This window comes from Urocitellus parryii, chromosome 7 (assembly GCF_045843805.1).
Source record: "Urocitellus parryii isolate mUroPar1 chromosome 7, mUroPar1.hap1, whole genome shotgun sequence".
Lineage (NCBI taxonomy): Eukaryota > Metazoa > Chordata > Mammalia > Rodentia > Sciuridae > Urocitellus > Urocitellus parryii.
The window spans coordinates 137,217,021-137,278,644 of NC_135537.1; the positions used below are offsets into that span (position 1 = coordinate 137,217,021).

The 61,624-nt window shown below is 37.6% G+C and overlaps 2 protein-coding genes, 1 non-coding gene and 1 pseudogene across 3 annotated transcripts; 2 read left to right on the forward strand and 2 right to left on the reverse strand.

Moving 5' to 3' along the window:
* Positions 1–926, reverse strand: part of LOC144255957 (olfactory receptor 1D2-like) — a 934-nt pseudogene extending 8 nt beyond the window's left edge.
* A 15,069-nt stretch (positions 927–15,995) lies between these two features.
* On the reverse strand, positions 15,996–16,955 carry LOC144255954 (olfactory receptor 1P1-like). The gene has a single exon (XM_077801100.1). The coding sequence runs from the start codon at positions 16,947–16,949 to the stop codon at positions 15,996–15,998; it is 954 nt and encodes a 317-aa protein (XP_077657226.1). The 5' UTR covers positions 16,950–16,955.
* A 13,342-nt stretch (positions 16,956–30,297) lies between these two features.
* LOC144256312 (U6 spliceosomal RNA) lies at positions 30,298–30,403 on the forward strand. Its single transcript, XR_013344084.1, has one exon. It is a non-coding gene; the product is annotated as a U6 spliceosomal RNA (small nuclear RNA).
* A 12,650-nt stretch (positions 30,404–43,053) lies between these two features.
* LOC144255971 (olfactory receptor 1A1-like) lies at positions 43,054–43,983 on the forward strand. The gene has a single exon (XM_077801144.1). The coding sequence runs from the start codon at positions 43,054–43,056 to the stop codon at positions 43,981–43,983; it is 930 nt and encodes a 309-aa protein (XP_077657270.1).
* Positions 43,984–61,624: the final 17,641 nt, after the last annotated feature.

Below are 61,624 nucleotides of genomic sequence, written 5' to 3' on the forward strand. Positions count from 1 at the left end.
ACCTCTGAAAGGCTTTCCCTAGGAGGAATCTTCCCAGAGCCCCATGCATGTCCTTGTTCCTCAGGCTGTAGATAAAAGGGTTCATCATGGGGGTCACCACAGCATACATCACTGTGGCTACTGAATCCTTCATGGAGTAGGTCTGCAGGGGCTGCAGATACACCATGCCAAGTGTCCCATAGAAGAGGGAGACCACAGCCAAATGGGAGGCACAGGTGGAGAAGGTTTTGTACTTCCCAGTGGCTGAGGGTATTCTGAGGATGGCTCTGACAATGCGGACATACGACATGATCATGAACCCTAGCGGGGTGAGGAAGATGAAGCAGCCTGTGGAGATCAGCACCATGTGGTTGATCTGGGTGTTGGAACACGCGAGTCTCAGCAGGACGTACATCTCACAGAAGATGTAATGGATCTTGCGGGATCCACAGAAGGTCACTCTGGTCATGAGAAGAGTGTGAATGAGGCCATAGAGGATAGATAGGGCCCAACACAAGATGAGCAGCAGGATACAGAGCTGAGGGCTCATGGCTGTGACATAGTGGAGGGGGTGGCAGATGGCCACATAGCGGTCATATGCCATCACGGCCAGGATGAGGTTGTCCAGGGCCACCAGGGAGACCAGGAAGTAGAGCTGTGTCAGACACCCTGGGTAGGAGATGGCTTTGTTCTGGGACTGAAGATTCACCAGCATCTTGGGGATTGTGTTGGTGACAAAGAAGAGGTCAGTGAGGGAGAGGTTGGCCAGGAAGAAGTACATGGGAGTGTGCAGGCGGGAGTCAGAGCCAATGGCCAGGATGATGAGCACATTTCCCACCACAGCCACCAGGTACATGGACAGAAACATCCAGAACAGGGATCTGCTGTTGCTCAGGAATCTCTGAGAGCCCCATGAGTAGGAACTCACTCTGATTGCCTCCAACCATTCTCCCAACTCTCTGCAACAGGAACATCAAGAAATGCTTACCAAATGCTCTCAGATGGATACGGACACAAACATAAACAAAATCCACTGATTCCTCAGCAGTAAAAATTTTGCTATAATTTTAGGTTATCAACAAAGTAATAATAGGCACAAAAACGTAACTTAGAAAATCTTTATGGGACAATCATTCTAGCAACTTCTAATCTATCATATTCGATGTTATAGAAATGATATCTATTTCTTATTTTAATTCTTGTCCTACTATATAATAATTTAATGTGTTTAAAAATTAGTATGTTAAGATATTAAATAGGTATTAAAGTTATATTTGAAAACAGGTGCATGCAGTATAAGAAATGGATATTGTACAAATGGACAAAGGGGAAAGATGAAAAAGTATAGGAAAAGAAGAGGAAATATTATCATTATTTGCTGATGTGATGATCTCTCTGAGAAAGTTAAGACTATCAACTGAAATTTTATTAGAAATTTAAAAAGGACATCAGAAAAGTAGCCAATCACAAAACAAATAGACTCAAACTAATGTTGTTCCAGGAAGCCCTGTACCACAGTGACCGTGCCAGCAGAATTATGGAATTCCAGTCCCAGCACTGTCACTGACCAGCTGTGGCCCCTGAGGCAGGTTGCTTGAGCCCTTTAAGATTCACTCAGTTTCTTCAACCCAGCCAAGGTGTCTATCAACAAGTGAATCAGAAAACATGGCATATTCACACAATTGAGTTTTGTTCAGCCATGAAGCAGAACAAACTTGTCATTTGTAGGAAAGCAGATGGAACTGGGGAGCATTATGTTAAGAAAAATAAGCCAGACTCAGAAAGACAGGGGTCATATGTTTTCTCTCATATGTGGAAGCTAAAGAGAAAAGGTGGTAGGGGAATGGGAGTCCCATGAGAATAGAAGAAGACCAACAAGACAGTATGCGGGGTCAGGGGAAGGGAGGATAGGAGAGCAAGGGGAGGCTAATACCTGTAAATTGAGACCCATGTACACTGATCAAATTATGGTACATGCACATGTGAGTATGCCACCATGAAATCCCTTATTCAGTATAATTAATATGCAACAATAAAAAAGAAAAAGAAAAAAAGACTTAATTCCTTCAAGTGCAAGATGTAGCAAAAAAGTATTGTAGCAAGGTTGAAATTAAATAACAAAAGAGTTGGCATGTTGCGAGCACTCAATAAATATGCCTATTAAATGTGTGTATATTTTATATGTATATTTGATATATATGATTTATATACATATATATGTAAGCAATAGTCAGGTTATAATACTATCCTCCACATTATCACAGCTAAAATATTATGATTAAGCAGTACCTCCAAATTCTCCAGAAAGACCTAAAATAAAATTTTAAATATTGAATAGTTTCTAGAGAGATTCTAGAAACTTGTACTGAATGGTTTATAGAGGTCTAAGATTCTAGAGAAAAGGACGAAATGTATTCACATTTAAAAATTCATATTCGTTTGAATTAATCTAAAACTTCATCTATTTGAAGTCAAATCATAACAGGATTTTTGGAAAACAAAATTCAGTTTCATCTAGAAATACACATGAAAATAATCTAGGAAAATGTTGAAAAAGGGTAACAAGGAGGCACACCTGTGGTGGTTCTAGATTGAGTGGATCAATAGAGCTAGACAAACTTCAGAAACAGAGTCAAGGACATGAGAAATGTGGAAGACTGCAAAATACTACTTTAAATCTGCAGGTAAAGTTTACATTATTCAATAAATGGCATTGGAACCACTGAACGTTTATGTAGGGCAAAACATTTGGTCAATATTTCATGTCTTACCAAAAAAATTTAAAATGTATTAAAGATTAAAACAGTTTATCATGATCTTTTTTTCTTTTGGAAACTAATATAGGTAAAATGTAAATTCTAAAAGTTAAAAAAAAGAAAATATATAAAGTACTTTAATTCCACCATGTGGCAATAGATAGGAACTTTTTATATTTTAATGCCTTTTTATTGAGAAGAGCAAAAAGGAAAGAAACCAGCAAAAAGGAAAGAAACAGTAGCACACTTCTGTAATAGCAGTGACTCAGGAGTCTGAGGCAGGAGGATTGCAAGTTCAAAGCCAGCCTCAGCAACTTAGACGCTCAGCATCTCAGCAAGATGAAAAGGGCTGGGAATGTAGCTTGGGTCGAATCCCCAGAACGAACACAAGAAAGAAGCCAGTCTTAGGAAGTCTTAAGCAAAGCCATGTGCAGAGGCCCTAAGGTAAGAAAGGGCTCCTTGTGTTAAGGAACCCAATGTGGGCTAGTGTGACTGGAATGACAAGGAGTGCAGTGAGAGATGAGGCTGTGAGGTCAAGTGAGGCCAGGTCACAGCCTTAAAATTTTTATTCTAAGTTCAATAAAGAGTCTTAAAAGACTTCAAGGAGAAGGAGCTATGTATATTTAGCAATAGTCCTTCTATTTGTATTTTACCAGTAGAAGTTTAATACTCAAGAACAGCTGCTGTAATTTTAAACATATGCTTTTTTCACGTGCCTATCACAGTTAATAGCTTCCCAATATTAAACCTTACTTGCCTTCCTGGTATAAACTACTAAAATCAAGTTGTTAATATTTTAGGTAGGCTTTTACACTTATATTTGTAAGTAAGATTGGTCCACAACCTCTTAGTATGCATGGTTGCTTTTTATTATGATGTCTGCAATAGCTTTCACAGTAAAATTCTATGACTTTTTGTCAATTTCTATTATTTGAAATATGTTGAAATTTCTTCAGTATCTTAAGATGTATATTTTGGAGATATTCCACAGATTTTTTTTTTACAAATAAAAATTGCTTTTTTGCCATACTGTGATCCTTTGATTATAAACAAAAGATATTGTCATTTTGGAAAATTCAAGCAACACAGAAAAAAGTAAAGAAAGTAAAAATCACTCCAAATTCTGTTAACTTGGTAAATAGTTTTTCAGATTTTTTTAATTAAGTCATTTTCATCCACTTAGCAGTGTGCCACAGAATATTCTCTAAGGCAGTATTGCCATTCACTTTTGATGGCTGCTTACTATTCTACTATATATATATATATATATATATATATATATATATATATATATATATTTGTAGTTGGACACAATGCCTTTATCTTATTTATTGTTTTATGTGGTGCTGTGGATTGAACCCAGGGCTTCAAACGTGCTAGGCAAACGCTCTATCACTGAGCCACTTTATCATATATTTTTAATCAGTATTCTGATGATATAGTTAGATCATTTCTTATTTTTCCTATTACAGAGGCTACATCAGTGAGTACCTCTGTGCATATGTTTTATATTTCTATACATAATCAAAGGGTGGCTCACTTTTCATTTTCATATGTATTATCAGAGTCCTTCAGGAAAATCGTTTTAACTTGTACTTCTCAAATGAATGAAATGGGAAATGTGAGGCTCTTTCTTCCTTGCCAATTTGATCAGCAAAATGTCTTCATTTGCATAGCTTTCTTTATTGGTAAGTCAACATAAATACAATGGAGTTTTTAAATGAACTCATTTGAGATGACAGATATATTGATTTGCTTCACCAAAGTAGTCATGTTACTATCCAAAGGGATTCTATGGCACCATGTTGTAAACAACTATACATTAAAATTTATTATTAAAAAAAGATAGATGCAAAATTTTGCCATAAAATAATACTGCAAGGAAATATAAAAATAAACTATTAGGAGCTAAATCCCAATTATTGGGCAGGCACCTTTCGAAGAAGCCTATAGAGTAGTCATATGCAACACTTGACAATTATGGGAGATACTTGAGATCCATCAATTTCCTGCTTTTATGCAAAAAGTAATGAGAGTATTGGGCACCAAAGCAAATGTCAGACTGCTTATTCTTAGCCCTCCAGTTTTTAGAAAGTTTAATCTTATTTCTTGAAGATCAAGAAATATACTAAAAATCCACTTACACACACACAGAGTTATCCTTGAAAATTATTTTCTCTAGCATCAATTATTGAGCATTTTTCCACACAAAGAAAGAAAGGAGAAAAATGTACACTCAGCATTATCCTTCTGCAACTTTGGAAACAAATAGAAAAAGATATGTTTTTGATCAAGCATATTCTAGTTCCAGAGCTTTATCATAATACAACCAGATAAAATGTAAGACATGTATGTATTTAATGATTATTAGAGCCTTGTGAATAATAGTGAATATGTAGAAATAGCATAAACATTTAACATAACTGATCGGGTTAAAAAGATTATGAACGTCCAATTCATAGAGTCAGAAACTAATGGCTGTCAGCAGCTAGGGGTAGGGGAGGGGAGTTTTGCTGTGGGAGGAGAGTTTCTTTGGAGAATGATGAAAATTCTCAAAAATGAGATTCTGGATGATAGTTGCAAAATTATATGATATAGTAAGATCTTTGAAATGTAGCCTTTACCTGAGTGAATTCTATGTTATTACTTAAATCTGTATAGGACTGTTTTAGCATTACATAATCAAATAAGTCAATGGAACACTCTGGAACTATCATAAATGATGATGTTAATTTTCTCACTTGTGTGTATGGAAAGGTGTTCACAATAACTGTTATGTTAAAACTCCAGGTTACTATTACACACACACACACACACACACACACACGCACACACACACACACACACGCACACACACACACACTAGAAAACATGCAGCTTGCCCTTGTGTGTTGCTGATGATACCTGCCCTGCGTGTCACTGAGAAGATGGAAGCAAGACACACAAGGTGCTCATCATCCATGCTGCACCTGATGTGCTTTGCAAATAACCAATCTGTCACATATCTCTGCCTTCAAAGCTAAGCTCTCCTTTTCCTCCAAGAGACCCCAAGTTAGTGGCAGATGGCCAAGGACCCAGGATGCCTCACCCACAGTGCATTCTCTGCCTCTGGGGTCGGGCACTGCCTAGGCTGGCAATGCCTTGCATTTTTCTAGAGTGCATAAAATGCCTTGTCTGCATCCTGAGCATCAGCTGTTCCTGCACTTTCTCCACTCTGCTCTTGCATTGTCTCTGGGGTAAGACCCATCACAGCTCCTGCTCAGGCATCCCTCTCGCCCCAGGTTCACCACTCCAGTTTCTGCACAATCTCTTGGTCTTTGTGTTCTTTTAGGATTGCCCAGTCCACATTGTGCTTAAGCGTTGTTTTCTATAACACTGAGAGCAGAAACAGCATCATTCTCATGACTATTTCCTCAGGCCCGCATACAGGGACAGGGCAGTGTCAGGACCCATGAATCAGGGCTGCACTGGGCTGGATACAACACTAAGCATTGCATGCATTTGAGATGAACAAATGGGGAAGAGTCAAGAGCCCAAGAGCCTAAATTGATTAGTGACCAAACAGATAAAAATGCAGCCAAAGTGTCAGGAAAGTGTGCCACCTGCTCTGCAAATTCCATCTGGAATGTCATTTATCTGAAGTAATAAAATAAACAAATGCAGATGTGGGGACTGTGAGTTACCACTGATACTGAAGTAATTTGGAGCTCCAGGTTGGGAGATGGGATGGGGACAGGCCCAGCATTTAACAAATAAATGGATTTATTACTTCAGTTTACTGAGTTGAATTCCTAGATACCCAGTGTCAGGGGAAGGAGATTCTGAGTCAGAACTTTCTGTCCCAACTCTAGCTTAACATATGTAACTGCTTTTAGAGCAAACCACTACCCTTTCCCAATCACATGGCTGGATAAGGTGTTACGTGTTCACATATATTAAGATCTTACCTTGATAGAAACACTATCTTCTCCGTCTTTTGCCTGCCCAGTCCACCACACAGCTGGTCTGATGCCTGGAGTTCTGGGCCTGCAGAACCACCCCCAACAGGAGGACGGCAGGAAGCAGGAGGGTGGGGGAAAGGCAGGGGATGCCCAGAGTATCCACAGCTCTGCCTCCTAGACTGCAAAGCAAGACAAGCACCCCTTGTGCTTTAATGGGCATCAGAATTGCCTGCAATGTTGAATTTTTTACCTTTATTTTGTTTATTTATTTTTTTATGTGGTATTGAGGAATGAACCCAGTGCCTGACACATGTTAGGAGAGTGCTCTGCCACTGAGCCCCAGCCCCAGCCCCACCTGCAATGTTGATTTTAAAAAGCATGTTCACGGTAGGTGCAGTGGTACCTGCCTGCATCCCAGCTACGCAGGAGGCTGAAGTGGGAGGATCACAAGTTAACAGCCAGCCAGCCTGGGCAACATAGCAAGACCCCATCTCAAAAAAGAAAAAAAATGTCAGTAGGTCCCCTTCTGAATTATGATCAATTCATCTCAAAACCAAGTTCTTTTAACCAAGCACCTCGTACTTCTGATCCTACACTGTGGGAAACATGCTCTGAGTTTTTGAGAGTCAGTTGGTCTGAACACTGGGGTGGTCAGATGGCATGGGATACACAAATCCCTCTCCTGTGGGATAAGAAGAGAGGGGAGACAATGTGGGAGTGATACAAAAAAGGGCTCCAAGCTTGGTGTCCAAAGTGTGTCTGGACTTTGTACCTTCTTCATGGTTCCCTAGCTGTGTAATCTTGAGGGGTTCCACAACCTCTCTGAGCTGCCTTCTTGCACCCATAATGCTTTCTTATGGGTTTGAGAACCACAAGCAACAGGGTGTGTGACTGCACTATGGAAACTGTAGAGTGTTAGGATGATCAGAGAGATCGTTATATTGCCTTTGAATACAAGGGTTCAGATTATAAGGAGATGTTTTGAAGTATGCAAGGATGTTTGTGAAAGATTGGAGACAAGGAAAGATAAAAAGTGGAAGAGAGAGAGGGGACACCTGAGACCTGCAGCCTTACCTGTGGCACCGCGCTGCTCTCAGACTCCCCTGGCTCTGCTGCCTCCACCTTCCTCCTCCATCCAGTGAAGGTCGCAGTCAGGACATAGGGAACCTGAAGCAGGGCTGGGGGACTCAGGGCTTCCTGGGTTAAAGGTGAAAAGCCGGGACACTGGCACCTGGACCTTTGGTCCCCATACAGAAGGAGACAGAAGACAGACTGTAGGTGCCCCCACAGGGTCGGGGACCTGAGAGCTGAGGCTTGAGCCCCAGTTCAGGAAGGAAAGGGCTGAGTCAGGACTGTGCCAGGCCTATTTATCAGTTTTGGGGAGGCCTCGGGGAAGCAATCCCAAGACAGCTTCTTCAGATGAACGTAATTGACCCAATGTTAATTTCTATGAGCCAGAGCCTTGGGAAATGAACCTTGTTTACAAGAGAGAATCGCCAGATTCTCTCTCCTCCTCTCCATCTGTCACCTGCCTTTTCCCTTTTTCTGGTGGTAGGATGAGCTTGAGTCTCCCAAACCACAGAGCCCTCAGCCCACCCTCTCTCTGCCCTAACCACTGTCTCAGAGCTGAGAGGATTCTAGGTTCAAACCATCCACCCCATACCCCCTCCATAGAGGAGCTGGCCTCAGCATTCCTGTCCAGGCAACGCCTGCCACCTCTCCTTTCTAACTCCTCTTTGATGGGATCTCAAGCAAAGAGCCTCCTATCTCATGCGTGGTAGCTGTCAAGCAATGTCTCAGTTGGGAATCCTTCATGCTGCAGGGGAGGACAAATGTTCTAGGTCCACTAGTAGATGGGCCATGATTATTGTTAAACATCTGGGCTTCTCCCACTTTTCAGTGCTAGCAGTAACAAACCTTCTGCTGGCCACATTATGAGATGGGCAGATTGTCATTGGTGCCACACCCAGACATCCCACAGAGTTGTTTGCATACAGTAGTCACCCCTCATCCATGGGGGATATGTTGCAAGACCTCCAGTGAGTGCCTGAAACTGCAGGTAGATCCAAACCCTGTGTATGCTATGCTTTTTCCTCTGCATGCATACTTATGAAAAGTCTAATTTATAAGTCAAGCACAGCAAGAGAGTAACAATACCTAGCAATAGAACAATTATAACAATACTGTATAAAAGTTATACAAATTTAAAAATATATTATTATTTAAAACATATGAATTGCTTATTTCTAGAATTTTCAACTTAATATTTTTGGATCCTAGTTGACTATTGCTGACAAATTACAGAAGGCAAAACCATGGATAAGTGGATACCTCAGCACTTGGCCTCCCTCCTGCTCCTGAGGTTCTTGGATTTGGTCTTCACCACAAGCACTCCCCCTTCTGGGGGTAGCCCTAACTCCAAACCCCTCTCAACAAAACAACCTCAGTCCTACTCATGCCTGAGAGTCTGTCTTCCCACCCTCTTCCCTCCTCCTGATTTATTTGTGTATTGTTTGTTGACGAGAGGCATTGGCCTAAACACTGGAGATAACGCCATGAAGAAGGTGGACACAGCGCCTCCCCTGAGAGCTTGCAGACCAGGATGAGAGGGGCCTTCTAAAAGCAAACAGATGAGGAAATAAAATACCTGCAAACTGATGAGGGCCCCAAGGAAACAGTAACCTGAGAGAGAGAGCAGTGGGGGAGAGGAGCTGGCAAGTTCTTATGTTAGTGAGTCAGAAAGACTGAGAGGGGCTAGGGGGCGGCTCAATGGTAGAACACACTGCTTAGCATGCCAGAAGCCCGGGCACCAAACTAACAAGCAAAAAGGTCTCTGAGAAGGAGACATTTAATCCAGGAGAAGATCCTTCTAGGGAGGGGAAATAACATTTGTGAAGTTGCTCAAGTGGGAAATGAACCCTGTGTGTGGAGGACTGGTGGGAAGGCAGCCCTGGGTTTTGTAAGCAAAGCTGTGAGTGATGAAAAAGGTAAGTGGGCAAGGAGGGACAGATTAAGCCAGGGGAGTCGCTCTGTTTTTATTCTGATTACCATGAGAAGTCACTGAAGTATTGTAACCCAGGAAGTGGACGGTGTATTCAGAGATCAGGCAAATCCTAAAAATTTTGGCAGGAAACTTCATCAGAAGCAGTGAATGTTGATTTTCCTCTGCTCTGTAGTAAAGCTTTTCTGGTGGGTATTCTTCAGCTCTTGTTTTTTTAATTTATTCTAATTAGTTATACATGACAGCAGAATGCACTTCGGTTGATGTTGTACAAACGGAGCACAGCTTTTCATTTCTCTGGTTGTACATGATGTAGAGTCACACCAATGTGCTGTCATACATGTACCTAGGGTAATGATGTTCATCTCATTCCACAATCTTTCCTACCCCCATTCCACCTGCCCTTCCTGCCCTCCCCTTGGCCCAATCAAAGTTCCTCCATTCTCCCCACCCCACCCTCCATTATAGATCAGCATCCACTTATCAGAGAGAACATTCAGCCTTTGGTTTGGGGGGATTGGCTTACTTTGCTTAGCAGGATATTCTCCAACTCCATCCATTTATCGGCAAATGACATAATTTTATTCTCTTTAAATGTTTTCAGCTACTCTTTGCATTTAGTGTTCTTTGCCTTCTTTTATCTTTTGTTACTAATCAACATTTTTATTATTATTTTTCCTTCAATAAGAGAAAATTAAATGATAGAATATCACTATTAGGCTATCCCCAGTGAATGAATGGACCCAGGCAATGGGCATTAGTACTGTAAAAAAAATAGAATGAGGTATATCTTAAGACAGTGATGTGAAAATTTTTTCCATGATGAAGTTTCAAATAAAAAAATACAAGTTTATGTTATCCTATTTGTAAAATTGATATATGTGCACTTGAATATTATTAGAAAACCTGCAAGTGTATGTATTGAACCACCAATTTTATAATTTAAAAAACTAAGATATTGAAATCCTGCTATGTATATAGTTTGACACTATCATTTATACTCCTTGGGATAGATAACCTAACAAATCATCCAAAATGGAATTAGCTTATAAGTGAAGATGTCCATCACAGAATTATTTGTAATTTTTCTTAAGGGAAAAGGCCAAATGCTCACCAACAGGGCAATGCTTCAGCCTCCTGGTGATACCTATAACAGGTGAGGTGTAATGTAGCATGTTTGGGCATAGGAAATTCCTTATGAAGACATTGACAAGGAACAAAACTTTCTTCATGGACAGAAAAATATTTAAACCAAATATACCAATATGTTGATCTCTATTATTGGGATCAGACATGATTTTTATTTATGTCTGTTTCCCACTGAACTAAGATCTGAGATTTCTCCTGGGCAAGACCCTTTCATTCCTTCCATGTCCCCAGGGCTCAGCCTAGGATTTGGGACCCCACAGACATTAGTGTATCTATTGAGAGGTTCATTGGTTAAGATTCTAAGAAGGGTTCACTCCCTTATGCTGCTCAGCTCAGAGGTTAATCACAAAGAGACTACACACAGAATCCAAGGAATTGTGCTCAATAAATATATTTGGGTTCTGGAGAGTTTTGTATGGTGTCTGAGAAGAGGCCCTAAAGCCCCTCAGAGCAGCATGTCATTGGATAGAGCTGACATGCGCTCCTCCCCAAACATACTTTCCAGACACCAGGACTCTCTCTAAAAGCTAGACAGAGAAACAAAAGAGCCAACATAAATTACAAAATAAAAAATATATTTGACAAATACATTTGAGGAATATGCCCAATGCTTCTGTGGACACTTGAAAAAGAAAGTCAGGGAAATAGTATAGTTCTTGACCTCAACAAGCATTGAAGCAATTGCTTTTTTTTTTTTTTTTTAAAGAGAGAGTGAGAGAGGAGAGAGAGAGAGAGAATTTTTAATATTTATTTTTTAGTTCTCGGTGGACACAACATCTTTGTTGGTATGTGGTGCTGAGGATCGAACCCGGGTCGCACGCATGCCAGGCGAGCGCGATACCGCTTGAGCCACATCCCCAGCCCTGAAGCAATTTCTTTTAATCCAGAAACTTTTACTGACACCCAACAGGGTTTATCCCTGCCCTGTGTGCTGGAAGCACAAAGCTTTAATCAGATATGGTGGAAACTTAGTTTCCAGGTCTAGTGGGACTGGGATATAAACTTGAGCAAAGGGGAAATAATAAGATGTCTCAGGACCAGACTCCATCGAATCATCCAGGGAAAGAAGAAATGAGGCTGAGACATTGTATTAGGAACATCCCATCACCGTCAGTCATCCGCCTACCTCCGTGCTCCTATCTGTTTCCTCCCTAATGAGGCTCCAGGGAAGTTCTGCTTCCTCCAGGTTCCTTGACTCAGATGCTGAATAATCCCTAGGGAAGGTCTATGCAACCCAGTAAAACCCACTTAGTGAGTAAAACTTTGGATTATTTTCAAGGTCTCTTGGAGAACCTGCTCCTGGAGTCCCTCAACAGCAAAGCACTATTACTCTATGTTTTTTCTCAATGACACACATGGGTCTCCATGAGAAGAGTAAATTTGAGGGTGGGGAGATGGTGGGTAGCTGCTTTTTGTTTTCTCAGGTGCAGAGTAGAATAAATCCTTTATTCATGGCACATCATGCATTCTTATAAGACATCTCTGGTTTTATTGACTTTTATTTGCTCAGATCTTCATTCCCTTTCCATCCCTCCACATATGGCAGCCGCTTTAATATATGCATGGATCCTTGAAGAAAATATATCACCATGCATTTGTGTGTTTTATGTAGATAAATAGTATTATGCTATAGATTTTTTTTACTTTTTTAATGAATACTAATTTTAATTATCCATTTCCTTACTGTGTGATTCTTCTCCTTGTTTCTTATCTCTTTCTAATCCACTTTTTACACACAGAGTCATTTTCTTAAAGTTTAAATTGAACTTCTCACTTCACTGCTTAAATCATGACTTCACAATTAACATCGCACTTAGGCAAAACATGAAAACAGCCTCTGAGACTTTACCTGGTCTTGCTCCTACACATATCTACTATCTCAACCATTATCATTCTCTTTTCGTTGTTCCCAATACTTCAGCCATATTGGCTTTATTTCAGTCCTCTGGATTCACAAATTCTTTCTTGTCTTGGGGGTTTTGATTTTACTTATCCCCTTGCCAGGAAGCTCCTTCCTCAACACTAAATGGCTTTCTGTTTCTCAGCCTTTGAGCTTCAGCTCAAATATGTATATAAATACAATCATTTTGGAACAACTTCAGCAATATTAGTCATCTTGGGTCAGGTTCCCTAGAAGCAGAGCAACTCATGGAAATGGAGAAAGTGGGCATCAATAAGCACTTCAGGAGAAGATGGAGATAAGCAGGATGCAGGCTCAGTACAGGGCCTCTAGAACATGAATTGTTCCTGTAGTGTCAGTTCTACCCAGAGTTAAGAAGCCAGCCTTGGACACCTGTGTCAGTCAGTCAGTACTAGATGCCTGCCTTCTACCTCCATAGCAGTGGAAGCTGGGAAAGTTGTATAACCTCTCTGACCAAAAGGAGAAATTATGAGCCATTAGTAGCCAACAATCACAACAGCTGGGGTGGGGGAAGTGGAGATGGGTGAACCAGCCAGTGGAAGGCACCAACAGCATCCATTAGTAAGAGAGGTGAGGTGCATATGGTCTTCCTCCAGACAATCTATTTTTAGCTATGCACACTGGAAAACCTACATTCATGTGCCTGAAGAAAAATGTATAAGAATTTCAGCTTGTTGAAAATGGTGAAAAACTAGAAATTACAAATTAAGACTTTCTTCTTCTCTAATGAATTTATTTAGTGCCATGAATTTTCCTCTCATCACCATTTTAGTTATGTCCCACAAATTTTGGTTATGTTGTCTTTTCCTTTTAATTCAGTTCAATGCGGTTTTATTACACTTGTAACTTCTTTATGGATTAATTAGGAGTGTGATATTTGGCTTTCAAGTGCCTGGAAATTTTCCTCTTATCTTTGTGTTATTGGTTTCTAGTTGGATTTCATTGTGTTCAGAGAGGTGTTCTATATGATTTCAATTATGTTAAATTTGTTGAGGCTTGTTTTATACCCAGGATATGGTCTATATTGGTGTATGTTCTGTGGCACTTGAGAGTAATGCTTGTTCTGCTATTTTCAAAAGGAGTAGTCAATAAATTCAAATATATCCTGTTGCTCATTGTTGACTAGTAGTTCAATCAATTGTTGAAAGGGGGATCTCGAATTCTCAAACTACAATTGTGAATTTGTCTGTGTATCTTTTCAGTACTGTCAGTTTTTTCCCCACATATTTTGCTTCTCAGTTGAATATGGACACATTTCAGATTGCTATGTCTCTTTAATGGATTGACTTTTTTATTATTATGAAATATCCCTCTCTGTCTCTGGTAATTTTCTTTGTTCTAAAAAACTACCTTATATGAAATCGATATATCCACTTCTCTTTCTTTTCATTGACATTTGCATGTCTTTTTCAATCTTATTACTTTACACCTGCCTAAGATGTTACATTTTAATATTTGAAGAGAGCTTCTTGTGGACAGCATACACATGATGTTCATTTCAAACCTCCTCTGTCAATCTTTGTCATTTAATTTGTGTATTTACAACATTTATATTTAACATAGTTAAATTCCATTGTTAGAATGTCCAGACTTAACATTTGCCAATTTATTTTCTGTTTGTATTTGTCTTCTCTGTTTTTCTTTTCTGATTTCTTTTTCTTATCTTCTTGTGAGTTACTCAAATGTTTGATTTATCTTTAGTGGTTTTGAGTATACCATTTTGTATAGCTTAAGTGGTTTCTTCGGGCATTTATATTATATAAAAACTTATCACATTCTAATGTTTTCATCATTTTAGCAGTTCAAACAAAATATATAAACATTGCCTCCCTTTAAGGAATTCATTAAAATAGAAAATGTGATTACCCTCTGACCATTTTTTCTTTCTCAGGAAGTAGACCTACAGGAAAAGATAGACATTACGTGTTACTTTTCTAGCCAGGATAGTTGATATTGATTTTCACGAAGATTTGTGGTTGCTACTATACAATTAGGACAGAAAGTAATATGTCTTAAACTTGGGACATTCACTTGGATATCTCTTAGTACTTTCATGAATAGTAATAAATATGAGAAACTTTAGTATTATAATACAAAAAGAACAGGATAACTAAGAACTCACACCTATATGGATGAAGACCAAAGACATTATACCAGATTTGCCAAAGTGACAGCCTAGGTAAGGGAAATTTAGAGTGGGTTATGAAGAGTGGAGACAACCTTCAATTGTATCCTTGAAACAACTATAGTATTGGAGACTGTATCTTCTTTCACTATATTTCTACTCAAATCTTTCCAACTCATAACTGGTCAACACCTTGAAGGGAATTTTTAATTATGGATGTATTCCCACCCTATTTGGAAAGGACTGAGGCTAAATTCATTTTAACAACAACAATAACAAATAGAGGCCCCATATCATGGGGTGAAATCTGGATAAAATGGAAAACTACAAATGGATGTGAATGACAGAAGACATGGATTGTATTGACAGAAGACATTAGATTGCAACCTTGTACTTCTCCCCAGACTGTCTCCTTCTTTCTGAAAGCATTGCTTGACCCCTGAACCATGGCACTACCACTGATTGCCTCACCCCTATTGGTTGGAACAGAGGTTGCCCTCTGAGTTGCTGAGATTACAGGCATATGCCACTGCACCCAGCTTCAACAGGCCCCTTAATACAGTCAAGAGACTCAGTAAGCAAGACAGGTAAGACTGCCACCCGCAAAACACAACATACAGTTTTATAGTATACTTTTTTTTTAAGTAGAAGGAGTACACTGTAAAAATAAATGAGAAAATTATTATATAGTAAATATATTAAAGGTATCCTAGTCTTTCATTGTCACTATTAAGTATGCTATGCTCTTATACAGTTGACAGTGCACTAGGAACGCACTGTGCTCTGGTGTTAGGACACAAGGACTCTAGGTAATGAGGATTTTTCAGCTCCATTATAATCTTATGGGGCCAATGTCATGCACACAGTCTGTTATTGACTGAAATATCATTCTGTGGTACATAACTATAAAATAAATGAGTAAATAAGCAACTCATAGAAGATGAACTTTAAAGTACAAATCCAAATCTTGATTTCCCACAATATCAAACTCACAGAGGGAAATAAGGGAGGGGAACATTGAGAAGGTCCATGAGGGACTCAGTAATGAGACTCCTGAGGTAGAAACTTCTGGAGGGCACTCCACGGAGGGTATAGAGGAACACCTTCAGTTTCCCTGCAGAAGTCACTGGCCCCGCAAGAAGGAGACTTTGCCCCTGAGAAGTCTGACCAGAGCCCCCTTCATGTCCTTGTTCCGCAGGCTATAAATGAAGGGGTTCAGCAGGGGAGTCACTACTGTGTACATGACTGCAGCTGCTGTGTCCTCCACCACAGAATTAGAAGAAGAGGATGAGGGGCACAAATAAGCCCTGATCACTGTCCCAAAGAACAAGGTGACCACAGAGAGGTGTGAGCCACAGGTAGAGAAAGCCTTGAGCCTTCCCCGGGCAGAGGGAACTCTAAGGATAGCTGACACAATCCGGATATAAGAGACCAGGATGAGCAAAAAGGGGATCAAAATAACTGCACCCCCCAAGAAGAGAAGTACAAGTTCATTGACATGGGTATCAGAGCAAGAGACCTTCATTAGGGGTCCCAGGTCACAGAAGAAGTCAGGAATAGTCTTCTTAGAGCAGAAGGAGAGCCGGAATATGAGGAAAGTGTGGGTCATAGCCACAAAGTTTGTGAGGGTCCAGCAGGCAGTCACCATGAACATGCAGCGCTGGAAGCTCATGATCACTGCATAGTGGAGAGGGTGGCAAATAGCCACAAAGAGGTCATAGGCCATTGTGGCCAGGAGAAAGATGTCCATGTCCCCAAAAGTCAAGAAGAAGTAGAGCTGGGTCAGGCATCCTGCATAGGAGATGGACCTCCTTTGGGTGTGGATGTTCACCAGGGCTTTAGGCACAGTGGTGGAGGTGAACAGGATGTCTGCACATGAGAGGCTGGCGAGGAAGAAGTACATGGGGGTGTGGAGACGTGTGTCAGCACCAATGGCCAAGACAATGAGCAGGTTTCCCGCCACGGTGATCACGTACATCCACAGGAACAGCAGGAAGAGGATGTGCTGCTGCTCGGGCCGCTCAGAGAGTCCCCAGAGGGTGAACTCAAAGCTGTTGGTCTGATTCCCTCCTGCCATGATCCCAGAGGTCAGAGAGAAAGGTCTTGAATAAGCTCCATTAAAGCTCTGTAAAAATATTTCACTTCAGATCCTTGGTGAGCATGCCATCCTCCGAACTCTAGTGAAGAAGGAAAAATAATAATGTATTTGCCAATGTATTGACCACCTACTATGCACACAGTAAATTTTTATTAAATCCTACTACATACTTATGCTAGAAAGTATGGGGGACACAATTTAAGATACCTGACGTTGATTTCACTACATTTTTATCTGATCCAATTTTATTTGATTGTACTTTCTCTTTAGTGGTACTCTCAGAAGAGTCAAAAAACAAAGAGTACCCACTCATTGATTCATTCTACAGATATAGAGTACCACCTTTGGACCTGGTAGTGTTGGGTAAATAACACAGTGGCAATCCTAAACCTGGAAGGATTTTCAATCTGATGGGATGGACATAACTGCCTGTGTTAATGTCTTATCTCCATCATGTCGAATTAGGCACCAACTTTCTAAATAAGATTGCTATAACAAAAGAATCAAAACCAAGAATCAATAAATGGGATGGATTAAAACTAAAAAGCTTCTCAGCAAAAGAAACAATCAGTGAGGTGAATAGAGAGCCTACAGAATGGAAGCAAATCTTTACCACAAGCACATCAGATAGAGCACTAATCTCTAGGATATATAAAGCACTCAAAAACCTTAACACCAAAAAAACCCAAATAACCCAATTAATAAATGGGCCAAGGAACTGAATAGATACTTCTCAGAAGAGGATATACAATCAATCAAGAAATATATGAAAAAATGTTCATCATTGCCAGCAATTAGAGAAATGCAAATCAAAACTACTCTAAGATTTCATCTCACTCCAGCCAGAATGGCAACTATCAAGAATACAAACAACAATAAATGTTGGCGAGGATATGGGGGGGAAAGGCACACTCATACACTCCTGGTGGGACTGCAAATTGGTGCAGCCAATCTGGAAAGCAGTTTGGAGATTCCTTGGAAAACTTGGTTTGGAACCATTATTTGACCCAGCTATATGACTCCTCAGTTTATACCCAAAGGACTTAAAAATAGCATTCTACAGGCACACAGCCATATTAATGTTTATAGCAGCACAATTTACTATAGTTAAACTATGGAACCAACTCAGATGCCCTTCAGTAGATGAATGGATAGGGAAATTTGGTATATATACACAATGGAACATTACTCAGCATTCAAAGAGAACAAAATCATGGCATCTGCAGGTAAATGGATGAAGTTGGAGAACATAATGTTACGTGAAGCAAGCCAATCCCAAAAAACCAAAGGCCCAATGTTTTCTTTGATATGAGGATGCAGATGCATAATGGTGATGGGGGGGAGCATGGGAGGAATGGAGGAACTTTAGATAGGGAAAGAGGAGGGAGCGGAAAAGAGGGAGCAAGAGGGTAGAAATGATGGTGAAATGAGTTAGATATCATTACCCTAAGTACATGTATGAAGGCACAAATGGTGTGAAAATACTTTGTGTAAACAACCAATGATGTGAAAAAAATGTACTCTATATGTGTGATCTGAAATGAATCGCATTCTGCCATCACATATAACAAATTAGAATCAATAAATAAGAAAAAAATGTTTTTGATTCAAAGTTCCCTATCCATTCAAACCACTCTTAAACCTCATGTTGGACCTGTTCTGTTCCAGCGTATCCAAAGTCAATATTCTGAAGACAAAATTTCTTATTACCCATCCTTCCAGAAACCGGTATTTAATAATCAAACTATTTAATAAAGACCCATTAGGCACTCCAAGGTGTCAGTGAAACAGCGAAGAAGAAATCATAATCTCTAGCTCCAGAATCTCAAAATTGGTTTTACATGCATGCACGCTCACACACACACACACACACACACTTTGCTATATAAACAGAACAAGGCAGAAGGCTTCTGGGACAGAAATGTAGTTGAGAGTTTTACCAGAAGGATGTGGACAGCATAGTGAAACAAATTCTTTTTTTCTTTCTTTCTTTCTTTTTATTGGGGGTACTGGAGATTGAGCTCAGGGGCACTCAACTACTGGGCCACATCCCCAGTCCTATTCGGTATTTTATTTAGAGACAGGGTCTTAACACCTTAACACATTGCTGAGGCTGGCTTTGAATTTGTGATCTTCCTGCCTCAACCTCCCAAGTCACTGGGATTACAAGCATGTGCCACCCCATGAACAAACTCTTGTACAAAGGCCAAGAGGAAGGAAACCCTGAACAGGCCCAGCACAGGAAGCTGGAGAGATAATTGACTGAGATAAAGCGGGAAAGGGAACTAACTGAACTAACTCTGGAAAAGTTCTGAATTGAAAGCAAAGAATCTGAAATCTTAGAAGTTATAAGGAGTCCATAAAATTATTTGGGCAGGTAGAAATGTCAGGGCCAATACAAGAAAATCCCCTTCCCCCTTCCCCTCCCATGTGTGGAACTAACTGAGAGATCTGGAGTAGAAGGATCAGATGGTGTTCAAAAAAAACTTTTGTTACTAAAAAAAACTAGGTTGGAGAATGTGTCTTAGCTATGTTTATTAGGCGAACCTTTTAGGACTCACCTGGAAGGAAATGTATTTTCTCTTTCATAAAGTAATTTGGAATGGATTGGAATGGAAAGATGCACAAAAGCATAGTGGCTAATGTAAACAAAAGAACATAATCCCCATATCAAGCACGGCAGAACTCAGGACAAAAAGGATTAAATGATATGCAGGCTGCCTAGTAAAAATGAAATTTTTACCAGTAATTACATTCACAATTACTAAAAATACAATACCTATGCTATCTGAGCACCAAGTCAAACAGCAAAATTTTCCTGAAGTAGAAACTACAGAAAATACAGGAAAACATAGAAACATATTAATAAAAAGAGACTTAAGTAAACTTGTATCGTTCCAAGTCAGATTAATGATTAAAAGGTCAGGCTAAAGAATACTAAACAAAATAATAAAGTATGAATGTGTGAATGGGTGTACATATCTCTGCTTCAATCACAGCAATGAACACACTTTACTTTCAAGTGCCTATTGAACATATAGAAAAAGGTCACATAGAAAAAAATCAAATAAATTCCAAAAAGTAGCAATAATTCAACTAATGATCTCTGATGAAATAAAAATTAATTACCATAATTAATAAAAAAAAGAATAAAGTGACCTTTCGATCTGGAAAAGTATTTAAATACCTTTATTATATAACTCTTGGATTCAAAAGAATCAGATATTTTAAAAATCTAACTTTCATAAATGCATAACAGATTGTTGCCAACTACAGTCACCCTATGTGCTATAGAATACTGGAACTTATTCCTCCTATTTAACTGTATTTTGCCTCCTCTATCCAACCTACCTCCATTCACCACCACCCCTACTCTGCCTAGCCCCTGGTCAGCACAATTCTACATGTGTTGAATTGTCACATGGTACCCAGTAAATCTGTACAATTATGTGCTAATTAAAAATAAAATAAATTTTTAAAATATTTTTTTAGTTGTTGATGGACCTTTATTTTATTCCTTTATTTATACGCATTGCTGAGAATCGAACAAAATGTCTCACACATGTGAGTCAAGCGCTCTACCACTGACCCACAACCCCAGCCCCCCAAAATAAAATAACTTTTAAAGATAGGAATGGCAGAAATTTTAGAAAACAATAACAACAATAATAATGCCAAATATCAGAAGCTATATTATATTATTAACCCACTGCCTTAAGTGCTTACATAGGTAAATATAAAGAATAAAATACATGAATTAAGTATCTAATTCAAAACAGGACAACAAAAATAAATTGAAGGAAAACAGTGAGGGGAAAAATAAGCCAAAATTGAATTTGAAATCAGAAAATAAAGTAAGAAAACCCACTCTAAGGTCTTTTCAACAAATGATCTTGGAAGACAGCTATGCTCACCACTGGACCACCAGTGCCACCCACCAACAAATGGTTTTGGGATAACTGGATATCCACTTTCAAAAGAATAGATTTGAACCCCTGCCTCAGATCATATACAAAATTAATTAAAAATGGATCAAAGGCCTCAGCATAAGAACTAAAACTGTGAAAGTAATAGGAGAAAATACAGGCATAGATCTTCATGACCTTAAATAAGGCTATGGTTTCTTAGCTAAAACACTAAAAGCACACATCACAAAATAAAAAGTGGATGAAGTGCACATCATTGATTTTAAAACATTTGTGCTTCAATGGACACTATGAATAAAGGGGGAAAATAGCTCATAGAATGTGGGAGAAAATTTTCACCAATCATTTATTTGATGAGGGATTTAAGTCTAGACTATACAAAAAGCAATTACAATTAAATAATAATAAGGCAACTAACAATGATATGTTTAAGGAATTGGTTCAAACACAAGTTTTTCCAAGCTTTCTGATCCCATATAATGGGGCACATTTTTCTTTAAGTGAGTCTATATAATCATCTTCTATGGGTACCTGAACTAATGTTTTCATATGAAGAAAATAGTGGCTGTGGGTTTTGTAGACAATTATAAAATAAAATTGTTTCACACCAAACAAAAAAGAGACAAAGAAGGGGGGAAAGCCAGACATATCCATAGTGAGGTACGACTCCACACCCTCCAGGATGGCTAGCCAGATAACAAGTGTTAACAAGGATGTGCAGAAATTGGATCCCTCATACACTGCTGATGGGACTGCAAAATAGCTTGATCTTTTTGGAAAATAGTTTGGCTCAAAGGTTAAGTGTAGGGTTACCCTGTGACCCAGCAATTTGACCCCCTCCAAGATACATGAAAATGTACATTCACACAAAAACTTGCCACAAATGTTACTAACCCCATTATTCATAATAGACCAAAATTGAAGACAATCCAAATGCCCAACAACTGGTGAATGGCTGAAAAAACTGGCCTATCCATACAATGGAATAATATTTGGCAACAGAGAGGAATGATGCATGTTACATGTGTGGACCTTGAAAACATTACACCATGTGAAAGAAGCCAGTCACCAAGGGCCATACTGTATGACATGAGTGTCCAGAATAGGTGAATCTACAAACAGAAAGTAGACTGATTGCCAGGGCCTGGGAAAGGTGGGCAAGTGAGGGAGATGGCTGAAGAGTGAGGGATTTCTTTGGGATGATGAAAAGTCTCTGCATTCAGTTATGGTGATTGTTCTGCAACTCCATAAATACACTAAAAGCCATTACTTGGTATGGGGGGATTGTGTCGCATGGGTATGGTATGGGGGTTAAAACTCAATAAAACTGTTAGGTTTTATTACATCATTAATTCTTTAAGTTTCATTTATTCTTAAGTGACAAATAATACTTGTACATATTTATGGGGTATGATGTGACGTTTCCATATGTGTATACATCACAGAATGAAAGTTACAGTTAGGTAGGAGGAATAAATTCTAGGGATCTATAGCTACTAATGTCCTACACATTTCACAATAGCTAAAAAAGGGGATTTGGTAAGGGGGAGGGAGAAGGGACATGAAAAGAGAGAAACTGTGCATTGAAATTGACCAAATTATGCTATGTGCATAAATAGACCATGGGGAATTTCACCTTAAGTATGTCTATAAAGCACCAATTAAAAAAAAACAATAAATAAATAGCAGAAAGACCCATAGAATAGAGGAAGGGGAACATTTATTTGCATGGAATTAAGCAAAGAAGTCTTATGATTTAAAAAAAAAAAACATTAATAGCTCCCCCCCTCTCCTCCCCCCCACCCGCCCTCCTCTTCCTCTTCCCCCTTTTCCTCCTCCTCTTCTTCTTGTTTTGCGATGCAGACAGAGGTTTATTTAGGAAAGTAGAGGCACATTCAAGGTAGAATATGGGCCATCTTCAGAGGGAGAAACAGTGCCCCCCCCACATCATTTCTTATTTTGTGTACTTGAGTTCTCTCTCCCTTTGATTAACAATTGGTTTCTCTCTTTTATTGATTTATTTTAAGAAAAAAATTTCAGATAAAAATTTAACAGTTAAATTAACATATCCATCACTGCAAATATTTATCATTTCTCCATGGTGAGAACATTTAAAATCTTCAAAATGCTTTTATTAGTGCATTTTAGTTATACATAATAGCCAGGTTCATTTTGACATAATCCTACATGCATGGAATATAATTTGCTCTACCTAGATCCCCAGTCCTTGCTCTTTCCCTCCTCTTCTCCCTCCCTGGTTCTTTGAATGTGTCTCTACTTTCCTAAATAAACCTCTGTCTGCATCTCAAAAGAAGAAGAGGAGGTGGAAAAGGGGGAAGAGGAAGAAGAGGACAGGGTGGGGGAGGAATGGAGAAATATCAGGGAGATGTTAATGTTTTTTAAAATCATAAGACTTCTTTGCTTAACTCCATGCAAATAAATGTATAATACTAGATGAAATAAAACTATGAAAAAGCCAATACATCAAAAATAACCCTGGAATGGATAGAAAATCTAAGCCAATTACATTCCACAATGGAAAATAAATGATTGTATTTATCATTTTTCTCTTATTAAAAGTGTGATAGAAAATACTCAGAAATTTCAGGAGCTTAAAAAAGAGAAGGATTTGTTTGCTCATTTACATTACATATGAACTGAAGTTGTGTGTACCTTGATTAACTGTTTCATGTGCCCTCTTCATTCAGGTATCCATGCTGAAGAATCAGCCCTTCTTTGGGATGCCTTTCTTCGGTAAAAGAAGAAAAAAGCAAGACAACTTAATAGAAACACAATAACTTTTAAAGAGTTTGCCTGGAAAGGGCACACATCACATTCAGTCAAAGATTTGGGGTGTATAATCCTCTTTCAGGTAAAAAAGAAGACAATTGCTGACAAAATATAGTCTGGCCAGGTGTGATGGTGCATGCCATGTGATGAAAGAGAAGAACTCATATCAAATAAGACCAAAAGGGAGAGGGGTGGCAAAATACCTAGGTGGAAAAACTTCAAAACAGGTATTCAAGACATATGAGAGAAAACTCTCAAACTCTAATTAAAGTATCAGTTCAAGAAACATATATAAGATTATAAAATAGGGGCTAGGGTTGTGGCTCAGTGGTAGAGCACTCGCCTAGCAGGCATGAAGCTCTGGGTTCAATCCTCAGCACCACATAAAAATTAAAAATAAAGATATTGTGTCCACCTAAAGCTAAAAAATAAATATTTTTTTTAAAAAAGATTATAAAATGATGCTAAACACCATTCAATGAACAGCTGATAGAAACAGTTATTTGTAGGATATCAAACTAACATCACACTGAGTATCACCTGGTCACAGAAAGAAACAGAGTTTTATCCAGTTATTCCTCAAGTCCAGTAGGAGTTCTTAGCATTGGTCAGTCATGGCACACAACATCATATGATGTATTTTAGCCAAAATTATGTAACTTAAATGTAATCAGACTGCTAGAAATAAACTTCTGGTTATAAGAATACAGGATCCCAAGGAACAAGCTATTTCCACCAGGAGGAAATGATCAGAAGGATCCAACAGCCCATGTCACCATGGGCACAGGAGTCAACACGGCTTTGTGTTGAATGGCCTGGGCTGGGACCTGAAAATTTGAGAAAATAAGTTCCAGGTGATGCTAATGCTGCAGTGAGTGAACTCGATTAGGAGAAAGAGGAGATAGGGTCTATCTCTTCATGCAGTCACTGCTATGAAAAATGAACTGTCATAGACTAAAAAAACTACAGTGGGAATTTTAACAATGAGCCACAATGCATAGTCCTGGATAGGACTCCTATTTTGACAAACCAACTTGAAAGGATAATTTGGGGGATAACTGGAAAAAGTTGAAAATGGACTAGTGATAGACAATAATAAAGAGTTATTAATTAGATTGTTATAAAAATGTTATTTGGGGTATAAAGGACTTCGGGTTTTTCTCTCATTTTTTCTTTGTTTATTAAGATGCAGGATAAATATTTAGGGGACTAAAGCCACAATAATTATAATTTACTTTAAAATATCTTGGCATAAATATGTGAATTTTGAAAACTTGTACCAGGTACAGATGATATCTGTATGGATACTCCAGAAAAGACTATCTGCTTTGTAAAATACAAATGTAAGACTCCTCCCAACAATTCAGATGAAGAAGACAAAGAAATTGAAATAATGAGAAAATAAATCATAGTTAAAGGGAATAGAGATCCAAGATTCACTCTAGAATTTCAAAACCCCAAAGGAAGTAAAATATTAGAACCAGAAACAATTTTTACTAAATGGAAGGGTCACACATTTGTAAACCTAAATGGTTCTAGGAACTCTGCACATAATTTTTGAAGGATAAAAAGATTTATACATTTACACATCCTGAGATTTTTTTAAATTTCAAAGATAAACAGTCATCAAATACTAAACCGCATGTATTGAGAGTTTACTGTCCAGATGATTCCCAAAGTGCTCTACCTTCTTATCTTGTTTACCCTTCATTTTGTATCAAGAAGAAATAGGGTTTGAATCTTGATTCTACCACTAAAAAGCTGTGTGAATTATGCAAGATCTCTGAACATCAATTTCCTCACCTGTAAGTGGAGACAATAAATGACTTCTTCTTGCTACAAAATGAGCTTAAACAAGATAAGACAGGTAGAGAATGTTGGGAAGCATCAGGTCACAACATAAACATCTCCAAGGAGGCTCATGGGCTTTCTGCACTTGCTGGCTATCCTGACATACATCTTTCCTGCCCCTATTTTTAACACCACTATAATTTACCACAATATCACCACTGTAATTGGTAAGTCCAGCTTCACCATCAGATGCAAGCTTCTTAAGTCATGTCCCTGTGTGTTTCATTCACCACAGTGATTCCCCAGTGCTTAAGGTAATGCCTGGCACAAAAGAGATCTTCAAGATACATAGGATGCCACAAGTAATCGAATACATGAACACTGGACACGCATCACTCAGCTCCTCCATTCTGTGTTCAGAGGGAGGCACGTGGAAGTGAAAGGAAAGATGCTTTCCCTGAGTTTGTGTGGAGGTTTCTAGAGAGGTGCTGTCTACTACCTCTGAATTCCAAGAAGTTTAAAACGCTGCCCTGTTGGGCTGGAGATATAGCTCAGTTAGTAGAGTGCTTGCCCCACATGCACAAGGCCCTGGGTTCAATTCCCAGCCCCACAAAAAAGATTTTTTAAAAACTGTCCTGTCTGCAATCAGGTCCAATGAACCAACAATAGGCTTGCCTTAAAGCACTTACAGCAGAATAAGAGATTATAATAGACATTCTCTGCTCCCTCCCATACCTAATGGATAGGATCAGTCCCATAAGAAGGAGCTTCTCAGCCAAAGTACAGGTCCCCTTTCCTGGAGCACCCACCTTTCTAAGTGTTTCTTCTGGGATGAGAGTAGGAAATCCAAAGACTTCACCAGTTGGTCCTCCAGCACCTGGGGTTGGCTTGTTTGAAAATACTTCCCAGGCCACACCAGCCTGGGGGGATCCTCCTCCATCTGCTCTCACCCATCATTTTTTTCTGTACCCCCCTCACCCAAAAATCTGCTCACTCCAAGACTGCCTGGAGCATCTCTTGTCTTTTGGCTGGAAAGACTTTCAAGCTTACATCAATTTTTCCTGCCAAACTGTGCAATTGTCAAGACTTCATTGTACTTTCATTATCAAATGATGAAATCTTGTCTTCTCTATTTGACTTGGGCTTGCTAGAGATGAAGAGCAAGCTTTATTTACACAATCCTCACAAGACCTAGGACACACTAGCTTTGCTGTGGTGAACAGGGGCCCTCTCATGTCCCACCCTAGTTGTGAGCCTCACCCCACGGCCTGTGCCCATCTCAGCCACAATTACAATGACCTGGTGCCTCCTCTTCAGTCCTCTAAGTCAGGGACTTAACATGAAAAAGCTGTCAGCACTCTGAGACTGTCTCTGTCTGGAACAAAGAGTATGATAACAAGCTTGCTTGCCCCCTCTGGTGCAGTGGGACTTTCCTGCACCCCAACTGCAGCTGGACTGCAGATGGGGGGGTATTCCTTTCATCAACATCAGGACCTCTGAAACAGCCAGAGTCTCAGTCCTGGACTATGAGAGGACTTATCCATCTATTTACAACCCAGGTAGAATCAGTGTGAGCTCTCTAGTGTCCTCTGGGAGGCTGGAGCTTCATAATTGTCCCATGCCCCACACATTCCCTCAGGAGCAATTTCTTAGAAGGGGGAAAGATAAGGTCCAGTGGCATTGGGCTTCCTCCAATAAAAATACAAATAAATAACAGGTAGAAGTATGTTTCTTGTACTGAACTAAAGGGCCCGTTCCATCCATTAAAAAAGAAAAAAATATCCTTTGGTCCACAACATTTGAAATTATTTTCTTTAAATGAAGTCAGAAATGTGCTCTGTTAGTATTTCATCGTGTGGAATTCTTGTGGAAAGGGAATAACTACTCAGATAGCAAAAAAATATATGAAGTCATTTACATTATCATTTCAGCATGGATTTTTTTTTTTATCACAGTGTTTATAAGAAGGTCATCCTAATCATGGTTGGGCATGGGGAGGGGACCAAGAGTGAGACACAAGGCTCAATGGAAATATGCCAAGAGACAGAGAAGCCAAATTCAGGGGGTTTTGTTGGTCAAGTTTGGGACAATGGAGTAACAAAATAAATTATGGAATTAATTATAACCAAAATAATGAAGTAAAAGTAAGTATATCATACTGACAAATAGATTAATGAATGAATGGGCAAATGAATGAATAAATAAATAAATAAGCAAAGCAACAAGAAAGAAAAGTTCTTCCTAGGGATAGAATTTCAACTTATAAATTTTGAAGCCAGGATGGCATTAGGATAAAAAAAAAAGCAATACTGAGCAAACATCACAGTAATAGTTGCTGCAGGATATTTATTTATGACAAAGGAAAATTAGTGTCTGCTCAGGACACACTTCTGTGTATATATAACCTATTTTAAGTAATTTTAAGAGTCAACATGCCTGTATTAGAACAAATCATGGGGCTTCTGAATCGATGCACTGAGAAGAACAAAATATCATTTCTGTGGTATTCCTGGCAAAATGTGCACACCCTGAACCTCAGTATAAGAAAACAGCAGACAAAATCCTTACAAGGCAATTCTGGAGTGATGTCAACAAAATGATAGTCAGCACTGAATGCCAGTGCCCAGATGTCCCACTCCTCATTGCACTGTCTCACTTCCTCCCCACCAGTGCCCTTACCTAAGCATGGCACCTGGAGGATTGAGCACTGGAATGGGGCTGCAACTTTAAACCCTCACCCCTATAACCCGGAATCTTCCTTCAAAGAAACAGGCACTATTAACAAAAGGGAAATTGTAAATAAAAATATTGGGTTTTGTAGCTACAGAGGGAAGACAGATTTCTGAGCTGGAAATCAGCTTTTAAGTGTGGTTCATTTGATCCACTGTTTTCAAATGTCAAATTAAACAATTAAACAAAATACTCTATTTTACTCCCTGTCTAGGATAAAGACCTAAGTGACAGTTTTCAGCTGTAAGCATCCTGTTCAGTTGTCAGATAATCATCTTGGAAAAAAATTTTTTTCAAGGTACTTGGATTTCAAAGATTACATTTATGTCCTATGGAATGTAACTGTCTTTATTTGTTAGATTTGTTTTTAAATGACACATGATTGTTGTATATATTTGTGGGGGACTGTGTGATGTTTTGATGCTACCATACATTTTGTAATGATCAAAACAGCATCTGTGGGATAATCTTTCATCTCAGGTGAAAATGAAAGAAAAATCAAGATAAACACAGCATTTCCAACAACAGTCTTTCTCTAAAGCAGGCAGCTAATGCACAGCTCACGCTGCTGCCAGGAATGTGAACTTTAGTCTTCTGTACCCTTCCATCTGAAATGACAGGTTACATGATGGGGCACATCAAGAGGGCTTTGGACCCTTCTTTTATGGGCATTTTCATTCTGTTAATACGTTCTTCTCTTTATCTTCTTTTGGCCACTATCCACTCTTCTTCACCTTTCACTAGAAGTTTCAAATTCTCCCAGTCTTCAAATACATGGTCTTTGTTAAATTATTGAGAGGTAAAATATAGATTGCTTAAAGCTATGTCAAGAAAATGCTATTAAGAATATTTTCAGTATTTTCATTTAATTTTGCAAACATAAGAAATAACCTGGCTGGGTATAGAATGTTGAGTTGTAAGATTTTCTTCTGGCATGGGTATTTTCAGGAAAAATCTCAAGCCACTTTTAACTCCTATTTGTTTTTAAATAATGTGTTATTCTTTGGCATTGACATTTTTCTGGGAAAAAGTCATTCTCATCAATAAAATACAAAAATATCAGTTGTGCATGGTGGCACCTGTAACAATACCAGCAACCTAGAAGTCTGAGGCAGGAGGACAAAAATTTGAGCCCATCCTGACAACTTAGCAAAACCCTCTGTCAACATAAAAAATAAATAAGATAGGAGGCTGTGGCTCTGTGGTAGGGCACCCCAGGCTTCAATCCCCAACACTTTGTAATAGGGACAATGGCAAGAACATGTGTCTTAAGTCACCCTATTTGAGATTAGCTCTACTTTACAATTTACACCTTGTAAAGTTATTTTTTTGTTTTTACTTTTGCCAAGTGTTGGAAATTGTAAAAAAAAAAATCACCTTTGAATGAATGATATGCTAATGGTTGGACTCAACTATTGCAGGAAAAAGATGTAAATACTGGTCCCGAGATCACCTCATCAGTAATCTTCCTTTAGTTTTTCAGAGTCTGGGACAGTTGATGGTCTTCAGATAATATCAAAGTATGAGCCAAGGACTTCTAATTCTGTTCTATAGTTATAAATGGAATACTGTTTAACATGCAAGGATTAATGTGTCTATCTAAAGAATTCTAGAGATGGCCTATGAGATGAAAGTTAATTGTTATCCCAGGGATATTCTGAAAGAAAATAAAAGAAACACAGCCCCTGGATGACAAAGACCCCATTCAGTAGGTAGCCTTCCTTTACCATCCCACACACCTCCTTTCCTCCCTGTGAAATCCCTTTCAAGTACCTGAGTTCCCTAAGAGGATGTTTGAGGATGAAAGCCCCTCCATCTTCACAGGGATGGCCCTTGAATGAACCCAACTTCCTGCACTTCAACTCACATACCCCAAGTACTGGCTTTTTAGAAGCAAGCAAAAAGACTTAGAGCCTGTAAGAATTTTACACCTACCATGCAGAGTCTGATACAAGATGTGGTAAAATACATATATACATATAGTAAAATAGGAAGTGAATACTCCATAAGGGTAATGTTATGATGTTGGTTTAGAGGTGGTAAAATGCCAGTTAACTCTGTTCCAAATACCATATTAAAAATTTCTTCCAGTGCTCACTTTGGCAGCAAATACACTAAAATTGGAACAATACAGAGAAGATTAGCATGGCCACTGTACAAGATGTCTTGCAAATTCATGAAGCATTCCATATTTTGTATTTTTAAAATTTTCACTTTATATATATTTTTCTCTCATTTATCTGTTTCCCTTGATTCTCTTTCTGTCTTTTCCTCTGCTAACAGCAAATCTCTATTGTTCTCTTTTTCAATCCTCCTCTAGTTTTTTAGTTCTATCTTCTCTCCTCCTCCCACATAATCATCACATCCTATATCATGCGTCTTCTCTCCCAGTCCATCATTTGAAATTATAAACTCTTTTGCAAACTTATTGTTTTATTGTGCAATAACTAATTACATTGTTCCTGTTTATTATGACAATTAATATTGTAAACATCATAGCAGAAACTATTTGGTTTAATGCTATTTATTGTATGCATTGATTGTTATTATTTGTTTCACCCTAAACTGTTAGTTACTGGAAACCTCAGCGACACTATAAGTCCACAGGATAGAAACTTTATTGCTTCAGATCCATACTGTTAGATGAGTAGATATACAAACAACATGAAAAACCAAGAGAACAAATCATACCCCCCAAAAAAAACCCAATAGAATCCATCAAAACCACAGAGAAAGAAGTGTTAGATAAGGAGTTAAGAATGTACATATTTAAACTGATCCATGAGGTAAAGGACAATGTAAGGAGTGAAATAAGAGAAAAAATACAGGAAGCAAAAGATCATTTCAGGGAGGAAGAGCAGGAAGAAAAGATTGACATTAAACAGAGGCACGAGATGGGAGGGAAAGAGAGAGAAAAGGGGAATTGCATGGAAATGGAAAGAGACCCTCATTGTTATAAAAAACTACATAAAAGAGGTTGTGAGGGGAATTGGAAGAAAAATAAGGAGAGAAATGAATTACAGTAGGTGGGATAGAAAGAGAAGATGGGGGGAGGGGGATAGTAGAGGATAGGAAAGGTAGCAGAATACAACAGTCACTAGTATGGCATTATGTAAAAATGTGAATGTGTAACAGATGTGATTCTGCAATCTGTATTTGGGGTAAAAATGGGAGTTCATAACTCACTTGAAACTAATGTTTGAAATATGATATGTCAAGAGCTTTGTAAGGTTTTGAACAACCAATAAAAAAAAAAGACTCAGTTCAACTCTGTTGAGATTCCTGACTCCTGGAAACTGAAATAATAAATGTGTCTTTTTTGAGTCACTAAGTTCCTGGTTTCTGGTAATGTGCCAAGCAAAACAGAAAACAAATATGAATGGATTTTAGTAAGTAAACAAATGTTTTGATATGATTTGATAAAGCGTGTTCTAGCTAATATTGAATAATCCACACAAACTCTAAATAAGTGTTTACTAATGGTTTTTATTCAGTGTCAAAAACTTGAAAAATGTGGTACTCCCAAGGAAATTTTACAGTTACATTTAAAAGAATCAGTATAATGTATCTGGACTGTATCAGTTACTCAATTGTGTTTTTCCATTCAGTGACACATCATAGGATTAATATTGTAACGAAAGAGAATATGAAAACTTAAATTCTTTTTTTTTTTTGGTACTGGAAATAAAAACAAGTGGGGTTTAACCACTGAGCCACAAAAAAAGATCATTTCAATAAATAGATATTCTGAAAAACAAGCAAGGATAAATTTTCAAAATGAAGAAATCAATAAACCAAATAAAAAAATCAATGGAAAGCATTACCATCATACTAGAACAACTGAAAGACAGAGTTTCAGGTAATGAAGATGAAATTTACAATCCTGAAAATAAAGGTGACATAAAAGATTTTAAGAGATAATAAACAGAAATATGGGACAACATGAAAAGATCATATTTAAGATTTATTGGAATAGAAAAGTACTCAGAGATAGAAATCAAAGCACAATCTTTTCTTTTTTTTATTGATTGTTCCAAACATTACAGAGCTCTTGATAAATCATCTTTCATACTCTATTGCGTTTTGAACTCCCATTTCTACCCCAAATACAGATAGCAGAATCACATCTGTTACATACTCACATTTTTACATAATGGCATATTAGTGACTGTCTTGATCTGCTACCTTTCCTAACCCCTACTATCCCCCCTCCCCTCCCACCTTCCCTCTTTGCCTCCTCTGCTGTTGTTCAATTCTCTCCCTTTTTCCCCCCTCCCCCTTGCCCATCATAACCTCTTATACTTTTGTGTATCATTGAAGGTCTCCTACCATTTGCATATCCTTTCCCTTCTCTCTCCCTTTCTCTCCCCCGATTCGTCTTTGTTTACAGTTAGTCTTTTCCTCATGCTCTTCCTTCCTGTTTTGTTCTTAGTTGCTCTCTTTATATCAAAGGAGATATTTGGCATTTGTTTTTTAGGGCTTGGCTAGCTTCACTTAACATAATCTGCTCTAATGCCATCTATTTCCCTGCAAATTCTATGATTTTATCATTTCTTAGTGCTGCATAATACTCCATTGTATATAGATGCCACATTTTTTTTATCCATTCATCTATTGAAGGGCATCTAGGTTGGTTCCACAGTCTAGCTATTGTGAATTGTGCCACTATAATCATTGATGTGGCCGTATCCCTATAGTGCGCTCTTTTAAGGTCCTCAGGGAATAGTCCGAGAAGGGCTATAGCTGGGTCAAATGGTGGATCCATTCCCAGCTTTCCCAGGAATCTCCATACTGCTTTCCAAATTGACCTCACCATTTTGCAGTCCCACCAGCAGTGTACAAGTGTACCCTTTTCCCCACATCCTCGCCAACACTTATTGTTGTTTGACTTCCTAATGGCTGCCAATCTTACTGGAGTGAGATGGTATCTTAGGGTGGTTTTGATTTGCATTTCTCTGATTGCTAATGATGGTGAGCATTTTTTCATGTACTTGTTGATTGATTGTATGTCCTCCTCTGAGAAATGTCTGTTCAGGTCCTTGGCCCATTTGTTGATTGGATTATTTGTTATCTTATTATTTAATTTTTGAGTTCTTTGTACATTCTGGATATTAGGGCTCTATCTGATGTGTGGGGGGTAAAAATTTGTTCCCAGGATGTAGGCTCTCTATTTACCTCTTTTATTGTTTCTCTTGCTGAGAAAAAACTTTTTAGTTTAAGTAAGTCCCATTCGTTTATTCTTGTTGTTAACTCTTGGGCTATGGGAGTCCTATTAAGGAATTTGGAGCCCGACCCCACAATATGTAGATCGTAGCCAACTTTTTCTTCTATCAGACGCAGTGTCTCTGGTTTGATATCTAGCTCCTTGATCCATTTTGAGTTAACTTTTGTGGCTGGTGAGAGAAAGGGATTCAATTTAATTTTGTTGCATATGGATTTCCAATTTTCCCAGCACCATTTGTTGAAGATGCTATCCTTCCTCCATTGCATGTTTTTAGCCCCTTTATCAAATATAAGATAGTTGTAACTTTGTGGATTAGTCTCTGTGTCCTCTATTCTGTACCGTTGGTCCACCCGCCTGTTTTGGTACCAGTACCATGCTGTTTTTGTTACTATTGCTTTGTAGTACAGTTTGAACTCTGGTATCGCTATACCTCCAGATTCACACTTCCTGCTTAGACTTGCTTTTGCTATTCTGGGTCTTTTGTTTTTCCATATGAATTTCATGATTGCTTTATCTATTTCTTCAAGAAATGCCGTTGGGATTTTGATTGGCATCGCATTAAACCTGTAGAGAACTTTGGGTAATATCGCCATTTTGATGATGTTAGTTCTGCCTATCCATGAACAGGGTACATTTTTCCATCTTCTGAGATCTTCTTCTATCTCTCTCTTTAGGGTTCTGTAGTTTTCATTGTATAAATCTTTCACCTCTTTTGTTAGGTTGATTCCCAAGTATCTTATTTTCTTTGGGGATATTGTGAATGGAGTGGTTTTCCTTATTTCCATTTCAGAGGTTTTGTTGCTGATATACAGGAATGCCTTTGATTTATGCGTGTTGATTTTATAACCTGCCACTTTGCTGAATTCATTTATTAACTCTAGCAGCTTCTTTGTAGACCCTTTTGGGTCTGTTAAGTATATTATCATGTCATCCGCAAATAGCGATAATTTAACTTCTTCTTTTCCTATTTTTATGCCTTTAATTTCTTTTGTCTGTCTAATTGCTCTGGCTAGTACTTCGAGAACTAAATTGAATAGAAGTGGTGATAGAGGGCACCCCTGTCTTGTTCCAGATTTTAGAGGGAATGCCTTCAATTTTTCTCCATTTAGGATGATGCTAGCCTGAGGTTTAGCATATATAGCTTTTACAATGTTGAGGTACGTTCCTGTTATCCCTAGTTTTTCTAGTGTTTTGAACATAAAGGGATGCTGTACTTTGTCAAATGCTTTTTCTGCATCTATTGAGATGATCATATGGTTCTTGTCTTTAAGTCTATTGATGTGGTGAATAGCATTTATTGATTTCCATATATTGAACCATCCTGCATCCCAGGGATGAATCCTACTTGGTCATGGTGCACAAGTTTTCTGATATGTTTTTGTATTCGATTCGCCAGAATTTTATTGAGAATTTTTGCATCCAATTTCATTAGAGATATTGGTCTGTAGTTTTCTTTCCTTGAAGTATCTTTGTCTGGTTTTGGGATCAGAGTGATGTTGGCCTCATAGAATGAATTTGGAAGAGCTCCTTCTTTTTCTATTTCTTGAAATAGCTTGAAAAGTATTGGCATTAGTTCTTCTTTGAAGGTTTTGTAGAACTCCACTGTATACCCATCCGGTCCAGGGCTTTTCTTGGTTGGTAGTCTTTTGATGGCTTCTTCAATTTCTTCCTTTGTTATTGGTCTGTTTAAATTTTGAAAGCACAATCTTTTCAATAAAATAATATCAGAAAATTTCCCAAACCTAAATAATGAAATAGAAAATTAAATTTAGGAGGCTTACAGGACACCAAATATGCAAAATTATAACAGACCCATACCAAAGCACATTATTATGAAAATACCTAAATGCAAAATAAGGATAAAGTGTTAAAGGCTGCCAGAGAAAAATGACAGGTCATGCTTAGGGGAAAACTAATCCAGATCTCAGTTGATTTCTCAACCCACAACCCCAAAGCAATCAGGTCTTGGAATAATATATAAAAGCTCTGAAAGACAATAAATGCCTGTCAGGAATCCTATACCCAGAAAAATTAAGCTTCAGAAATTATTTTTTTAGATAAGAATACACGATAGTTTTCTTTTTTAAAAAATAAAACATTTTGATCATTTACGAATTATTTAGAAGTATTTTAAATATAATTTTTATGTAGGAATTTTCAAAGTTTTTTCAACCTAAAACCTTAACCTAAAAGAAAGACTTATGTAACATTTTAAGTAAAAGGAATAAAAGTCAACCTGGTCTGCTTGAGGCAAGATTTGAGGCCTGGGACCCGTCTACTTACTTGCTTGTTCATGTCATCTGAAGTGTAATACAAAATAACTTTACCCTGCACTACTGGAAAACCACAGTTCTGAATTAATAGAAACTATTTGTGAATTTTAATCATCCACCATTTTTGTCTTACACACTCCTTGATATATTATGTACTTAGTTAGAGGTTGCCTATAAATCTCACCAAAAATGCACACATGGGCTGGGGATGTGGCTCAAGCGGTAGCGCTCGCCTGGCATGCGTGCGGCCCGGGTTAGATCCTCAGCACCGCATACAAAGATGTTGTGTCCGCCGAAAACTAAAAAATAAATATTAAAAAACTTCCCTCTCTTTCTCTCTCTCTTAAAAAAAACACACACATATATTGCTAAATCAGATAGCTAATCCCCTGAATCCCCTGCTCACCTATCTAGAATTCATATATTGTCAATGTCCTCTAATAATTCCTGGTCATTGAGACCAACCAAGAGAATATCAAATTATCATTCTTTGTCCCATTTTGTTTTTTAGCAATAAGCTCATCAATAGGGAAACTAACTGTCCAAGCATGTAAGTCTAGTTAGCTTATATAAACAAGTTGAATTTTCACATCATCAAAGCTATCTTCAAATATTAGCTCATAATTTCCCATTATGTTTCATATTTTCTTTTAAAAAATTAATTAATTTATTTATTTTTGCATTACAATTCTTAATATACCATTATACCATAATTTATCATCTCTGATTATATATAAGGTATGTTGACACCAAATTCACATCTTCATACATGTATTTTGTATAATGAAGCTTCAGAAATTATAATGAAATAAAAACTGAATGATAAACAAAAGTTAAAAGAATTCTCAAATAGAAAGTCTGTTCTATAAAACATACTCAATAAAAATTTTCATGAAAAGAAAGGAAAAATAAAAGGGAAAAAAACAGCAAAGGAAGAAACTACCCTAGATGAATAGTCAACCAAAGGAGAAACTACTTCAAATTAAAAACCAAAAATAAATCAAAATGACAGGGAATACAAATCATTTCTCAGGCTGGGGTTGTAGCTCAGCAGTAGAGTGCTCACCTAGCACATGCGAGGCTCTGAGTTCAATCCTCAGCACCACATATAAATAAATAAAATATAGTTATTGTTTCCAACTACAACTAAAAAAATAAATATTTAAAAAATCATTTCTCAATAATAACATTGAATGAAAATGGCCTAAACTCATCAATCAAAGGACATAGACATAGACTGGCAGATCAGATTAAAAATAAGACCCAACAAATGAGATTCACCTCATAGGCAAAGACATCCACAGAATGAAGATAAAAGTATAGGAAAAAAAAACATGTCATACACATGGATCTCATAACAAGCAGGAGTTTCTATGCACATATCAGATAAAATGGACTTCAAGCCAAAGTTATTCAGCAGGGACAAAGAAGGACATTTCATACTGTTTAAGGAAATTATACATCAACAAGACATAACAATCATAAATATTTATGCCCCAAACAATGGAGCACTTATGTACATCAAAAAAATTCTTTTCAATTTCAAGAATCAAATAGATCACATTAAATAATACTGGGGTGACTTTAACACAGTTCTTTCACCACTGGATAGATCTTCCAAATAAAAACTAAATAAAAAGGCTATAGAACTAAAAAAATACAATTAATAATTTAGACTTAACAGACATATATAAATATTTCTTCCATCAATGACTGAATATACTTTCTTCTCAGCAGCACATAGATCCTTCTCTAAAATAGACCATGATATTAGGTAACTCTTATCAAAAAAAAGAAGAAGGAGAGATAACACCTTGCATTCTGTCATATCATAATGGAAATAAATTAGAAATAAACAATAAAATAAAAAATAGAAGCTACTCTCATATCTAGAGACTACATGATATGCTATTGAATGATCAATGGATAGCACAGGAAATCAGGGATGAAATTAAAAAATAAGCAATACAACATATCAAAATCTCTAGGACATTATAAAGGCAGTTCTAAGAGGAGAGTTCATCGAATTGAGCTCATTCATTAAAAGAATAGTAAGTCGCCAAATAAATAACCTAACATTATATCTCAAAGCCCTAGAAAAAGAACAAATCAACACCACAAGCAGTACAATACAGGAAATAATTAAAATCAGAGATGAAATCAATGAAATTGAAACAAATAAAATTTAAAAAATCAACAAAACAAAACAAAAAAATAAAATTGATAAACCCTTAGCCAAGCTAATGAAGAAAAAGGAGAAAATTCAAATTACTAAAATTTGTAATTAAAAGGAAATGTCACAATGGGCACTATTGAAATACAAATGATAATCAGAAACTAATTTGAAATTTTACACTCTAATAAAAGAGAAAATCTTTAAGACATCAACAAATTTCTAGAGATATATGACCTACCCAAATTGAAGTAGGAGGATACGTAAAATTTAAAAAGATCAATTTCAAGCAAGGATATTAAAGATGCCATCAAAAGCCTACTAACCAATAAAAGCCCAAGAGAAGACAGATTCTCAGCCTTGGTTTCCAGACATTCAAAGAAGAACTAATACTAACCCTCCTTAAAATATTCCTTGAAATAGAAAAGGAAGAACCCTTCCAAACTCATTCTACAAAGCTATTATCACCTTAATACCAAAACCAAAGATTCAACAAGAAATTAAAAATTCAGACCAATATCCCCAATAAACATAGATGCAAAAATTCTTAATAAAATACTGGCAAATTGCATTCAAAACATTTTTAAAAGATAGTATAGTCCCATGATCAAGTGGGATTCATCCCAGGGATGTAATGTTGGTTCAGCATACAGAAATCAATAGACATAATTCTTCACATCAATAGACTTAAAGACAAGAATCACATGATTATCTCAATAGACACAGAAAATGTATTGGACAAAATAGAGTATCCATTCATGTTCAAAACACTAGAAAAACTTAGGATAGTATGAACACACCATAACATTATAAAAGCCATATATGTTAAACCCAAAGCCAACATCATCCTAAATGAAGAAAGCATTTCCTCTAAAACTGAAGCAAGACAAGAATGCCCACATTCGCCACTTCTATTCAACATAGTCCTTGAAACTCTAACCAGAGCAATTAGAGAAAAGAAAGAAATTAAGGGGATACAAATAGGAAAAGAAGAACTCCAACTATCCGTATTTGCTGACAACATGATTCTACATTTAGAAGACCCACCCAAAAAAAAAAAACTGCACCAGAAAATTTCTAGAACTCATAAATGAATTCAGCAAAGTAGCAGGATATAAAATTCACCCTGATATATCAATTGCATGCCTGTATATCAGTGATAGATCATATGAAAGAGAAATTAAGAAAACTATCCCATTCACAATAGCCTAAAAAAGTAACATAAAATATTTTAGAATAAATCTGAAAAAAGAGGTGAAAGACTCATACATTGTTGGTGGTACTAGAAATTGGTGAAACCACTCTGCAAAGCAGATTCCACAGAAAATTTGGAATGGAACCACCATTTGGCACAGTTATCCCACTTGTTGGCCTATACCCAAAGGACTTAAAAACAGCTTACTACATCAATGTTTATAGCAACACAATTCACAATAGCTAAACTATGGAACCAGCTTACGTACCCCTCAACACAGGAATGAATAAAGGAAATGTGGTACATATACACAATGGAATATTACTTGTCCATAAAGTGAATAAAATTATGGCATTTGCTGATGAATGGATGGAACTGGAGACTATCGTGCTAAGTAAAATAAGGCAATGCCAAAAAAAAAAAAAAAGCTGAATGCTCTCTCTGTTACAAGGAGAGGGGAGGGAAGAATAGAAGTTCATTGGATTAGACAAAGGGGAATGAAGGTAAAGGAGGTAAGATGGGAATACAAAAGACAGTAGAATGAACCAGACATAACTTTCCTATGTTCATATATGAACAGTGTAACTTAACGTCGTGTACAACTACAAGAATGAGAAGTTATTCTCCATGTATGTATGATATGTCAAAATACACTCTAGTGTCATGTATATCTAAAAAGAACAGATTTTTAAAAGGAACTTCTTTCTCACAGAAGCAGTTTCAGCTTACAAGTGAAGTTGTGGATTAGATAATTATACAAGGTATCTTGCACCCAGAACATTCTAAGAACAAAAACTAAGACTCATTTGTTTTCAAGATTTTTGGTCTTAGGCTTTTGAATAATTTTCCTTGTATGGAGAATGTGTCTATATTGTGTATATTGAATAACTTTGTATTCTAAATATAAATTTTTTTAAAATAAAAAAAGAATTTTTCCAGCTACTAATTCATTCAATCATTATTATAACAATGTTTTTCTCATTATCATTATTATTTCCATAAATAATGGCTCAAGGTCAGTTATATTTACTAAATTGCAGAGTCAACGGGTCATGCTTTCAAGGCTTATAATCACCATTACCCTCTACAGGAGATAGTGGCTAACTACCATAGGAAGTGCTAAATCATGGGACAATAACCATTATTCAGAGCTATTCTAAAGATGACATATGCATAAAGTGGACTACATGACATCTAGATCCTTTTCATCTCTTAAGTACCTAGAAAATGTGGAGACCAACTCTCTGCATGCTACATTAAAGAGAGTATACCTTGCACCCTAAAACTCTCCAAGTCAAATTCAATGGAAAAAAATGAAGTACAATTCTTTTTCTTTGTCACACTTAACAGAATAGGAAGGTAGAAAAGCCAGAAGCTCAACTGAACCATAGTCCTTGCAACTCCCAATAGGGGGATTCAAGAGTAAGCTAAACAACAGAGGAGAGATCACAAAGAGGTAGAATAGGTCAGCCCACAGCTCAGACCCTGGAGACACAGTCTCCAAGAAGTCTTTTCACTCATCCTACCTTCTGGGGAAGATCACTGTTGGGAGCCACTATATCCCCTCAGGGACCAGGAGTGTCAATGAGTCCCAACAATTACTCTTTGACCTGAATGAAGACACAGGAGAGTCGTGGCTTAGGAGACTTATAACCTGGTGGCTCATTACTAACCACCTTTCTCCTATGGCCTACCCAGCTTTTTTGAATTGGAAACTAGATCTCTCCTTCTCAGGCTCCATCCTGAACAGTTCTTTCTGTCCCTTCTATTCCATAGGTCAACTAAGACTGCCTCTTTCCAAACCATCCTGGACCTGTCTTCTCTACCTTGCTCACAGAGACCCAGGCAAGCTTGAACTCCAAAAGGAAGGCTAGCCGATGGTATACCAGCTGCCTGCAAACTTCCCATGTGTGGAAAAGCAGTGACAGCCTCCTGTCCAGGACATTTCTTGATAACATCTAAGCTGACTCCACAGGTGAGGGCTGTGGACATTACAGATGATTTATAACACCAACATCAAGCAGTAGATCGCCAGCATCTTCACCACATGCATTCCTTTCCTTGACCTTTGCAAAGCCCCTACAAGGTAAGTTGAACTATTATGCCATTTTATAAGATATTATTTAACAGGTGAAATAAATTTTCAAAAGTCACATTGAGTTGCAGTAGTTAAATCAGGGTAGGTACACACCTCAGCCTGAGTCCAGATCCTAAAGTTCCCTGTTTTGGACCTCTTTAGTTAGAATTATTTCTAGAGGCCTCAAAATTTTCTACAACTATTTTTAATGTAGAATCTTTTTGAAATAATATTTTCTAATTTACATAAATTAGAAATAATTTCTTAGTTATAAAGGCAGAATGACATAGACATTATAGTAAAACAAGAATCAAAATAACCAAGGCACTGATAAGAACTAAATTGGGAGATTTTTCTTGTGAGTATCCTACATGTAGGGAATACAATAAACCAGGATTCACTCAAGCAATGTGGAGGGAAAGCTTATAGGTATTTACAAAGAACAACACTTATCCATTATCATTCTGGAGAAGTTAAAAATAAACAATATATGATATTCCACTTTCCAAAATCTTGCATTCTTCTTAGACTAAATATATACTAAGTGGGGTGGCAAAACATGTTGTCCAGATGATTGACATGAAAAGAAGAGACTAGGCCTGCCAAACTAGACCTGTGAGCTTATTAAACAGTTTTTGTAGGTACTGTGGAGTTGCATGAGTCACAATGCAAAGTAACTAAGAACAGAAAGAAGTCTGAAGAGAAAAGCATGGTGATTCTGTATATTTGAGGGCTTGTCAGATACAAAACATCTTAAAGGAAGTGGTGAAATATAAAAGAATCAAAATAATACCATTTTGTTCTGACCTGACTCCATTTTATGTTTGCTTAAAATGTTTTCTTTTCAGCCTCCTGACAGCTGTATGTATGTTGACAGTAGAGTAGGACCTTCCACGGCCCTGACTATGGCCCTCATATATAACAAAAATGACTCTGAAATGTATAATCAAAACAATTCTCTCATGTAATCAAAATATCTGTCTCAACAAAGTCTTTTCTCACCTACATCCTTGTGGTTTTGGTGGTTTTTTGTTTTTATAAATGCTGTGCTTCCACAGTTCAAGTGCTGAGAGTTCTTTGAGGCACTAGCCTGCTCCCAGTCGCCTGTCTTGCTCACTAAAGGATTTTTTTCCCTTTCAATGTTGCTCAATAAGCATGGTGGTCTGTAATTCTCACACACTCTGTAACAACAGCAAAAGTCTATTTCCAAAATGAGACACCAAGGGAGAAAATTCACTGGTTTAATTTGGTGGAATCTAAACCCAGAGATCCTTGTGATTTCCAATCTCCCAATGCCCCTACGGACCCATTACCTTATGGGGTCTGGGATCACTCTTTGTTTGGTAAATAGAACAATTCCACATTTCCAGGCCCATCTATCTACTAATTGATCCATGGCCTGGAGAAATTAGTCCAAAACTCCAGAGGCCGTCTGTTCCTTATCATATATAATAAAATCAGTGTGTGTTCTGGCTTCTCCATTAAATTATCAGGTCCTTGAGAGCAGGGACTATGTCTTATCCACTGAATGAATGAATGAATGAATGAATAAACTGTATTTGGCACATATTTTGATTTTTCCATAAGGTCTAATATAGACTCTAGACCATGGAATATGAGATTTAATTATGAAATGATTGAGTCTTGAGAGTTTAGGGTGCACTGACAGGGGAGGATGAGCACTTCTGATTCACACGTTGCTCACTTCTCAGACATGAGTGATGGAGTGAATGTCAATTAGTCCCAGAGACCAACAGATATGTTTCTTCAAAGTTTGGTATCTCTGGATTTTATGAAGGCAGGCATTGAGAAAGCAGATCACTGGAGTTAGAAGTGCTGCATACAGAAGATCATAATAGCACTAATAATTCTGGACTCTTCTTGCCTTTCATGTTGAAGGAACCATGAGGGAAGGAAACCAGTCTTCTACCATGGAGTTCATCCTCTTGGGAGTCACGGGTCAGCAGGAGCAGGAGGATTTCTTCTTCATCCTCTTCCTGTTCATTTACCCCATCACAGTCGTGGGAAACTTGCTCATCATCCTCGCCATTCTCTCTGACAGTCACCTCCACAACCCCATGTATTTCCTCCTGGCCAACCTCTCCCTTGTCGACATCTTCTTCTCCTCTGTAACCATCCCTAAGATGCTGGCCAATCATCTCCTGGGCAGCAAAGCCATCTCCTTTGGGGGATGCCTGACACAGATGTATTTCATGATAGCTTTAGCCAACACAGACAGCTACATGCTGGCGGCCATGGCATATGATCGAGCGGTGGCCATCAGCCGCCCTCTTCATTATACAACCATCATGTGTCCAAGGTCCTGTGTCCTGCTGGTGGTTGCATCCTGGGTGATTGGAAATGCCAATGCCCTTCCTCACACTCTGCTCACAGCTGCTCTGTCCTTCTGTGGCAGTAAGGAAGTGGCCAACTTCTACTGTGACATTTCTCCCTTGCTCAAGCTGTCCTGTTCTGACATACACTTGAACGTGAAGATGATGTACCTAGGGGTTGCTGTTTTCTCTGTGCCATTACTGTGCATTGTTGTCTCCTATGTTCGTGTCTTTTCCACGGTCCTCAGAGTTCCTTCCACGAAGGGTGTACGCAAAGCCTTCTCCACCTGTGGGTCTCACCTCACAGTTGTTTCCTTGTACTATGGGACAGTCATGGGCATGTATTTCCGACCTCTGACCAGTTACAGCCTAAAGGATGCTGTGCTTGCTGTGATGTACATGACAGTGACCCCGATGTTAAATCCTTTCATCTACAGTCTGAGAAACCAAGACATGAAGGCTGCTCTGAAGAAACTCTTTCACAGTAGAAGCTCTTCATAACCAATGTGAGGTCATACACTGCATACATACTGGGAGGAAGGAACTTGGAATTCCACCTCCAGTATCTTCTTCTATAGAGAAGTTCTGCCTTGGAACTTTGCAGCCTTAAATTCCTAGTTTCCAAAATCTTGTGACATTTGATAAAACAATTTATGAAAATCATCACTTTGACCACATTTATGTTCCTTTTGGCAGAGCAGCAGCACTGCTATGGGGTTCATGTTTCACCTATACAACTGACTAGCAGAGTAAAGTTGGAAAAGTGTGAGCCTCGGCTTTTATGTATACATATTGGAATCCTAATGTCGGTCCTGCTGGTGTCACAGGGTGTGGTCACCTCAGCTCATGCTTTGAAGACTTCAGGTCACCATTTGCATGTCAATTTCTATTTGATTAATGTTCTTGATGATATGATTAGGTATAATCCTGTCTACTAAGCTTGCAAGCCCCCAAGGGCAGGAGCTATGTTCACATGTGACTATATCTTCACAATCTTGGTCCCCTGAAGTAAACATGGGCAAAGTTGGAATGGATGAATGATAAGATTGTCTCTCATGCATAGTCTGATAATGATTAGAGATAACTGGACTGGACATGATTTATCCATCCTTAAAATCTTTCAGCAATCTGGTAATATACTTTTGTGCTTCCTTCATATTTGATTAACACAGACTGTCTCTTAAGATTATAAGGTTTTTTCTAAAAGGACTCTACAGCTTAAATTAATAATTATTCTCATTTAATTAATTAAGAGAGTGCGGGTGTAATAAATTGCTGTCATAATTCATGGCAACATGAAATGAAGGTACGTTGACCAAAAAAAAAAAAGGTGCCACATAATAACTGAAGAACATAGAGAAATATAAGGAAACCATCCGTGATAGTGTAAAACCCCGAGGCTCAGCAAGAAGGCCTTTGCACAACAGGCCCCATAGGGCAGAGTAGGGGAAATAGAGATGGACAGGGACAGAGGGAGTAATATGCCAAGCCAGATGCTCCACAGGATCTCTAAGTTTATTAAAAGAGGAATCAATCTGGAATTAGCAGTTGAGGAATAAACTCACCTCACTCTCTTTCCTTATCGTATTTCTTCTATAGCTCTCCATTGACCCAATCAGAAGCCAGAGCATAAGGCAGCCCATTGTGGGGTCCACATGGATCAACTTCCCTGGGTGCAGAGCCTGATGGGAGCAGAGAAGAATGGATGTGGGAGAACAGAGGAAAATCATGCAGGGCCACCCAGTGCTAAATTTAAATTCTTACTTTGTTTTGAAGATTCAGGCCCTCCCTCATAACAAAAGGGAAATTAAAAATAAGAACTACTGTTTGTAGTAGTAAAGGTTAGACAGAATCCTGAGCAGTAATCAGTTTGGAGATGTGGTTCATTTTTTTATTTTTTCTTTTTAGAAATTCATGACACTAGATTGTATTTTCACATATTATACACATGTGGAGTATAACTTCCCATTCTCATGCTTGTACCTGATGTGGAGTTACGCTGGTCGGGTGAACACAGGAAAATAATTATCGATCCATGCTACTGTCTTTCCTATTCCCATCCCCCTCCCTTACCTTCATTCCCTTTATCTAATCCAATGAACTTCTATTCTTCCCTCCAACTCCTTATTGTGTTAGCATACACATATCAGAGAGAATAGTAGCATTTGTTTTTTGGGGATTGGCTTATTTCACTTAGCATGATAGTCTCCAATTCCATTCATTCAATGGAAAAATGACATAATTTCATTCTTTTTATGGCTGAATAATATTCCATGGTGTATATACACCACATTTTCTTTATCCATTCATCTGTTGAAGGGCACCTAGGTTGGTTCAATAGTTTAGCTACTGTGAATTGAACTGCCATAAATATTGATGTATACTCCTCTGGATATATGCTAAGGAGTGGGATAACTGGGTCAAATGGTGGTTCCATTCTAAATTTTCTGAGAATCTCCATATTGTTCTCCAGAGTGGCTACACAAATTTGCAGTCCTACCACCAATGTATAAGTGTAACTTTTCCACTACATCCTCGTCAATATTTATTGTAATTTATATTCTTGATAATTGCTATTCTGATGGGAGTAAGATGAAATCTCAGTGTAGTTTTAATTTGCATTTCTCTACTTGATAGAGATGTTGACCAGTCTTTTATGTATTTGTTGACTGATTGTATTTCTTCTTCTGTGAAGTGTCTGTTCTGTTACTTTGCACATTTATTGATGGGGCATTTGGGTGTTTTTTGTTTGTTTGTTTGTTTGTGTGTGTGTGTGTCTGTGTGTGTCTGTGTGTGTGTGTGTTAAGTTTTTGAGTTCTTTATATATCCTGGATTTAATGCTCTACCTGAGGTGTATGTAAGTGGCAAAAATTTTCGCCCATTCTGTAGGCCCTCTCTTCGTGTTCTTGACTGTTTCCTTTGCAGTGAAGAAGTTTTTAGTTTGATAAAATCTTATATGCTGATTTTTTATTTTATATATTGCACTTTAGGAGTCTTGTTGAAAAATTTGGTTCCTAAGCCAACACAATAGAGAGTTGGGCCTACTTTTTCTTCTAGAAGGTACACAGTCTCTAGTCTAATGCCTAGGTCCCGGATCCACTTTGAGTTGAGTTTTGAGCAAGGTGAGAAATAAAAGTTTGATTTCATTTTGCTACATAGGGATTTCCAGTTTTCCCAGAACTATTTGTTGAGGAGGCTATCTTTTCTCCAATATACATTTATGGTGACTTTGTCTAGTGTGAGATAACTGTATTTTTGGTGGTTTGTCTCCCTATCTTCTATTCTGTTACATTGGTCTTTGTGTTTCTTTGGTGCCTATACTATGCTGTTTTTATTACCATAGCTTCAGTATAATTTAAAGTCTGCTATTGTGATGCTTCCTGCTTCACTCTTCTCCCTTGGGTATTCTGTGCCTCTCTGTTTCCAAATGAATTTATAGACTTCCTTTCCTGTTTCTGTGAAGAATATCATTGGAATTTTATTAGGAATCACATTACATCTGTATAGTGCTTTTGGTAATGTAGCCATTTTGACAATATTAATTCTGCCCATCCAAAAACATGAGAAATCTTTCAATATTCTAAGGTCTTCTTCAATTTCTTCCTTTAGTGTTTTATAGTTTTCATTGTAGAGGTCTTTCAGATCTTTTGTTAGATTGAATCCTAAATCTTTTTTTGAGGTTATTGTAAATGGGATAGTTTTCCTAATTTTTATTTCAATTGATTCATGACTGTCAATTGTACAAGAATGCAATTGATTTATGGGTATGAATTTTCTATACTGCTACTTTGCTGAATTCACTTAGAAGCTTTCAGGTGGAAGTTTTGGGGTCTTTTAAATATAGAATCATGTCACCAGCAAAATTTTCCTTTCCATATTCCTTTAATTTCTTTCTTCTCTCTAATTGCTCTGGCTGAAGTTTCAAGGACTATGTTTAATAGAAGTGGTGAAAGGGGGTATCCTTGTCGTGTTCCACTTTTTAGAGGGAATCTTTCAATTGTTCTCTGTTTAGGATGATGTTGGCCGTGGGTTTAACATGAATAGTTTTTACAGTGTTGAGGTATCTTTCTACTATCTCTAGTTATTCTAGTGTTTTGAATATGAATGGATACTGTATTATGTCAAATGCTTTTTCTGCATCTGTTGAGATACTCATGTGATTCTTGTCTTTAAGTCCATTGATGTGATGAATTTTGTTTATAGACTTCCATATGTTGAACCAACCTTGTGTCCCTGGGATGAACCCCACTTGATCATGATACACTCTTTTTAATATGTTTTTGTATGCAATTTGCCAGTGTTTATTAAGAATTTTTGCATCTATGTTCATCAGGATATTGGTCTGAAGTCTTCTTTCCTTGCTGTGTCTCTGTCTGGTTTTGGTATCAGATTGATATTAGTTTTCATAGAATGAGCTTGGAAATGTTCCCTCCTCTTCTATTTTATGGAATAATTTAAGGAGGATTAGTGTTAGTTCTTCTTTGAAGGTCTGGTAGAACTCAGCTGAGAATCCATCTTTTCTTGGACTTTTCTTTGTCATTAGGCTTTAAATGACATCTTTAATTTAATTGCTGAAAATTGATTTGTTCAAATTTTTTATATCCTCCTGATTCAATTTGGGAAGATCATAGGTCTCTTCAAATTTGTCCATGTCTTCAAGGTTTTCCATTTTATTAGAGAATAAATTTTCAAAATAGTTTCTGACATAAAGTGTACTTCAGTAGTGCCTATGGTAATATTTCATTTTTCATCATGAATTTTAGTAATTTGAGTTTTCTGTCTCTTTTTCTTCACTAGCTGGGCTAAGGATTTATCAATTTTATTTATTTTTTTCCAAGAACCAACTTTTTTTTGTTTCATCAATGTTTTGAATTTTTTGTTTCAATTACATTGGTTTCAGTTCTGGATTTTAATTATATTCTGTCTTTTATAGCTTTTGTTTTTAATTTGTTCTTCTTTATCTGGGGCTTTTAGATGTAGTGCCAGCTTATTTATTTGGTGACTTTCTATTCTTTTGAAGAATGAGCTCAATGCAATGAACTTTCTTCTTAGAACTGCCTTCATAGTGTCCCAGAGATTTTGATATATTGTATTGTTACTCTCACTTACCTCCAAATATTTTTTTTCACTCTGTTTCTTCTGCTATCCATTAATCCCTCAATAGCATATTATTTAGTCTCCTGGTGTTAGAGTAGCTTCTATTTTTATTTTATCATTGATTTCTAATTTCATTCCATTATATCTGATAGAATGCAGAGTAAAATTATCTCTATTTTTTGAATTTGCTAAGAGTTGGCTTTGGCCCAAGATATGGTCTATTTTAGATAAGAATCTGTGTGCTTCAAAGTAAAAAGCATATTTGGTCATTGATGAATGAAATATTATGGATGTGTTTTGTTAAGTCTAAATTATCAATTGTATTTTTTACTTTTATAGTTTCTTTCTTTGGTTTTTATCTGGAGGACCTATCCAGTGGTGAGAGAGGTGTATTAAAGTCACCCAGTATTAGTATGTTGTGGTCTATTTGATTCTTAAAATTGAGAAGGATTTTTTTATGTACATAGATTTTTCCATTGTTTGGGCATAAATATTTATGATCATTATGCCTTGTTGATGTATAATTCCCTTAAGCAGTTTTTAATGTCCTTCTTTGACCCTCTGATCACTTTCTCTAATTTGGGATAGAAACCCCTTTTTATGAAATCCATGTGAATGATATATTTTTTCCCATACTTTCACCTTCAGTCTGTGGATGTTTTTGCCTATGACATGAGTCTCTCAGAGACAGCATATTGTTGGGTCCTTTATTTTAATCCAATCTGCCAGTCTGTTTCTTTTAATTGATGAGTTTAGGCCACTTACATTCAATGTTATTATTGATAAACGATTTTTATTCCCTGTCTTTTTTATTTATTTCTTGTTTTTACTTTGAATTAGTTTCTCCTTTGATTGACTATTCTTCTAGTTAGTTCCTTCCTTTGCTGGTTTTACTTTTATTTTATTTCATTTCATGAAATATTTTATTGAATATGTTTTGTAGAACAGGATTTCTAGTTGTGAATTCTTTTAACTTTTATTTATTATTCAAAGTTTTTATTTCATCATCATTTCTGAAGTTTAATTTTCCTGGGTATAGTATTCCTGCTGGCATCCATTTCCTTTCAGAGCTGTTATATATTATTCCTAGACCTGCTTTTTTTTTGGGGGGGGGGTCTGGGTTGAGAAACCAACTGGACCCAGATTGGTTGCCCTCTAAATGTGGCCAGCCATTTTTCTTTTTCAGCCTATAAAAATCTATCTTTATTCTATATATTTGGTATTTTCATAATAATGTGTAGGTCTGTTGTAATTTTGCCTATTTGGGGTCCTGTAAGCCTCCTGTGTTTGATTTTCCATTTCGTTATTTAGGTTTGGGAAATTTTCTTATATTATTTTACTGAAGAGGTTGTGCATTCCTTTGGTTTGTATCTCTGAGCTTTCATCTAACCCAATAAATCTTAATTTTTTTTATGTTATCCCATAGTTCTTGGAAGTTCTGTTCATGGTCTCTTAATATCTTTTCTGTATACTCAACTTTGTTTTCAAGATTATATATTTTGTTTTCATTGTCTTAAACTCTGTCCAGTCTACTGGTGACACATTGCATTGAATTTTTAATTTGGTTTATTGATTCCTTCATTTTGAGGGGGAGAGAATATAGAAGTAAAAAATTAAAGGAAGCAAGAAAGAGTGAAACAATCAATCGAGATTAGCTGTTAGCAGATGAAAATAGATAAAGAAAATCAAGGAGAAAATATGAGTGAGAGAGAAAAAATATATATATATAAAGAAAAAATTTTTAAACTTAAAAATAACAATAAAAGAATACAAAACAAAACTGAAATATACTAATCAAACATCCTAGTCCCAAAAATACTAATTCATGAAAAATAACTGGTTTCAAAAATCCTGTAAATGAGAAAAAACAAATATGAATATGCAAAAATGTCTATGAACCATTAAGGTCACAATTAAACAGAGAAGAGAGAAATCTCAATGAAAATTAAAGAATTGTGTCCATGGGCATGCAAAAGATTTGGAGCTTCCCTTCTCAACAGTGTTAGGTAGGGTCACGGGAGAGACAGGTAATCCTGTAGGCCAAATTCCTGGAGGCAAGTTTAGGCTTAGATGGGCTTTGGTTTTTTTCACTGAATTTTTAAAAAATATTTATTTTTTAGTTGCAGTTGGAAACAACGCCTTTATTTCACTTATTTATTTTTTTATGGTGCTGAGGTTTGAACCCAGGGTCTCGCATGTGCAAGGTGAGCACTCTACCACTGAGCCACAACCCCAGGTCCTTTTCATTGAATTTTAATTGTTCTGGTAACTTTAAATCAGCCCAACTCCAGGGCCCAGCAATTGTTCCTGCACACTAGAAGACTGCATCCCAGGGATCTCCCCTGGGTTTCATTCATGTGGTGGAGGAGCCAATTCTTAGACCACTATGTCACCTGTGGGCCTGACATTTACTGGTCTTGAGTCCAGTCTCTAAACTCAATCTCTCCTATCCACACCCTTTTGAATTCCTGGCCAGATGCATCTCTCCCAGTCAGTCATGCAAGCAGCCAGACTGGAGGGGGAAGTGGGAGAGCCAGGTGGGTATCCACAACCATTTATCCCCTGTGTAAAGTTCTCTTCATGTTTGATTTTCTCCTGGACACTTAGGCACACTGTATGGCATACAGTGTGGATAAGCCAGGCCTATATTTCAGGCCACACTTGGGTTTGCCAGGAATCAGCTCCCTCAGCTGCTGGCCCCCATGCTGTGGCTGCTAAATGGTTTCTTTCTTGTCCTTTGCAGGCAGCCTGGAAAGAAGGTGGCTTCTTTTCCCACATAAGGATATTGTGTAGCATGCCTTTTGGTTTAGATGGGCAGTGTCTTTGGTCACTAAACTCTGTACCCAGACATGTCTCAGGCCTCCCAAAAATGTGGGTTCCTTCAATTCCCCTGTCCTTCCATTTTGCTCACTGAGGGACCACTCTGGCTGGTGCTTCCCGCTGTGGCAGTGACTGTGGCACTGAGGATTTCTTCCTTATGTTATTATATCCAACATCCTGAGTCCAGTATTAAATTTCAAAAAAGTATCCCCCACCATTTCTTTTGTTCACCCACTTGCTGAAAAGCTTGCCTATCTGCTTCCTTGATTTCACACCAGGGATAAGCCAGGAAAGTGACCTTTATTCTGCCATGGTGAAACTGCTGTTTCTGCTTCTTATTAATTTTTGTCAATTGTCTGCAGATCAATTTCATTTTCATATAAATTTCCTTTCTTTAAATTGTATCTTATTCTTGATGTCTTAAGAACACACGAAAAAAGGTATTTTCAATTTTTTTCCACTCCCTTCCATAAATGGCTTTTATGTTAAGTTTTCTTCCAGATACTTAAAGTACTATTGTTGCCAGAAACCTAGGCCAGATGGACAAGACTCTGGGAATCCTAACAATGCATATTCAGCACTTTCTCCAATGGACCAAACAGGAGACAAGTGGTGGTAAACACAGGAAAAGAATTTTATGCTAAGTGTGGCCACATTGGAAAGAAATGGCAGTGGGTGGGGGTGATCCACATTCTCAGTCCTGTCTTTCGGGTATTGTTGAGACTTCAGGATTATACAGAGAAGGAACAAAAGTCCAGAGTAGAGGGTACAACAGTATGACTGTCAAGCAGTCCTGTCATACTGTGCTCTGGTCGATCTTTACCTGAAGATGGGCCACACAGTGCCTGGTTGATGCTGCTTGGAGTATAATTTTGATTCTTGTCACAAGAAGTTTATGATTCCAACCTGTTGTTTCTGGAATCTGAGGTGACTGCAGGAGAGTGACTCAGTGAAAGGACAAGTCAGAGAGGCAAGACTGAGTGAGTTAGGACAATGACCAAGCCCTGCTTTAGGTCTGAGCCAATGATTGGAGACTTCTAGGTGTCACTCTAGTGTTCTAGACTAGGGAGTTATAAAAGCTGGTGGTTGACAACCCATTCACCATGATGTCTCTACAAATCCTGAAAATATCTTGGCCAATTCTATCTCTATGACTTCAATTTTGAAGGGTGAGAGTTACCTGTTTTAGTCAAACACACCTTAAATCATCAACATATCTATGTGCAGAGTTGAGCAGGAGTCTGACCCAAAAATTAAGGTAGCAAAGGGAACATTTGTGAAATACTGGCAGACATGCAAGCATTCATCCTGCTTTTACTTGCCCACTACATTTCTGGAGGCTCCAATGATTGGGTCAGTAATAATTTTTTTTATTTTAAAAAGCCTCCCATCAAAGAAAAGCCCAGGTTTAGATAGCTTCAGTGTTGAATTTTGCCAAACACTACAGAAAAAAATAATTCCAATTAATCATGACTTACTTCAAAATAATAAAATAGGAGAGAATTCTTCCAAAAGTACATTATGAGGCCAGCATTACTCTAATACAAAAACCAGATAAATACACAACAAAAAAGAAAACTATAGACCAATATCCTTGATGAACATAGATGTAAAAATCCTTAACAAAAACTAGGAAGCCAAATCTATCAGCACATTAAAAAGATTATTTGTTAGAGTCTGTAAACAAGTCAAGATGGCGCCTGGCATATTGCAGAGGGAGTGGTTTGTGAAGTAACGCCAGCGAGCCATTAAGTGTGGAGATTCCTTATTGGTTGACTGCTGTATCTAGTTTATGTTAATTAAGATAAGCTGTGTGTAATGTATATATACCCCTCCGGTCCTACAATAAATGGCTCCCACTCCTTCTGTATCTATGTACACAAGTTGTTCGGCACCCCCCGGTTAGTTTGCCCAGCCAGCCAGGCTGCGGCAATTATTCACCATGATCAAGTGGGATTCATTCTGATGTATAAGGATGTTTCAGTATAGATGAATCAATAAACATGATATACCATATCAAGAGATTGAGGCACAAAAACCACATGACATCTTAATTGATGCAGAAAAGGCATCTGATAAATTCTACATCTCTTCATGATAAAAATGCTGAACAGTTTAGGTATACACGGAACATACTGTACAAAGGCCACTTATAATAACCCAGAATCTAACATTATATTGAATGAGAAAACATTTGAAAGCTTTCCTTTAAGGCCTGGAAAAAACAATACAAAGATCCACTTTCACTATGTTTATTCATATAGTGCTAGAAATCCTAACCTGAACAGTTAGGAAAGAAAAAGAAATAAAGGGCAATCAGACTGGAAAAGAAAAAATTGAATTGTCACTGTTTGAAGATAACATATGTGTGTGTGTGTGTGTGTGTGTGTGTGTATGTGTATATGTATCCCCCAAATGCCACCAAAAAAATATTAAAACTAATACATGAATTCAGCAAAGATGGAGGACACAAATCAGTAGCATTGCTATATGTCAATAGTAAATAATCTAAAATAGAATCCAAGAATTCAAATCCATTTACAATAGCTATATAAAAAGTAAAGCACCTAGGTATAAATTTAACCAAAGAAGCAAAATATCTTTTTAAAATAGAATAATCTCTCTTTTTAATATTTATTTATTTATTTTTATGTGGTGCTAAGGATCAAACCCAGTGCCTCACAGATGCTAGGCAAGTGCTCTGCCACTGAGGTACAGCCCAAGCCCAGGTAAAAAATCTTTTCAATGGAAATTATGAAATGATTGTTGAAAGAAATTAAAGAGAGGGCTGGGGATGTGGCTCAAGAGGTAGCGCGCTCGCCTGGCATGCGTGCGGTCCGGGTTCGATCCTCAGCACCACATACAAAGATGTTGTGTCCGCCAATAACTAAAAATAAATAAATAAATAAATATTTTTAAAAAGAAATTAAAGAGGATACACAAAAGTAGAAATACATCGTGTTCAATGAGTAGAAGTCAAAATTGTTAAAATTTATATACCACCCAAAGCGATTTACAGACTAAATGCAATGCCTATCAAAATACAAATGACATTCTTCACAGAGTTAGAAAATCCAATTCTAAAGTTTATATGGAAGGTATTTTTAAAATCCCAAACAGCCACAGCCATTTTGAAGTAAAGAACAAAGCAACAATCATTATACTACCTGACTTCAAAACATACTACAAACCTTAGTAATCTCAATACCACGGTGTTTACATAAAAACAGACACATAGACCCAAAATGGAACAGAACAGAGAATTTAGAAGTAAATTCATGCATCTACAGCTATCTGCTTTCAACAAAGGTATAATGATACTCATTGGAGGAAGGAAAGTCTTTTCAATAAATGGTGTTGGGAAAATTGAATATCCACATACAGAATAATGAATCTAGAACCCTGGTGTCTCACCAGTTACAAGGATCAACTCATGAGGAACCAAAGTTTTAAAAGTAACATTGGAAACTAGCCAACCAGTGGATGAAATTTACAGAAGAAAACATAGGAGATATTTTTCAGGACATTGGTGTGAGCCCTTGCTCATTTTGGACAATATATCAAAAACACAGGAAATGAAAATAAAAATAAACATATGGGATTGCATCAAACTAAAAGGCTTCTGCACAGCAATGGAAAGGCTCAACAGAGTGCATAAACACCCTACAGAATAGAAGAAAATATTTGAGATATATATATATATATATATATATATATATATATATATATATATATATCTGACAAGGAGTTGATATTCAAAATATATAGCAAACTCCAAAATCTCAATAGGTAAAAAGCAACCAACTTTAAAATGGCCAATAAGCCTAAATAAATATTTCTAAAAAGAAGACAAGCAAATGGCCAACAGATACATGAAAAAATATTCAACATCCCCAATCATCAGTGAAATGCAAATCTAAACTGCCATGAGATATCTATCACCTTACCCAGTAAAAATGGCTAATATCAAAAAGACTATAAAGATAAATCAATTTCTGTCAAGGATGTGAAGAAAGGGGAACACTTACACACTGTTGTTGGTAATGTAGTTAGTGCAGCCAAGATGGAAAGCAGATGTATATTCTGCCTCAAAATTTAAAAATAGAACTACCATGAGATCCAATGATCCCATTACTTGGGTAAGTATCCCCAAACAATGAAATCAATATGTCAAAGAGATGTCTGCACTCCATGTTCATTGCAGGACTATTCCCAACAGTCAAGAAATAGAAACAACCTATGGATCCATCAACTGGTGAATGGATAAAGGAAATATGGTACATATATACAATAAAATACTATTCAGTGTAAACTCCAGTGACAAAGAATGGGAGAGCAGTGTCTGAGATTGGGGTCTTTGATGACCTCATGGCTTTGACATGCTTTGGTGTCTGGGAAATTTTCTGTGCAAAGGTGCAGGATGCCTCACTGCTGTGGTAATGCCCTTCATGAGGAGGCTTTGTGCCAGAGTCTAATTAGCCTCAACCTTGATCTCAGGCACACAGCTCCTGGGAACAGAGAACTTTCTTGCTGGACAACCACAATGTTTCACCAAGTTCCAATGCTCCTGAACATGCCTGCCTAACAGTAACTTTAAACAATGAACTTGCTTGAGAGTGACACAAAGCTCCAAACATTGCACATTGCAACTGTAGAATGTAAACTGTTGAAATAAGTGCATCATGTTGCTAGCTCTGTAACTTTCATGAATACAAAGAATAATGCTTGCATAGTCTTTAATCTGATAATGAGACATATATAAATAAAGATTGCTGGTGTCATTCTTTAGATCTGCTTCTCCATCAGAGAGTAGTGCTCCATCTGACCCCAGTTATATCCTCACAATCTACATCTGTAAGTCTATTTTTTTATCCCCCTTCACAAATCGCCAGAACTTGCTAGATTGGCCATACTGGTCACAGCAATTCAGTTATAAAAAATCAAATAAAATTCTGTTATTAGAGACAACTTGGAAGGAACTTGAGATCATTACGTTAAGTGAGCTAAGTCAGGCACAGAAAGATGAGTACTGCATGATTGCACTAAAAGTTGACCTCATAGAAGGTGAGAGTACAATGGTGGTTACAAGAGCCTTGGGGAATGAAGAAAGGCTCATCAATAGGAACTAAGTTATAGTTTATAGAAGCAAGAATCTCTGGGGTACAACTGCACAGCATGATGACCATAAAATCAATTATATACTGTACATGACAGAAAGCTAGAAGAAGGAATTTTGAAAGTTGTTGTCATATAGAAATAATCAGGACAGTTTCAAGATGGTGGACCAGAGGAAAGCAGCATTCTGTGTTGCTCTGTGATCCATATCTCACCTGATCAGAATACTGCATCTCTGAGAGGGTTAGAGGACCCCTATACAGCTACTCTCTGCAGAAATCACCAGTGTTGTGACCCCAGGAAAGGTTCCGGGCCTCAGTGTTCAAAGCCCAAAGTTCCAGTTCATGCAAGACTCAGCGAGTGCCTTAGCAGAATCACCAATCAACACATCTGCAGACTGTCAAGACTTTGCTCTGCTCCCAAGCAGGTCACTCAGCTGCTACCTACCCACAGCACAACGCCATCACCCAGCTCTCCCCACCTCACCAGACAGACCGGTGCTGAAAGCAGATCACCACCGTCTTGGCTCAATGTTCTCTTCATATTAGGTGGGAGCAGTTCCCAGATTGGATCTCCAGGGGCCACTGGATTTTCACAGAAGTCACCAGCACTGCAACCACTCGTGCAGAAATCAGAGCCTCTGGGCTCAAGTAAGTCTCCGGACTCCAGACCCAAAGCCTGAAGTTCTAGCTCATGCACGGCTCTCAAGGTGCTTAGCAGAACCACCTAACAGCACCTCTGCAGAACTCCAGACTGCACACTGCTCCCACACAGGTCACTCTGCTGCTACCTACCCATAGCACAGGCCATCGCCCAGCTCTCCCCACCTCACCAGATATCCCGGGGATGTAAACAGACTGACTCCATCTTGGAAAACCTTCCTGGCCATTCTATGGTGGGCGTGGCTATCATATCGGATCTCCATTTGAGCAGGTACCTGATACCAATTCTCCTCCCCAGCAGTGATACTCAGCACAGTGACCACCAAACACAAAAGCAGATCTCAGTTGGACAGGAGTGCAGTGCGAACAGAGCACGGCCCACCTGGTGTGAGCCTGGGATGAGAGGTCCCGAAGTTGGGACCTGATAAATAAGAGAGGGGAGGGGACTAAAGTCTGGAGCATAACAGAGAGATCAGGATTTGGGAAATCTCTAGGCAAGAGAAGGAGACAATACTAGGGGCTCAAGTCAGACATGTGGTCACAAAAAAGATTGTGAGGTGCTATTTCCCTGCTGGGACTGGTGGGTGGCACTCCCCACTTCCAGATGCTCCACACCAGGCCCAGTCTTCACACAGTGGTTACCTACACCATCCTGAGGGCAGAGACACCTACTGGATGAGACAACTCCACCTACAGGATGAGAAGAGAAAAAAACAGATCTCTAAGAGTATTTTTTTCCTCTCTTCTTTTTTCTCTTCTACCCTTCTATCCTCTGGTCCTCACATCCCCAACATATGTAAACCCAAGAACTTTGCATGAAATAAGACTTTGAGGACTAAGTCACCTCAATAATATAATATAGAGAAATTCATAAGCCCATTTTTTCTTGCTTTTTCTTTTTTCTTTCTTTTTTCTCTCATTTTTTCTTTCTTTGTTGCTTTTTTTCTCTTTCTTCTTCCTTCACCCTCCAAATAATACTATTTTAACATCCTGTATTTTTCTAAAGACATATGTGTGTTTTATATACTCTACTCTCTTCCCACATAATTGTCTACCCCAAATTACCTCCTATGCATTCTCCTGCTACTAACCCTCTTCACTATATTTCTGCATCACATAATATATCTCCATAAGATATACTAACTCTACACCCTCACATCTTCTCCCCTCAACATATCATCCTATGCCTGACCCCCTGTTCATTGTCCACTGCCAGAAACAGTAAACTTTTTTATGAAACTACTGATTATATTTTAAATAATAATTAAAGCCAACATTTCCAGACATTCACACTAAACTGTAAATGTCTTAATAACAACAATTTGTTCATAGATGATGTATTGTTGATACTGGAATCTGTTAACATTGTCCTTCCCCACAAAGGAGATATCTTGGAACACTGCAAGAGCACTACAAATCTATCAGGTACAAACAATAACACACCAGATCCACAGAGCTAGAAAGGAAGACACATGAGCAACATGAAAAGACAAGGGAAGAAAGTTCCACAAACAAATCAAGACAACACATCATTAGAATCATTGGCAGCTACAGTAGAAAAAACTACAGAGAAAGATTTCAGGATTTAAATGGTTAAAATGTTCTGTGAACTCAAGGAAGATATAAGAGAGCAAATACAAGCAGTGAAAGATCACTTCAACAAGGAGTTACATAAACAAATCCAAGAAGCAAAAGATCACCTCAACAAGGAGATAGAGGTTATACAACAAAAGAAACAGAAATCCTTGAAATGAAAGAAATAAAAAAAAACAAATTAAAAACTCAAATGAAAGCATCACCAACAGAGTAGACCACTTAGAAGATAGGACATCAGACAATGAAGACTAAATAAATCATCTTGAAAAGAACATAGACCACACAGCAAAAATGATAAGAAACCACAAGCAGAAAATTCAAGAAATATGGGATAGCATAAAAAGAACAAATTTAAAAGTTATTGGGATAGAGGAAGGCATTCATGTCCAAACCAAAGGAATGAACAATCTACTCAATGATAACTTCAGAAAACTTTCCAAACATGAAGGATGAACTTAAAATCCAAATTCAAGAAGCCTACAGGATGTTGAATGTACAAAATCACAACAGACCCACACCAAGGCACATTATAATGAAAATGCCCAACATACAGAATAAGGAGAGAATTTTAAAAGCCACAAGAGAAAGGAATCAGATTACATACAAGGGAAAACAAATTAGGATAATGGCAGATTTTTCAACACAGACACTGAAAGCTAGAAGACCCTAGAACAACATATATCAAGCTCTGAAAGATAATGGGTGCCAACCAAAAATCTTGTATCCATCAAAATTAAGCTTTAGATTTGAAGATGAAATAAAAACCTTCCACGATAAACAAAAGTTAAAAGAATTTATAGCTAGAAAACCAGCAATACAAAACATCCTTGGAAAAATATTTCATGAAGAGGAAATGAAAAACAGCAATGAAAATCAGCAGAGGGAGATAGTACACTAAAGAAAAAAACTAATCAAAGAGGAAAACTAATTCAAGTAAAATAACAAAAATAAACAAATATGACTGGAAATACAAACCATGTCTCAATAGTAACCCTATATGTTAATGGATTAAACTCATCAATCAAAAGACATAGGCTAGCAGATTGGATTAAAAAAGGATCCAACAATATGCTGCCTCCAGGAGACTCATCTGATAGGAAAAGACATACACAGAATGAAGGTGAAAGGTTGGGGAAAATCATACCACTCACATGGACTGTGGAAGCAAGCAGGGGTTTCCATCCTCATAAAAAATAAAGTATGTTTCAAGCCAAGGTTAATCAAAAGGGATAAAGATGGACATTACATACTCCTAAAGGGAACCATACACCAAAAGACATAACAATCATAAATATACATGCCCCAAACAATGGTGCACCTATGCTCATCAAACAAACTCTTCTCAAGTTCAAGAGTTAAATTGACAACAACACAATAATCTTGGGTGACTTTAACACACCTCTCTCACCACTGGATATATCTTCCAAACAAAAGTTGAATAAAGAAACCATAGAACACAGTAACACAATCAATAACTTAGACTTAACTGACATATATAGAATATTTCAATCTGCTTCAAGCAGATACACTCTCTTCTCAGCAACACTTGGATCCTTCTCTAAAATAAATCATATAATATGCCATAAAGCTAATCTTAGCAAATACAAAAATGTAGAGATACTACCATGCATTTTATCAGATCATAATGGAATGAAATTGGAAATCAACGACAAAGTAAAAAATAAAAATTTCTCCATCACCTGGAGACTAAACAATATGCTACTCAATGAACAATGGGTCATAGAAGACATCAAGGAGGAGATTAAAAAAATTCTTAGAGGTAAATGAGAACATAGACACAACACATCAAAATCTCTGGGACACTATGAAAGCAGTATTAAGAGAAAAATTCAATGGGGGGAGAGAAAGGGAGAGAGAAGGGAAAGCATATGGAAATGGTAGGAGACCTTCAATGACACACAAAATTATAAGAGGTTATGAGGGTCAAAGGGGAGGGGAAAAAAGGGAGAGAATTGAACAACAGCAGAGGAGGTAGAGAGGGAAGATGGGAGGGGAGGGGAGGGGAGGGGGGATAGTAGGGGATAGGAAAGGTAGCAGAATACAACAGTCACTAATATGCCATTATGTAAAAATGTGAGTATGTAACAGATGTGATTCTGCAATCTGTATTTGGGGTAAAAAAGGGAGTTCAAAACCCAATTGAGTCAAATGTATGAAAGATGATATATCATGAGCTCTGTAATGTTTTGAACAATCAATAAAAAAAAAGAAAAATTCATTGCATGGAGTTCATTCCTTAAAAGAAGAAAAAGTCAACAAATAAGTGACTTCACATTACATCTCAAAGCCCTAGAAAAAGAAGAACAAATCAGCAGCAAAAGCAAAAGAAGGCAAGATAGAATTAAAATTAGAGCAGAAATCAATGAAATCAAAACTAAAGAAACAATTGAAAAAGTTGACAAAAGTTGGTTCTTTGAAAAATAAATAATATTGACAGACCCTTAGCCATGCTAACAAAGAAGGAGAGAGAGAGAACTCAAATTACCAGCATACGGGATGAAAAAGGTAATATCACATCAGACACTACATAAATACAGAGGATAATTAGAAATTATGTTGAAATCTTATACTCCAATAAAATAGAAGACATTGAAGGCATCAACAAATTTCCTAAGTCATACGATTTGCCCAGATGGAGTCAGGAAGATGTACACAATAAACAGACTTGATATTGATCAAGTGAGGAAATAAAAGGAGCCATCAAAAGCTTACCAACCAAGAAAAGTCCAGGACTGATGGATACACAGCCACGTTCTACAAGACCTTTAAAGAAGAACTAATACCAATACTCTTCAATTTATTTCAGGAAATAAAAAAAGAGACAGCACTTC

Coding starts and splice junctions, on each gene's coding strand:
- LOC144255954 (XM_077801100.1), bottom strand. CDS start 16,949: ATGGCAGGAGGGAATCAGACCAACAGCTTTGAGTTCACCCTCTGGGGA.
- LOC144255971 (XM_077801144.1), top strand. CDS start 43,054: ATGAGGGAAGGAAACCAGTCTTCTACCATGGAGTTCATCCTCTTGGGA.